This window comes from Dromaius novaehollandiae, chromosome 7 (assembly GCF_036370855.1).
Source record: "Dromaius novaehollandiae isolate bDroNov1 chromosome 7, bDroNov1.hap1, whole genome shotgun sequence".
Taxonomy (NCBI): domain Eukaryota; kingdom Metazoa; phylum Chordata; class Aves; order Casuariiformes; family Dromaiidae; genus Dromaius; species Dromaius novaehollandiae.
In genome coordinates this window covers 1-69,671 of record NC_088104.1, presented here as the reverse complement: position 1 = coordinate 69,671, position 69,671 = coordinate 1, and the positions used below count along the sequence as shown (strand labels likewise).

General features: G+C 54.4%; 2 long non-coding RNA genes across 2 annotated transcripts; both read left to right on the top strand.

Moving 5' to 3' along the window:
- The first annotated feature begins 57,292 nt into the window (after nucleotides 1-57,292).
- Nucleotides 57,293-57,857, top strand: LOC135328954 (uncharacterized). Its single transcript, XR_010390083.1, has 3 exons — nucleotides 57,293-57,528; nucleotides 57,613-57,668; nucleotides 57,769-57,857. It is a non-coding gene; the product is annotated as an uncharacterized LOC135328954 (long non-coding RNA).
- Nucleotides 57,858-59,403: 1,546 nt separating this feature from the next.
- Nucleotides 59,404-61,020, top strand: LOC135328953 (uncharacterized). Its single transcript, XR_010390082.1, has 5 exons — nucleotides 59,404-59,432; nucleotides 59,517-59,572; nucleotides 59,672-59,772; nucleotides 60,665-60,729; nucleotides 60,809-61,020. It is a non-coding gene; the product is annotated as an uncharacterized LOC135328953 (long non-coding RNA).
- Nucleotides 61,021-69,671: the final 8,651 nt, after the last annotated feature.

The window sequence follows — 69,671 nt, the reverse complement described above, 5'->3', positions numbered from 1 at the left end:
GCCTATGGGGAAGAAGGAAGCAATCTGGAGGGCTTCTGCGGAGACTACAGGGTGTCTTGGGGGTCTGGGGACCAAACGAGAGGTGGGGTCCCCACTTTGTGGAAAAGAGCACCCCTCTAGTGCCCTCTTGATCCCTCTGTTCAACGGAATAGGACCCCTAGCTCTCTTTTGGCCCCCCAGACCCCTTAGACACCCTCTAGTCTCCTCGCAACCCCTCCAGATTTCTCCCTTCTTCCCCAGAAGCATTTCTTGACCGTGTAGACACCTTAGCACCCCTCTAGTGCGCTCTGGACCCCCCTTTTCCACATAATTGGGCCCACCAGATATCTTTCGGATCTCCAGATGCTTTAGACAGCCTCTAGTCTCCTCGCAACCCGTCCAGATTTCTCCCTTCTTCCCCAGAGGCATTTCTGGACCATGTAGACGCCTTAGCACCCCTCTAGTGCGCTCTGGACCTCTCTTTTCCACAGAATGGCACCCCCCCAGCTCTCTTCTGGCCCCCCAGACCCCTTAGACACTCTCTAGTCTCCTCGCAACCCCCTCCAGATTTCTCCATTTTTCCCCAGAGGCATTTATGGATAGTGTAGATGCCTTAGCACCCCTCTAGTGCACTCTGTACCCCTCTTTTCCACAGAATTGGGCCCCCCAGTTATCTTTGGGACCTCCAGACCCCTTAGACCCACTCTAGTCTCCTCGCAACCCCTGCAGATTTCTCCCTTCTTCCCCAGAAGCATTTCTTGACCGTGTAGACACCTTAGCACCCCTCTAGTGTGCTCTGGACCCCTCTTTTGTACACAATTGTGCTCCCCAGATATCTTTGGGACCTCCACACCCCTTAGACACCCTCTAGTCTTCTCGCAACCCCTCCAGATTTCTCCCTTCTTCCCCAGAGGCATATCTAGACCATGTAGGCACCTTAGCACCCCTCTAGTGTGCTCTGGACCACTCTTTTCCACAGAACTGGGCCCCGCAGCTCTCTTCTGGCCCCCCAGACCCCTTAGACACCATCTAGTCTCCTCGCAACCCTCTCCAGATTTCTCCCTTCTTCCCCAGAGGCATTTCTTGACAGTGTAGACCCCTTAGCACCCCTCTAGTGCGCTCTGCACCCCTCTTTTCCACAGAATGGGTCCCCCCCAGCTATCTTTTGGCCCCCCAGACCCCTTAGACCCCCTCTAGGCTCCTCGCAACCCCTCCATATTTCTCCCTTCTTGCCCAGAGGCATTTCTTGACAGTGTAGATGCCTTAGCACCCCTCTAGTGCGCTCTGGACCCCTCTTTTCCACAGAATTGGCCCCCCAGCTATCTTCTGGCCCCCAGGCCCCTTAGACACCCTCTAGTCTCCTCGCAACCCCTCCAGATTTCTCCCTTCTTCCCCAGAGGCATTTATGGACAGTGTAGATGCTTTAGCACCCCTCTAGTGCACTCTGGACCCCTCTTTTCCACAGAATTAGGCCCCCCAGCTCTCTTGTGGCCCCCAGGCCCCTTAGAGACTCTCTAGTCTCCTCGCAACTCCTCCAGATTTCTCCCTTCTTCCCCAGTGGCATATCTAGACCATGTAGGCACCTTAGCACCCCTCTAGTGTGCTCTGGACCACTCTTTTCCACATAATTGGGCCCCGCAGCTCTCTTCTGGCCCCCCCAGACCCCTTAGACACCATCTAGTCTCCTCGCAACCCCTCCAGATTGCTCCCTTCTTGCCCAGAGGCATTTCTTGACAGTGTAGATGCCTTAGCACCCCTCTAGTGCACTCTGGACCCCTCTTTTCCACAGAATTGGCCCCCCAGCTCTCTTGTGGCCCCCAGGCCCCTTAGACACCCTCTAGTCTCCTTGCAACCCCTCCAGATTTCTCCCTTCTTCCCCAGAGGCATTTCTTGACCCTGTAGACGCCTTAGTACCCCTCTAGTGCACTCTGGACCCCTCTTTTCCACAGAATAGGCCCCCCAGCTCTCTTGTGGCCCCCAGGCCCCTTAGACACCCTCTAGTCTCCTGGCAACCCCTCCAGATTGCTCCCTTCTTCCCCAGAGGCATTTCTTGACAGTGTAGACCCCTTAGCACCCCTCTAGTGCGCTCTGGACCCCTCTTTTCCACAGAATGGGTCCCCCCAGCTATCTTTTGGCCCCCCAGACCCCTTAGACCCCCTCTAGGCTCCTCGCAACCCCTCCAGATTTCTCCCTTCTTGCCCAGAGGCATTTCTTGACAGTGTAGATGCCTTAGCACCCCTCTAGTGCACTCTGGACCCCTCTTTTCCACAGAATTGGCCCCCCAGCTCTCTTGTGGCCCCCAGGCCCCTTAGACACCCTCTAGTCTCCTCGCAACCCCTCCAGATTTCTCCCTTCTTCCCCGGAGGCATTTTTTGACTGTGTAGATGCCATAGAACCCCGCTAGTGTGCTCTGGACCCCACTTTCCCACAGAATGCAGCCCCCCAGCTATCTTCTGGCCCCCAGGCCCCTTAGACACCCTCTAGTCTCCTCGCAACCCCTCCAGATTTCTCCCTTCTTCCCCAGAGGCATTTATGGACAGTGTAGATGCTTTAGCACCCCTCTAGTGCACTCTGGACCCCTCTTTTCCACAGAATTAGGCCCCCCAGATATCTTTGGGACCTCCAGACCCCTTTAGACATCCTTTAGTCTCCTCGCAACCCCTCGAGATTTCTCCCTTCTTCCCCAGAGGCATATCTAGACCATGTAGGCACCTTAGCACCCCTCTAGTGCACTCTGGATCTCTCTTTTCCACAGAATGCAGCCCCCCAGCTCTCATCTGGCCCCCCAGACCACTTAGACACCCTCTAGTCTTCTCGCAACCTCCTCCAGATTTCTCCCTTCTTCCCCAGAGGCATTTCTTGATTGTGTCAACACTTTAGCACCCCTCTACTGCGCTCTGGACCCCTAAGGTGTTGACGTGGTCAAGAAATGCCTATGGGGAAGAAGGAAGCACTTTGGAGGGCTTCTGCGGAGACTACAGGGTGTCTTGGGGGTCTGGGGACCAAATGAGAGGTGGGGTCCCCACTTTGTGGAAAAGAGCACCCCTCTAGTGCCCTCTTGATCCCTCTGTTCAACGGAATAGGACCCCTAGCTCTCTTTTGGCCCCCCAGGCCCCTTAGACACCCTCTAGTCTCCTTGCAACCCCTCCAGATTTCTCCCTTCTTCCCCAGAGCCATTTCTTGACAGTGTAGACTCCTTAGCACTCCTCTAATGCACCCTGGACCCCTCTTTTCCACAGAATTGGGCCCCCCAGATATCTCTGGGATCTCCAGACCCCTTAGACCCCCTCTAGTCTCCTCGCAATCCCTCCAGATTTCTCCCTTCTTCCCCAGAGGCATTTCTAGCCCAGGTAGACACCTTAGCACTTTTCTAGTGTGCTCTGGAACTGTCTTTTCCACAGAATGGGCCCCCCAGATATCTTTCGGACCTCCCAGACCCCTTAGACACTCTCTAGTCTCCTCGCAACCCCTCCAGATTTCTCCCTTCTTTCCCAGAGGCATTTCTTGACAGTGTAGACCGCTTAGCGCCCCACTAGTGCACTCTAGACCCCCCTTTTCCACAGAATGGGGCCCCCCAGATATCTTCGGGCCCCCCAGACCCCTTAGACAGCCTCTAGTCTCCTCGCAACCCCTCCAGATTTCTCCCTTCTTCCCCAGAGGCATTTCTTGACAGTGTATACACCTTAGCACCCCTCTAGTGCGCTCTGGACCCTTTTTTTTCACAGAATTGGGCCCCCCAGATGTATTTGGAATCTCCAGGCCCCTTAGACACTCTCTAGTCTTCTCGCAAGCCCTTGAGATTTTTCTGTTCTTCCCCAGAGGCATTTCTTGAGCGTGTAGACGCCTTAGCACCCCTTTAGTACACTCTGGACCCGTCTTTTGCACAGAATTGGGCCCCCCAGCTGTCTTTTGGCCCCCAGACCGCTTTAGACATCCTCTAGTCTCCTCACAACCTTTCCAGATTTCTCCCTTCTTCCCCAGAGGCATTTCTAGTCCATGTAGACACGTAAGCACTCCTCTAGTGTGCTCTGGACCCCTTTTTTCCACAGAACGGGCCCCCCAGATATCTTTCGAATCTCCAGACCCCTGAGACCCCCTCTAGTCTCCTCGCAACCCCTCCAGATTTCTCCCTTCTTCCCCAGAGCCATTTCTAGCCCATGTAGACACGTAGGCACTCCTCTAGTGTGCTCTAAATCCCTCTTTTCCACATAATGGAGCCCCCCAGCTCTCTTCTGGCCCCCCAGACCCCTGAGACCCCCTCTAGTCTCCTCACAACCCCTCCAGATTTCTGCCTTCTTCCCCAGAAGCATTTCTTGACAGTGTAGACCCCTTAGCAGCCCTCTAGTGCGCTCTGGACCCCTCTTTTCCACAGAATTGGTCCCCCCAGCTATCTTTTGGCCCCCCAGACCACTTAGACATCCTCTAGTCTCTTGGCAACCCCTCCAGATTTCTCCCTTCTTCCCCAGAGGCATTTATGGACAGTGTAGATGCCTTAGCACCCCTCTAGTGCACTCTGGACCCCTCTTTTCCACAGAATTAGGCCCCCCAGATATCTTTGGGACTTCCAGACCCCTTTTGACACCCTCTAGTCTCCTTGCAACCCCTCCAGATTTCTCCCTTCTTCCCTAGAGCCATTTCTTCACAGCGTAGACACCTTAGCACCCCTCTAGTGTGCTCTGGACCCCTCTTTTCCACAGAATGGGGCCCCCCAGCTCTCATCTGGCGCCCCAGACCACTTAGACACCCTCTAGTCTCCTCGCAACCCCCTCCAGATTTCTCCCTTCTTCCCCAGAGGCATTTCTTGACCATGTAGCTGCTTTAGCACTCCTCTAGTGCACTCTGGACCCCTCTTTTCCACAGAATTGGGCGCCCCAGATATCTTTGGAACCTCCAGACCCCTTAGACCCCCTCTAGTCTCCTCGCAACCCCTCCAGATTTCTCCTTTCTTCCCCAGAACCATTTCTTGACAGTGTAGACGCCTTGGAACTCCTCTAGTGCGCTCTGGACCCCTCTTTTCCACAGAATGGGGCCCCCGAGCTCTGTTCTGGGCCCCCAGACCCCTTAGACACCCTCTAGGCTCCTCGCAACCCCTCCAGATTTCTCCCTTCTTCCCCAGAGGCATTTTTTGACTGTGTAGATGCCATAGAACCCCGCTAGTGTGCTCTGGATCCCTCTTTTCCACAGAATGCAGCCCCCCAGCTATCTTCTGGCCCCCCAGGCCCCTTAGACCCCCTCTAGTCTCCTCGCAACCCCTCCAGATTGCTCCCTTCTTCCCCAGAGGCATTTCTTGACCGTGTCGACACCTTAGCACCCCTCTACTGCGCTCTGGACCCCTAAGGTGTTGACGTGGTCAAGAAATGCCTATGGGGAAGAAGGAAGCAATCTGGAGGGCTTCTGCGGAGACTACAGGGTGTCTTGGGGGTCTGGGGACCAAACGAGAGGTGGGGTCTCCACTTTCTGGAAAAGAGCACCCCTCTAGTGCCCTCTTGATCCCTCTGTTCAACGGAATAGGACCCCTAGCTCTCTTTTGGCCCCCCAGACCCCTTAGACACCCTCTAGTCTCCTCGCAACCCCTCCAGATTTCTCCCTTCTTCCCCAGAAGCATTTATGGACAGTGTAGACGCCTTAGCACCCCTCTAGTGCGCTCTGGACCCCCCTTTTCCACATAATTGGGCCCACCAGATATCTTTCGGATCTCCAGATGCTTTAGACAGCCTCTAGTCTCCTCGCAACCCCTCCAGATTTCTCCCTTCTTCCCCAGAGGCATTTCTGGACCATGTAGACGCCTTAGCACCCCTCTAGTGCGCTCTGGACCTCTCTTTTCCACAGAATCGCCCCCCCCCAGCTCTCTTCTGGCCCCCCAGACCCCTTAGACACTCTCTAGTCTCCTCGCAACCCCCTCCAGATTTCTCCATTTTTCCCCAGAGGCATTTATGGATAGTGTAGATGCCTTAGCACCCCTCTAGTGCACTCTGTACCCCTCTTTTCCACAGAATTGGGCCCCCCAGTTATCTTTGGGACCTCCAGACCCCTTAGACCCACTCTAGTCTCCTCGCAACCCCTGCAGATTTCTCCCTTCTTCCCCAGAAGCATTTCTTGACCGTGTAGACACCTTAGCACCCCTCTAGTGTGCTCTGGACCCCTCTTTTGTACACAATTGTGCTCCCCAGATATCTTTGGGACCTCCACACCCCTTAGACACCCTCTAGTCTTCTCGCAACCCCTCCAGATTTCTCCCTTCTTCCCCAGAGGCATATCTAGACCATGTAGGCACCTTAGCACCCCTCTAGTGTGCTCTGGACCACTCTTTTCCACAGAACTGGGCCCCGCAGCTCTCTTCTGGCCCCCCCAGACCCCTTAGACACCCCCTAGTCTCCTCGCAACCCCTCCAGATTGCTCCCTCCTTGCCCAGAGGCATTTCTTGACAGTGTAGATGCCTTAGCACCCCTCTAGTGCACTCTGGACCCCTCTTTTCCACAGAATTGGCCCCCCAGCTCTCTTGTGGCCCCCAGGCCCCTTAGACACCCTCTAGTCTCCTTGCAACCCCTCCAGATTTCTCCCTTCTTCCCCAGAGGCATTTCTTGACCCTGTAGACGCCTTAGTACCCCTCTAGTGCACTCTGGACCCCTCTTTTCCACAGAATAGGCCCCCCAGCTCTCTTGTGGCCCCCAGGCCCCTTAGACACCCTCTAGTCTCCTGGCAACCCCTCCAGATTGCTCCCTTCTTCCCCAGAGGCATTTCTTGACAGTGTAGACCCCTTAGCACCCCTCTAGTGCGCTCTGGACCCCTCTTTTCCACAGAATGGGTCCCCCCAGCTATCTTTTGGCCACCCAGACCCCTTAGACCCCCTCTAGGCTCCTCGCAACCCCTCCAGATTTCTCCCTTCTTGCCCAGAGGCATTTCTTGACAGTGTAGATGCCTTAGCACCCCTCTAGTGCACTCTGGACCCCTCTTTTCCACAGAATGGGTCCCCCCAGCTATCTTTTGGCCCCCCAGACCCCTTAGACACCCTCTAGTCTCCTCGCAACCCCTCCAGATTTCTCCCTTCTTCCCCGGAGGCATTTTTTGACTGTGTAGATGCCATAGAACCCCGCTAGTGTGCTCTGGACCCCACTTTCCCACAGAATGCAGCCCCCCAGCTATCTTCTGGCCCCCAGGCCCCTTAGACACCCTCTAGTCTCCTCGCAACCCCTCCAGATTTCTCCCTTCTTCCCCAGAGGCATTTATGGACAGTGTAGATGCTTTAGCACCCCTCTAGTGCACTCTGGACCCCTCTTTTCCACAGAATTAGGCCCCCCAGATATCTTTGGGACCTCCAGACCCCTTTAGACATCCTTTAGTCTCCTCGCAACCCCTCGAGATTTCTCCCTTCTTCCCCAGAGGCATATCTAGACCATGTAGGCACCTTAGCACCCCTCTAGTGCACTCTGGATCTCTCTTTTCCACAGAATGCAGCCCCCCAGCTCTCATCTGGCCCCCCAGACCACTTAGACACCCTCTAGTCTTCTCGCAACCTCCTCCAGATTTCTCCCTTCTTCCCCAGAGGCATTTCTTGATTGTGTCAACACTTTAGCACCCCTCTACTGCGCTCTGGACCCCTAAGGTGTTGACGTGGTCAAGAAATGCCTATGGGGAAGAAGGAAGCACTTTGGAGGGCTTCTGCGGAGACTACAGGGTGTCTTGGGGGTCTGGGGACCAAATGAGAGGTGGGGTCCCCACTTTGTGGAAAAGAGCACCCCTCTAGTGCCCTCTTGATCCCTCTGTTCAACGGAATAGGACCCCTAGCTCTCTTTTGGCCCCCCAGGCCCCTTAGACACCCTCTAGTCTCCTTGCAACCCCTCCAGATTTCTCCCTTCTTCCCCAGAGCCATTTCTTGACAGTGTAGACTCCTTAGCACTCCTCTAATGCACCCTGGACCCCTCTTTTCCACATAATTGGGCCCCCCAGATATCTCTGGGATCTCCAGACCCCTTAGACCCCCTCTAGTCTCCTCGCAATCCCTCCAGATTTCTCCCTTCTTCCCCAGAGGCATTTCTAGCCCAGGTAGACACCTTAGCACTTTTCTAGTGTGCTCTGGAACTGTCTTTTCCACAGAATGGGCCCCCCAGATATCTTTCGGACCTCCCAGACCCCTTAGACACTCTCTAGTCTCCTCGCAACCCCTCCAGATTTCTCCCTTCTTTCCCAGAGGCATTTCTTGACAGTGTAGACCGCTTAGCGCCCCACTAGTGCACTCTAGACCCCCCTTTTCCACAGAATGGGGCCCCCCAGATATCTTCGGGCCCCCCAGACCCCTTAGACAGCCTCTAGTCTCCTCGCAACCCCTCCAGATTTCTCCCTTCTTCCCCAGAGGCATTTCTTGACAGTGTATACACCTTAGCACCCCTCTAGTGCGCTCTGGACCCTTTTTTTTCACAGAATTGGGCCCCCCAGATGTATTTGGAATCTCCAGGCCCCTTAGACACTCTCTAGTCTTCTCGCAAGCCCTTGAGATTTTTCTGTTCTTCCCCAGAGGCATTTCTTGAGCGTGTAGACGCCTTAGCACCCCTTTAGTACACTCTGGACCCGTCTTTTGCACAGAATTGGGCCCCCCAGCTGTCTTTTGGCCCCCAGACCGCTTTAGACATCCTCTAGTCTCCTCACAACCTTTCCAGATTTCTCCCTTCTTCCCCAGAGGCATTTCTAGTCCATGTAGACACGTAAGCACTCCTCTAGTGTGCTCTGGACCCCTTTTTTCCACAGAACGGGCCCCCCAGATATCTTTCGAATCTCCAGACCCCTGAGACCCCCTCTAGTCTCCTCGCAACCCCTCCAGATTTCTCCCTTCTTCCCCAGAGCCATTTCTAGCCCATGTAGACACGTAGGCACTCCTCTAGTGTGCTCTAAATCCCTCTTTTCCACATAATGGAGCCCCCCAGCTCTCTTCTGGCCCCCCAGACCCCTGAGACCCCCTCTAGTCTCCTCACAACCCCTCCAGATTTCTGCCTTCTTCCCCAGAAGCATTTCTTGACAGTGTAGACCCCTTAGCAGCCCTCTAGTGCGCTCTGGACCCCTCTTTTCCACAGAATTGGTCCCCCCAGCTATCTTTTGGCCCCCCAGACCACTTAGACATCCTCTAGTCTCTTGGCAACCCCTCCAGATTTCTCCCTTCTTCCCCAGAGGCATTTATGGACAGTGTAGATGCCTTAGCACCCCTCTAGTGCACTCTGGACCCCTCTTTTCCACAGAATTAGGCCCCCCAGATATCTTTGGGACTTCCAGACCCCTTTTGACACCCTCTAGTCTCCTTGCAACCCCTCCAGATTTCTCCCTTCTTCCCTAGAGCCATTTCTTCACAGCGTAGACACCTTAGCACCCCTCTAGTGTGCTCTGGACCCCTCTTTTCCACAGAATGGGGCCCCCCAGCTCTCATCTGGCGCCCCAGACCACTTAGACACCCTCTAGTCTCCTCGCAACCCCCTCCAGATTTCTCCCTTCTTCCCCAGAGGCATTTCTTGACCATGTAGCTGCTTTAGCACTCCTCTAGTGCACTCTGGACCCCTCTTTTCCACAGAATTGGGCGCCCCAGATATCTTTGGAACCTCCAGACCCCTTAGACACCCTCTAGTCTCCTCGCAACCCCTCCAGATTTCTCCTTTCTTCCCCAGAACCATTTCTTGACAGTGTAGACGCCTTGGAACTCCTCTAGTGCGCTCTGGACCCCTCTTTTCCACAGAATGGGGCCCCCGAGCTCTGTTCTGGGCCCCCAGACCCCTTAGACACCCTCTAGGCTCCTCGCAACCCCTCCAGATTTCTCCCTTCTTCCCCAGAGGCATTTTTTGACTGTGTAGATGCCATAGAACCCCGCTAGTGTGCTCTGGATCCCTCTTTTCCACAGAATGCAGCCCCCCAGCTATCTTCTGGCCCCCCAGGCCCCTTAGACCCCCTCTAGTCTCCTCGCAACCCCTCCAGATTGCTCCCTTCTTCCCCAGAGGCATTTCTTGACCGTGTCGACACCTTAGCACCCCTCTACTGTGCTCTGGACCCCTAAGGTGTTGACGTGGTCAAGAAATGCCTATGGGGAAGAAGGAAGCAATCTGGAGGGCTTCTGCGGAGACTACAGGGTGTCTTGGGGGTCTGGGGACCAAACGAGAGGTGGGGTCTCCACTTTCTGGAAAAGAGCACCCCTCTAGTGCCCTCTTGATCCCTCTGTTCAACGGAATAGGACCCCTAGCTCTCTTTTGGCCCCCCAGACCCCTTAGACACCCTCTAGTCTCCTCGCAACCCCTCCAGATTTCTCCCTTCTTCCCCAGAAGCATTTATGGACAGTGTAGACGCCTTAGCACCCCTCTAGTGCGCTCTGGACCCCCCTTTTCCACATAATTGGGCCCACCAGATATCTTTCGGATCTCCAGATGCTTTAGACAGCCTCTAGTCTCCTCGCAACCCCTCCAGATTTCTCCCTTCTTCCCCAGAGGCATTTCTGGACCATGTAGACGCCTTAGCACCCCTCTAGTGCGCTCTGGACCTCTCTTTTCCACAGAATCGCCCCCCCCCAGCTCTCTTCTGGCCCCCCAGACCCCTTAGACACTCTCTAGTCTCCTCGCAACCCCCTCCAGATTTCTCCATTTTTCCCCAGAGGCATTTATGGATAGTGTAGATGCCTTAGCACCCCTCTAGTGCACTCTGTACCCCTCTTTTCCACAGAATTGGGCCCCCCAGTTATCTTTGGGACCTCCAGACCCCTTAGACCCACTCTAGTCTCCTCGCAACCCCTGCAGATTTCTCCCTTCTTCCCCAGAAGCATTTCTTGACCGTGTAGACACCTTAGCACCCCTCTAGTGTGCTCTGGACCCCTCTTTTGTACACAATTGTGCTCCCCAGATATCTTTGGGACCTCCACACCCCTTAGACACCCTCTAGTCTTCTCGCAACCCCTCCAGATTTCTCCCTTCTTCCCCAGAGGCATATCTAGACCATGTAGGCACCTTAGCACCCCTCTAGTGTGCTCTGGACCACTCTTTTCCACAGAACTGGGCCCCGCAGCTCTCTTCTGGCCCCCCAGACCCCTTAGACACCATCTAGTCTCCTCGCAACCCTCTCCAGATTTCTCCCTTCTTCCCCAGAGGCATTTCTTGACAGTGTAGACCCCTTAGCACCCCTCTAGTGCGCTCTGCACCCCTCTTTTCCACAGAATGGGTCCCCCCAGCTATCTTTTGGCCACCCAGACCCCTTAGACCCCCTCTAGGCTCCTCGCAACCCCTCCAGATTTCTCCCTTCTTGCCCAGAGGCATTTCTTGACAGTGTAGATGCCTTAGCACCCCTCTAGTGCGCTCTGGACCCCTCTTTTCCACAGAATTGGCCCCCCAGCTATCTTCTGGCCCCCAGGCCCCTTAGACACCCTCTAGTCTCCTCGCAACTCCTCCAGATTTCTCCCTTCTTCCCCAGTGGCATATCTAGACCATGTAGGCACCTTAGCACCCCTCTAGTGTGCTCTGGACCACTCTTTTCCACATAATTGGGCCCCGCAGCTCTCTTCTGGCCCCCCCAGACCCCTTAGACACCATCTAGTCTCCTCGCAACCCCTCCAGATTGCTCCCTTCTTCCCCAGAGGCATTTCTTGACAGTGTAGATGCCTTAGCACCCCTCTAGTGCACTCTGGACCCCTCTTTTCCACAGAATTGGCCCCCCAGCTCTCTTGTGGCCCCCAGGCCCCTTAGACACCCTCTAGTCTCCTTGCAACCCCTCCAGATTTCTCCCTTCTTCCCCAGAGGCATTTCTTGACCCTGTAGACGCCTTAGTACCCCTCTAGTGCACTCTGGACCCCTCTTTTCCACAGAATAGGCCCCCCAGCTCTCTTGTGGCCCCCAGGCCCCTTAGACACCCTCTAGTCTCCTGGCAACCCCTCCAGATTGCTCCCTTCTTCCCCAGAGGCATTTCTTGACAGTGTAGACCCCTTAGCACCCCTCTAGTGCGCTCTGGACCCCTCTTTTCCACAGAATGGGTCCCCCCAGCTATCTTTTGGCCCCCCAGACCCCTTAGACCCCCTCTAGGCTCCTCGCAACCCCTCCAGATTTCTCCCTTCTTGCCCAGAGGCATTTCTTGACAGTGTAGATGCCTTAGCACCCCTCTAGTGCACTCTGGACCCCTCTTTTCCACAGAATGGGTCCCCCCAGCTATCTTTTGGCCCCCCAGACCCCTTAGACCCCCTCTAGTCTCCTCGCAACCCCTCCAGATTTCTCCCTTCTTCCCCGGAGGCATTTTTTGACTGTGTAGATGCCATAGAACCCCGCTAGTGTGCTCTGGACCCCACTTTCCCACAGAATGCAGCCCCCCAGCTATCTTCTGGCCCCCAGGCCCCTTAGACACCCTCTAGTCTCCTCGCAACCCCTCCAGATTTCTCCCTTCTTCCCCAGAGGCATTTATGGACAGTGTAGATGCTTTAGCACCCCTCTAGTGCACTCTGGACCCCTCTTTTCCACAGAATTAGGCCCCCCAGATATCTTTGGGACCTCCAGACCCCTTTAGACATCCTTTAGTCTCCTCGCAACCCCTCGAGATTTCTCCCTTCTTCCCCAGAGGCATATCTAGACCATGTAGGCACCTTAGCACCCCTCTAGTGCACTCTGGATCTCTCTTTTCCACAGAATGCAGCCCCCCAGCTCTCATCTGGCCCCCCAGACCACTTAGACACCCTCTAGTCTTCTCGCAACCTCCTCCAGATTTCTCCCTTCTTCCCCAGAGGCATTTCTTGATTGTGTCAACACTTTAGCACCCCTCTACTGCGCTCTGGACCCCTAAGGTGTTGACGTGGTCAAGAAATGCCTATGGGGAAGAAGGAAGCACTTTGGAGGGCTTCTGCGGAGACTACAGGGTGTCTTGGGGGTCTGGGGACCAAATGAGAGGTGGGGTCCCCACTTTGTGGAAAAGAGCACCCCTCTAGTGCCCTCTTGATCCCTCTGTTCAACGGAATAGGACCCCTAGCTCTCTTTTGGCCCCCCAGGCCCCTTAGACACCCTCTAGTCTCCTTGCAACCCCTCCAGATTTCTCCCTTCTTCCCCAGAGCCATTTCTTGACAGTGTAGACTCCTTAGCACTCCTCTAATGCACCCTGGACCCCTCTTTTCCACAGAATTGGGCCCCCCAGATATCTCTGGGATCTCCAGACCCCTTAGACCCCCTCTAGTCTCCTCGCAATCCCTCCAGATTTCTCCCTTCTTCCCCAGAGGCATTTCTAGCCCAGGTAGACACCTTAGCACTTTTCTAGTGTGCTCTGGAACTGTCTTTTCCACAGAATGGGCCCCCCAGATATCTTTCGGACCTCCCAGACCCCTTAGACACTCTCTAGTCTCCTCGCAACCCCTCCAGATTTCTCCCTTCTTTCCCAGAGGCATTTCTTGACAGTGTAGACCGCTTAGCGCCCCACTAGTGCACTCTAGACCCCCCTTTTCCACAGAATGGGGCCCCCCAGATTTCTTCGGGCCCCCCAGACCCCTTAGACAGCCTCTAGTCTCCTCGCAACCCCTCCAGATTTCTCCCTTCTTCCCCAGAGGCATTTCTTGACAGTGTATACACCTTAGCACCCCTCTAGTGCGCTCTGGACCCTTTTTTTTCACAGAATTGGGCCCCCCAGATGTATTTGGAATCTCCAGGCCCCTTAGACACTCTCTAGTCTTCTCGCAAGCCCTTGAGATTTTTCTGTTCTTCCCCAGAGGCATTTCTTGAGCGTGTAGACGCCTTAGCACCCCTTTAGTACACTCTGGACCCGTCTTTTGCACAGAATTGGGCCCCCCAGCTGTCTTTTGGCCCCCAGACCGCTTTAGACATCCTCTAGTCTCCTCACAACCTTTCCAGATTTCTCCCTTCTTCCCCAGAGGCATTTCTAGTCCATGTAGACACGTAAGCACTCCTCTAGTGTGCTCTGGACCCCTTTTTTCCACAGAACGGGCCCCCCAGATATCTTTCGAATCTCCAGACCCCTGAGACCCCCTCTAGTCTCCTCGCAACCCCTCCAGATTTCTCCCTTCTTCCCCAGAGCCATTTCTAGCCCATGTAGACACGTAGGCACTCCTCTAGTGTGCTCTAAATCCCTCTTTTCCACATAATGGAGCCCCCCAGCTCTCTTCTGGCCCCCCAGACCCCTGAGACCCCCTCTAGTCTCCTCACAACCCCTCCAGATTTCTGCCTTCTTCCCCAGAAGCATTTCTTGACAGTGTAGACCCCTTAGCAGCCCTCTAGTGCGCTCTGGACCCCTCTTTTCCACAGAATTGGTCCCCCCAGCTATCTTTTGGCCCCCCAGACCACTTAGACATCCTCTAGTCTCTTGGCAACCCCTCCAGATTTCTCCCTTCTTCCCCAGAGGCATTTATGGACAGTGTAGATGCCTTAGCACCCCTCTAGTGCACTCTGGACCCCTCTTTTCCACAGAATTAGGCCCCCCAGATATCTTTGGGACTTCCAGACCCCTTTTGACACCCTCTAGTCTCCTTGCAACCCCTCCAGATTTCTCCCTTCTTCCCTAGAGCCATTTCTTCACAGCGTAGACACCTTAGCACCCCTCTAGTGTGCTCTGGACCCCTCTTTTCCACAGAATGGGGCCCCCCAGCTCTCATCTGGCGCCCCAGACCACTTAGACACCCTCTAGTCTCCTCGCAACCCCCTCCAGATTTCTCCCTTCTTCCCCAGAGGCATTTCTTGACCATGTAGCTGCTTTAGCACTCCTCTAGTGCACTCTGGACCCCTCTTTTCCACAGAATTGGGCGCCCCAGATATCTTTGGAACCTCCAGACCCCTTAGACCCCCTCTAGTCTCCTCGCAACCCCTCCAGATTTCTCCTTTCTTCCCCAGAACCATTTCTTGACAGTGTAGACGCCTTGGAACTCCTCTAGTGCGCTCTGGACCCCTCTTTTCCACAGAATGGGGCCCCCGAGCTCTGTTCTGGGCCCCCAGACCCCTTAGACACCCTCTAGGCTCCTCGCAACCCCTCCAGATTTCTCCCTTCTTCCCCAGAGGCATTTTTTGACTGTGTAGATGCCATAGAACCCCGCTAGTGTGCTCTGGATCCCTCTTTTCCACAGAATGCAGCCCCCCAGCTATCTTCTGGCCCCCCAGGCCCCTTAGACCCCCTCTAGTCTCCTCGCAACCCCTCCAGATTGCTCCCTTCTTCCCCAGAGGCATTTCTTGACCGTGTCGACACCTTAGCACCCCTCTAGTGCGCTCTGGACCTCTCTTTTCCACAGAATGGCACCCCCCCAGCTCTCTTCTGGCCCCCCAGACCCCTTAGACACTCTCTAGTCTCCTCGCAACCCCCTCCAGATTTCTCCATTTTTCCCCAGAGGCATTTATGGATAGTGTAGATGCCTTAGCACCCCTCTAGTGCACTCTGTACCCCTCTTTTCCACAGAATTGGGCCCCCCAGTTATCTTTGGGACCTCCAGACCCCTTAGACCCACTCTAGTCTCCTCGCAACCCCTGCAGATTTCTCCCTTCTTCCCCAGAAGCATTTCTTGACCGTGTAGACACCTTAGCACCCCTCTAGTGTGCTCTGGACCCCTCTTTTGTACACAATTGTGCTCCCCAGATATCTTTGGGACCTCCACACCACTTAGACACCCTCTAGTCTTCTCGCAACCCCTCCAGATTTCTCCCTTCTTCCCCAGAGGCATATCTAGACCATGTAGGCACCTTAGCACCCCTCTAGTGTGCTCTGGACCACTCTTTTCCACAGAACTGGGCCCCGCAGCTCTCTTCTGGCCCCCCAGACCCCTTAGACACCATCTAGTCTCCTCGCAACCCTCTCCAGATTTCTCCCTTCTTCCCCAGAGGCATTTCTTGACAGTGTAGACCCCTTAGCACCCCTCTAGTGCGCTCTGCACCCCTCTTTTCCACAGAATGGGTCCCCCCAGCTATCTTTTGGCCCCCCAGACCCCTTAGACCCCCTCTAGGCTCCTCGCAACCCCTCCAGATTGCTCCCTTCTTGCCCAGAGGCATTTCTTGACAGTGTAGATGCCTTAGCACCCCTCTAGTGCACTCTGGACCCCTCTTTTCCACAGAATTGGCCCCCCAGCTCTCTTGTGGCCCCCAGGCCCCTTAGACACTCTCTAGTCTCCTCGCAACTCCTCCAGATTTCTCCCTTCTTCCCCAGAGGCATTTCTAGTCCATGTAGAAACGTAAGCACTCCTCTAGTGTGGTCTGGACCCCTTTTTTCCACAGAATGGGTCCCCTCGCCAGCTATCTTTTGGCCCCCCAGACGCCTTAGACACCCTCTAGGCTCCTCGCAACCCCTCCAGATTTCTCCCTTCTTCCCCAGAGGCATTTCTTGACCGTGTCGACACCTTAGCACCCCTCTACTGCGCTCTGGACCCCTAAGGTGTTGACGTGGTCAAGAAATGCCTATGGGGAAGAAGGAAGCCATCTGGAGGGCTTCTGCGGAGACTACAGGGTGTCTTGGGGGTCTGGGGACCAAATGAGAGGTGGGGTCTCCACTTTGTGGAAAAGAGCACCCCTCTAGTGCCCTCTTGATCCCTCTGTTCAACGGAATAGGACCCCTAGCTCTCTTTTGGCCCCCCAGACCCCTTAGACACCCTCTAGTCTCCTCGCAACCCCTCCAGATTTCTCCCTTCTTCCCCAGAAGCATTTATGGACAGTGTAGACGCCTTAGCACCCCTCTAGTGCGCTCTGGACCCCCCTTTTCCACATAATTGGGCCCACCAGATATCTTTCGGATCTCCAGATGCTTTAGACAGCCTCTAGTCTCCTCGCAACCCCTCCAGATTTCTCCCTTCTTCCCCAGAGGCATTTCTGGACCATGTAGACGCCTTAGCACCCCTCTAGTGCACTCTGGACCTCTCTTTTCCACAGAATGGCACCCCCCCAGCTCTCTTCTGGCCCCCCAGACCCCTTAGACACCCTCTAGTCTCCTCGCAACCCCCTCCAGATTTCTCCATTTTTCCCCAGAGGCATTTATGGATAGTGTAGATGCCTTAGCACCCCTCTAGTGCACTCTGGACCCCTCTTTTCCACAGAATTGGGCCCCCCAGTTATCTTTGGGACCTCCAGACCCCTTAGACCCACTCTAGTCTCCTCGCAACCCCTGCAGATTTCTCCCTTCTTCCCCAGAAGCATTTCTTGACCGTGTAGACACCTTAGCACCCCTCTAGTGTGCTCTGGACCCCTCTTTTGTACACAATTGTGCTCCCCAGATATCTTTGGGACCTCCACACCCCTTAGACACCCTCTAGTCTTCTCACAACCCCTCCAGATTTCTCCCTTCTTCCCCAGAGGCATATCTAGACCATGTAGGCACCTTAGCACCCCTCTAGTGTGCTCTGGACCACTCTTTTCCACAGAACTGGGCCCCGCAGCTCTCTTCTGGCCCCCCAGACCCCTTAGACACCATCTAGTCTCCTCGCAACCCTCTCCAGATTTCTCCCTTCTTCCCCAGAGGCATTTCTTGACAGTGTAGACCCCTTAGCACCCCTCTAGTGCGCTCTGCACCCCTCTTTTCCACAGAATGGGTCCCCCCAGCTATCTTTTGGCCCCCCAGACCCCTTAGACCCCCTCTAGGCTCCTCGCAACCCCTCCAGATTTCTCCCTTCTTGCCCAGAGGCATTTCTTGACAGTGTAGATGCCTTAGCACCCCTCTAGTGCACTCTGTACCCCTCTTTTCCACAGAATTGGGCCCCCCAGTTATCTTTGGGACCTCCAGACCCCTTAGACCCACTCTAGTCTCCTCGCAACCCCTGCAGATTTCTCCCTTCTTCCCCAGAAGCATTTCTTGACCGTGTAGACACCTTAGCACCCCTCTAGTGTGCTCTGGACCACTCTTTTCCACATAATTGGGCCCCGCAGCTCTCTTCTGGCCCCCCAGACCCCTTAGACACCATCTAGTCTCCTCGCAACCCCTCCAGATTGCTCCCTTCTTCCCCAGAGGCATTTCTTGACAGTGTAGATGCCTTAGCACCCCTCTAGTGCACTCTGGACCCCTCTTTTCCACAGAATTGGCCCCCCAGCTCTCTTGTGGCCCCCAGGCCCCTTAGACACCCTCTAGTCTCCTTGCAACCCCTCCAGATTTCTCCCTTCTTCCCCAGAGGCATTTCTTGACCCTGTAGACGCCTTAGTACCCCTCTAGTGCACTCTGGACCCCTCTTTTCCACAGAATAGGCCCCCCAGCTCTCTTGTGGCCCCCAGGCCCCTTAGACACCCTCTAGTCTCCTGGCAACCCCTCCAGATTGCTCCCTTCTTCCCCAGAGGCATTTCTTGACAGTGTAGACCCCTTAGCACCCCTCTAGTGCGCTCTGCACCCCTCTTTTCCACAGAATGGGTCCCCCCAGCTATCTTTTGGCCCCCCAGACCCCTTAGACCCCCTCTAGGCTCCTCGCAACCCCTCCAGATTGCTCCCTTCTTCCCCAGAGGCATTTCTTGACAGTGTAGACGCCTTAGTACCCCTCTAGTGCACTCTGGACCCCTCTTTTCCACAGAATTGGCCCCCCAGCTCTCTTGTGGCCCCCAGGCCCCTTAGACACCCTCTAGTCTCCTGGCAACCCCTCCAGATTGCTCCCTTCTTCCCCAGAGGCATTTCTTGACCCTGTAGACGCCTTAGCACCCCTCTAGTGCACTCTGGACCCCTCTTTTCCACAGAATTGGGCCACCCAGTTATCTTTGGGACCTCCAGACCCTTTTAGACATCCTTTAGTCTCCTCGCAACCTCTCCAGATTTCTCCCTTCTTCCCTAGAGCCTTTTCTTCACAGCGTAGACACCTTAGCACCCCTCTAGTGCACTCTGGATCTCTCTTTTCCACAGAATGGGGCCCCCCAGCTCTCATCTGGCCCCCCAGACCACTTAGACACCCTCTAGTCTTCTCGCAACCTCCTCCAGATTTCTCCCTTCTTCCCCAGAGGCATTTCTTGATTGTGTCAACACTTTAGCACCCCTCTACTGCGCTCTGGACCCCTAAGGTGTTGACGTGGTCAAGAAATGCCTATGGGGAAGAAGGAAGCACTTTGGAGGGCTTCTGCGGAGACTACAGGGTGTCTTGGGGGTCTGGGGACCAAATGAGAGGTGGGGTCCCCACTTTGTGGAAAAGAGCACCCCTCTAGTGCCCTCTTGATCCCTCTGTTCAACGGAATAGGACCCCTAGCTCTCTTTTGGCCCCCCAGGCCCCTTAGACACCCTCTAGTCTCCTTGCAACCCCTCCAGATTTCTCCCTTCTTCCCCAGAGCCATTTCTTGACAGTGTAGACTCCTTAGCACTCCTCTAATGCACCCTGGACCCCTCTTTTCCACAGAATTGGGCCCCCCAGATATCTCTGGGATCTCCAGACCCCTTAGACCCCCTCTAGTCTCCTCGCAATCCCTCCAGATTTCTCCCTTCTTCCCCAGAGGCATTTCTAGCCCAGGTAGACACCTTAGCACTTTTCTAGTGTGCTCTGGAACTGTCTTTTCCACAGAATGGGCCCCCCAGATATCTTTCGGACCTCCCAGACCCCTTAGACACTCTCTAGTCTCCTCGCAACCCCTCCAGATTTCTCCCTTCTTCCCCAGAGGCATTTCTTGACAGTGTATACACCTTAGCACCCCTCTAGTGCGCTCTGGACCCTTTTTTTTCACAGAATTGGGCCCCCCAGATGTATTTGGAATCTCCAGGCCCCTTAGACACTCTCTAGTCTTCTCGCAAGCCCTTGAGATTTTTCTGTTCTTCCCCAGAGGCATTTCTTGAGCGTGTAGACGCCTTAGCACCCCTTTAGTACACTCTGGACCCGTCTTTTGCACAGAATTGGGCCCCCCAGCTGTCTTTTGGCCCCCAGACTGCTTTAGACATCCTCTAGTCTCCTCACAACCTTTCCAGATTTCTCCCTTCTTCCCCAGAGGCATTTCTAGTCCATGTAGACACGTAAGCACTCCTCTAGTGTGCTCTGGACCCCTTTTTTCCACAGAACGGGCCCCCCAGATATCTTTCGAATCTCCAGACCCCTGAGACCCCCTCTAGTCTCCTCGCAACCCCTCCAGATTTCTCCCTTCTTCCCCAGAGCCATTTCTAGCCCATGTAGACACGTAGGCACTCCTCTAGTGTGCTCTAAATCCCTCTTTTCCACATAATGGAGCCCCCCAGCTCTCTTCTGGCCCCCCAGACCCCTGAGACCCCCTCTAGTCTCCTCACAACCCCTCCAGATTTCTGCCTTCTTCCCCAGAAGCATTTCTTGACAGTGTAGACCCCTTAGCAGCCCTCTAGTGCGCTCTGGACCCCTCTTTTCCACAGAATTGGTCCCCCCAGCTATCTTTTGGCCCCCCAGACCACTTAGACATCCTCTAGTCTCTTGGCAACCCCTCCAGATTTCTCCCTTCTTCCCCAGAGGCATTTATGGACAGTGTAGATGCCTTAGCACCCCTCTAGTGCACTCTGGACCCCTCTTTTCCACAGAATTAGGCCCCCCAGATATCTTTGGGACTTCCAGACCCCTTTTGACACCCTCTAGTCTCCTTGCAACCCCTCCAGATTTCTCCCTTCTTCCCTAGAGCCATTTCTTCACAGCGTAGACACCTTAGCACCCCTCTAGTGTGCTCTGGACCCCTCTTTTCCACAGAATGGGGCCCCCCAGCTCTCATCTGGCGCCCCAGACCACTTAGACACCCTCTAGTCTCCTCGCAACCCCCTCCAGATTTCTCCCTTCTTCCCCAGAGGCATTTCTTGACCATGTAGCTGCTTTAGCACTCCTCTAGTGCACTCTGGACCCCTCTTTTCCACAGAATTGGGCGCCCCAGATATCTTTGGAACCTCCAGACCACTTAGACACCCTCTAGTCTCCTCGCAACCCCTCCAGATTTCTCCTTTCTTCCCCAGAGCCATTTCTTGACAGTGTAGACGCCTTGGAACTCCTCTAGTGCGCTCTGGACCCCTCTTTTCCACAGAATGGGGCCCCCGAGCTCTGTTCTGGGCCCCCAGACCCCTTAGACACCCTCTAGGCTCCTCGCAACCCCTCCAGATTTCTCCCTTCTTCCCCAGAGGCATTTTTTGACTGTGTAGATGCCATAGAACCCCGCTAGTGTGCTCTGGATCCCTCTTTTCCACAGAATGCAGCCCCCCAGCTATCTTCTGGCCCCCCAGGCCCCTTAGACCCCCTCTAGTCTCCTCGCAACCCCTCCAGATTGCTCCCTTCTTCCCCAGAGGCATTTCTTGACAGTGTAGACCCCTTAGCACCCCTCTAGTGCACTCTGGATCCCTCTTTTCCACAGAATGGGGCCCCCCCACCTCTCTTGTGGCCCCACAGCCCACTTAGACACCCTCTAGTCTGCTGGCAACCCTTCCAGATTTCTCCCTTATTCCCCAGAGCCTTTTCTAGACCATGCACACACCTTAGCACCCGTGTATTGTGCTCTGGACCCCTCTTTTCCACAGAATGAGGCCCCCCAGCTCTGTTCGAGCCGCCCAGGCCCCTTAGACACCCTCTAGTCTCTTTGCATTCCCTCCAGATTGCTCCCTTTGTCCCCAGAGGCAGTTCTGGACAGTGTAGATGCCTTAGCACCCTTCTAGTGCCCTCCGGAGCCCTCTTTTCCACAGAATGGGGCCCCCCAGCTCTGGTCGGGCCCCCCAGGCCCCTTAGACACCCTCTAGTCTCCTCTCAATCCCTCCAGATTTCTCCCTTCTCCCCCAGAGGCATTTCTAGACCATGTAGACTTGTTAGAACCGCTCTAGTGCGCTCTGGATCCCTCTTTTCTATACACTTGTGTCCCCCACATATCTTTGGGACCTCCAGACCCCTTAGACCCCTTCTAGTCTCCTCGCAACCCCTCCAGATTTCTCCCTTCTTCCCCAGAGGCATTTCTTGACAGTGTACACGCCTAACCACCCCTCTAGTGCACTTTGGATCCCTCTTTTCCACAGAATCGGGCCCCCAGCTCTCTTGTGGCCCACAGACCCCTTAGACACCCTCTAGTCTCCTGGCAACCCCTCCAGATTTCTCCTTTCTTCCCCAGAGGCATTTCTTGACAGTGTAGACGCCTTAGCACCGCTCTAGTGTGCGCTGGAGCCCTCTGTTACAGAGAATTGGGCCCCCACCTCTCTTCTGGGCCCCCAGAGCCCTTAGACACCCTCTAGTCTCCTCGCAACCCCTCCAGATTTCTCCCTTCTTCCCCAGAGGCATTTCTAGACCATGTAGACGCCTTAGCACCCCTCTAGTGCGCTCTGAACCCCTCTTTTCCACAGAATGGGGCTCCCCACCTCTCTTCGGAAACCTCAACCCCTTAGACACCTTCTAGTCTCCTCGCAACCCCTCCAGATTTCTCCCTTCTTGCCCAGAGCCATTTCTTCACAGTGTAGACCACTTGCCACCTCTCTAGTGCCTTCTGGACCCCTCCTTTCCACAGAATGGGGCCCCCCAGATGTCTTTGGGCCCTTCAGACTCATTAGACACCCTCTAGTCTCCTGGCAACCCCTCCAGATTTCTCCCTTCTTCCCCAGAGCCATTTCTTGACAGTGTAGACACCTTATCACCCCTCTAGTGCGCTCTGGACCCCTCTTTACCACAGAATGGGCACCCCCAGCTCTTTTTTGGCCCCCTAGACCCCTTAGACACCTTGCAGTCTCCTCACAACCCCTCCAGATTTCTCCCTTCTTCCCCAGAGGCATTTCTTGACCGTGTAGACACCTTAGAACCCCTCTAGTGTGCTCTGGACCCCTCTTTTCCACAGAATGGGGCCCCCCTGCTCTCTTCGGAAACCTCAGACTCCTTAGACCCCCTCTAGTCTCCTCGCCACCCCTCCAGATTGCTCCCTTCTTCCCCAGAGGCATTTCTAGACAATGCACACAACTTAGCACCCCTCTAGTGCACTTTGGACCCCTCTTTTCCACAGAATAGGCCCCCCCAGCTCTCTTCTGGCCCCCCAGACCCCTTAGACACCTTCTAGTCTCCTCGCAATCCCTCCAGATTTCTCCCTTCTTCCCCAGAGGCATTTCTAGACCATGTAGACCTGTTAGAACTCCTCTAGTGTGCTCTGGACCCCTCTTTTCTATACAGTTGTGTCCCCCAGATATCTTTGGGACCTCCAGGCCCCTTAGACACCCTCTAGTCTCCTCGCAACCCCTCCAGATTTCTCCCTTCTTCCCCAGAGCTGTTTCGTGACAGTGTAGACCCCTTAGCATCCCTCTAGTGCGCTCTGGACCCCTCTTTTCCACAGAATGCAGCCCCCCAGCTATCTTCTGGCCCCCCAGGACCCTTAGACACCCTCTAGTCTCCTCGCAACCCCTCCAGATTTCTCCCTTTGCCACAGAATGCCCCCCCCCCAGAGCTCTCTTGTGGGCCTCTAGCCCTCTTAGACAGCCTCTGTGGTCCTCGCCACCCCTTCCACATTTCTCCCTTCTTTCCCAGAGGCATTTCTTGACCGTGTCGACACCTTAGCACCCCTCTACTGCGCTCTGGACCCCTAAGGTGTTGACGTGGTCAAGAAATGCCTATGGGGAAGAAGGAAGCAATCTGGAGGGCTTCTGCGGAGACTGCAGGGTGTCTTGGGGGTCTGGGGACCAAATGAGAGGTGGGGTCCCCACTTTGTGGAAAAGAGCACCCCTCTAGTGCCCTCTTGATCCCTCTGTTCAACGGAATAGGACCCCTAGCTCTCTTTTGGCCCCCCAGACCCCTTAGACACCCTCTAGTCTCCTTGCAACCCCTCCAGATTTCTCCCTTCTTCCCCAGAAGCATTTATGGACAGTGTAGACGCCTTAGCACCCCTCTAGTGCGCTCTGGACCCCCCTTTTCCACATAATTGGGCCCACCAGATATCTTTGGGATCTCCAGACGCTTTAGACACTCTCTAGTCTCCTTGCAACCCCTCCAGATTTCTCCCTTCTTCCCCAGAGGCATTTCTGGACAGTGTAGATGCCTTAGCACTCTTCTAGTGCCCTCCGGAGCCCTCTTTTCCACAGAATGGCGCCCCCTAGCTCTGGTCGGGCACCACAGGCCCCTTAGACACCCTCTAGTCTCCTTGCAACCCCTCCAGATTTCTCCCTTCTTCCCCGGAGGCATTTCTAGTCCATGTAGACACGTAAGCACTCCTCTAGTGCGCTCTGGACCCCTTTTTTCCACATAATGGGGCTCCCCAACTCTCTTCTGGCCCCCCAGACCCCTTAGACACCCTCTAGTCTCCTCACAACCCCTCCAGATTTCTCCCTTCTTCCCCAGAGGCATTTCTTGACAGTGTAGACGCCTTAGCACCCCTCTAGTGCACTCTGGATCCCTCTTTTCCACAGAATTGGGCCCCGCAGATATCCTTGGGACCTCCAGGCCCCTTAGACACCCTCTAGTCTCCTCGCAACCCCTCCAGATTTCTCCCTTCTTCCCCAGAGCTGTTTCGTGACAGTGTAGACCCCTTAGCATCCCTCTAGTGCGCTCTGGACCCCTCTTTTCCACAGAATGCAGCCCCCCAGCTATCTTCTGGCCCCCCAGGACCCTTAGACACCCTGTAGTCTCCTCGCAACCCCTCCAGATTTCTCCCTTTGCCACAGAATGCCCCCCCCCCAGAGCTCTCTTGTGGGCCTCTAGCCCTCTTAGACAGCCTCTGTGGTCCTCGCCACCCCTTCCACATTTCTCCCTTCTTTCCCAGAGGCATTTCTTGACCGTGTCGACACCTTAGCACCCCTCTACTGCGCTCTGGACCCCTAAGGTGTTGACGTGGTCAAGAAATGCCTATGGGGAAGAAGGAAGCAATCTGGAGGGCTTCTGCGGAGACTGCAGGGTGTCTTGGGGGTCTGGGGACCAAATGAGAGGTGGGGTCCCCACTTTGTGGAAAAGAGCACCCCTCTAGTGCCCTCTTGATCCCTCTGTTCAACGGAATAGGACCCCTAGCTCTCTTTTGGCCCCCCAGACCCCTTAGACACCCTCTAGTCTCCTTGCAACCCCTCCAGATTTCTCCCTTCTTCCCCAGAAGCATTTATGGACAGTGTAGACGCCTTAGCACCCCTCTAGTGCGCTCTGGACCCCCCTTTTCCACATAATTGGGCCCACCAGATATCTTTGGGATCTCCAGACGCTTTAGACACTCTCTAGTCTCCTTGCAACCCCTCCAGATTTCTCCCTTCTTCCCCAGAGGCATTTCTGGACAGTGTAGATGCCTTAGCACTCTTCTAGTGCCCTCCGGAGCCCTCTTTTCCACAGAATGGCGCCCCCTAGCTCTGGTCGGGCACCACAGGCCCCTTAGACACCCTCTAGTCTCCTTGCAACCCCTCCAGATTTCTCCCTTCTTCCCCAGAGGCATTTCTAGACCATGTAGACGTGTTAGAACATCTCTAGTGCGCTCAGGACCCCTCTTTTCTATACAGTTGTGTCCCCCAGATATATTTGGGACCTCCAGACCCCTTAGACACCCTCTAGTCTCCTCGCAACCCCTCCAGATTGCTCCCTTCTTCCCCAGCGGCATTTCTAGACCATGTAGACGCCTTAGCACCCCTCAAGTGGGGGCTGGACCCCTCTGTTCCACAGAATTGGGCCCCCCAGCTCTCTTCTGAGCCCCCAGAGCCCTTAGACACCCTCTAGTCTCCTCGCAACCCCTCCAGATTTCTCCCTTCTTCCCCAGAGGCATTTCTAGACAGTGTAGACGCCTTAGCACCACTCTAGTGGGCGCTGGACCTCTCTGTTCCACAGAATTGGGCCGGCCAGCTCTCTTCTGGGCCCCCAGACCCCTTAGACTCCCTCTAGTCTCCTCGCAACCCCTCCAGACTTCTTCTTTCTTCCCTAGAGCCATTTCTTGACAGTGTAGACGCCTTAGCTCCCCTCTAGTGCACTCTGGACCCCTCTTTTCCACACAACGGGGTCCCCCAGCTCTCTTTTGGCCCATAAGACCCCTTAGACACCCTCTAGTCTCCTCGCAACCCCTCCAGATTGCTCCCTTCTTCCCCAGAGGCATTTCTGGACCATGTAGACACCTTAGCACCCCTCTAGTGCACTCTGGACCACTCTTTTCCACAGAATGGGGCCCCCCTGCTCTCTTCTGGCCCCTCAGACCCCTTAGACACCCTCTAGTCTCCTCGCAACCCCTCCACATTTCTCCCTTCTTCCCCAGAGGCATTTCTTGACAGTGTAGATGCCTTAGCACCCCTCTAGTGTGCTCTGGACCCCTCTTTTCCACAGAATGGGGCCCCGCACCTCTCTTCTGGGCTTCTAGCCCTGTTAGACCCCCTCTAGTCTCCTCGCAACCCCTCCAGATTTCTCCCTTCTTCCCCAGAGGCATTTCTTGACAGTGTAGACCCCTTAGCACCCGTCTAGTGTGCTCTGGAGCCCTCTTTTCCACAGAATTGGGCCACCCAGATATCTTTGGGCCCCCCAGCCCCCTTAGACACCCTCTAGTCTCCTCACAACCCCTCCAGATTTCTCCTTTCTTCCCCAGAGCCATTTCCTGACCAAGCAGACGACTTAGCACCCCTCTAGTGCGCTCTGGACCCCTCTTTTCCACAGAATTGGGCCCCCCAGCACTCTTCTGGCCCCCCAGACCCCTTAGACACCCCCTAGTCTCCTCGCAACCCCTCCAGATTTCTCCCTTCTTCCCCAGAGGCATTTCTTGACAGTGTAGACGCCTTAGCACCCCTCTAGTGTGCTCTGGACCCCTCTTTTCCACAGAATGGCCCCGACAGCTCTGTTCTGGCCCCCCAGACGCCTTGGACACCCTCTAGTGTGCTCACAAACCTTCCAGATTTCTCCCTTCTTCCCCAGAGGCATTTCTTGACAGTGTAGATGACTGAGCACCCCTCTAGTGCACTCTGGACCCCTCTTTTCCACAGAATGGGGCCCCCGAGCTCTCTTCTGGCCCCTCGGACCCTTTAGACACCCTCTAGTCTCCTGGCAACCCCTCCAGATTTCTCCCTTCTTCCCCAGAGCCATTTCTTCACAGTGTAGACACCTTAGCACCCCTCTAGTGCGCTTTGGACCCCTCTTTTCCACACAGTTGTGCCCCCCAGATATCTTCGGGCCCCCCAGACCCCTTAGACAGCCTCTAGTCTCCTCGCAACCCCTCCAGATTTCTCCCTTCTTCCCCAGAGGCATTTCTTGACAGTGTATACACCTTAGCACCCCTCTAGTGCGCTCTGGACCCTTTTTTTTCACAGAATTGGGCCCCCCAGATGTATTTGGAATCTCCAGGCCCCTTAGACACTCTCTAGTCTTCTCGCAAGCCCTTGAGATTTTTCTGTTCTTCCCCAGAGGCATTTCTTGAGCGTGTAGACGCCTTAGCACCCCTTTAGTACACTCTGGACCCGTCTTTTGCACAGAATTGGGCCCCCCAGCTGTCTTTTGGCCCCCAGACTGCTTTAGACATCCTCTAGTCTCCTCACAACCTTTCCAGATTTCTCCCTTCTTCCCCAGAGGCATTTCTAGTCCATGTAGACACGTAAGCACTCCTCTAGTGTGCTCTGGACCCCTTTTTTCCACAGAACGGGCCCCCCAGATATCTTTCGAATCTCCAGACCCCTGAGACCCCCTCTAGTCTCCTCGCAACCCCTCCAGATTTCTCCCTTCTTCCCCAGAGCCATTTCTAGCCCATGTAGACACGTAGGCACTCCTCTAGTGTGCTCTAAATCCCTCTTTTCCACATAATGGAGCCCCCCAGCTCTCTTCTGGCCCCCCAGACCCCTGAGACCCCCTCTAGTCTCCTCACAACCCCTCCAGATTTCTCCCTTCTTCCCCAGAGGCATTTATGGACAGTGTAGACCCCTTAGCACCCCTCTAGTGCACTCTGGACCCCTCTTTTCCACAGAATTAGGCCCCCCAGATATCTTTGGGACTTCCAGACCCCTTTTGACACCCTCTAGTCTCCTTGCAACCCCTCCAGATTTCTCCCTTCTTCCCTAGAGCCATTTCTTCACAGCGTAGACACCTTAGCACCCCTCTAGTGTGCTCTGGACCCCTCTTTTCCACAGAATGGGGCCCCCCAGCTCTCATCTGGCGCCCCAGACCACTTAGACACCCTCTAGTCTCCTCGCAACCCCCTCCAGATTTCTCCCTTCTTCCCCAGAGGCATTTCTTGACCATGTAGCTGCTTTAGCACTCCTCTAGTGCACTCTGGACCCCTCTTTTCCACAGAATTGGGCGCCCCAGATATCTTTGGAACCTCCAGACCACTTAGACACCCTCTAGTCTCCTCGCAACCCCTCCAGATTTCTCCTTTCTTCCCCAGAGCCATTTCTTGACAGTGTAGACGCCTTGGAACTCCTCTAGTGCGCTCTGGACCCCTCTTTTCCACAGAATGGGGCCCCCGAGCTCTGTTCTGGGCCCCCAGACCCCTTAGACACCCTCTAGGCTCCTCGCAACCCCTCCAGATTTCTCCCTTCTTCCCCAGAGGCATTTTTTGACTGTGTAGATGCCATAGAACCCCGCTAGTGTGCTCTGGATCCCTCTTTTCCACAGAATGCAGCCCCCCAGCTATCTTCTGGCCCCCCAGGCCCCTTAGACCCCCTCTAGTCTCCTCGCAACCCCTCCAGATTGCTCCCTTCTTCCCCAGAGGCATTTCTTGACAGTGTAGACCCCTTAGCACCCCTCTAGTGCACTCTGGATCCCTCTTTTCCACAGAATGGGGCCCCCCCACCTCTCTTGTGGCCCCACAGCCCACTTAGACACCCTCTAGTCTGCTGGCAACCCTTCCAGATTTCTCCCTTATTCCCCAGAGCCTTTTCTAGACCATGCACACACCTTAGCACCCGTGTATTGTGCTCTGGACCCCTCTTTTCCACAGAATGAGGCCCCCCAGCTCTGTTCGAGCCGCCCAGGCCCCTTAGACACCCTCTAGTCTCTTTGCATTCCCTCCAGATTGCTCCCTTTGTCCCCAGAGGCAGTTCTGGACAGTGTAGATGCCTTAGCACCCTTCTAGTGCCCTCCGGAGCCCTCTTTTCCACAGAATGGGGCCCCCCAGCTCTGGTCGGGCCCCCCAGGCCCCTTAGACACCCTCTAGTCTCCTCTCAATCCCTCCAGATTTCTCCCTTCTCCCCCAGAGGCATTTCTAGACCATGTAGACTTGTTAGAACCGCTCTAGTGCGCTCTGGATCCCTCTTTTCTATACACTTGTGTCCCCCACATATCTTTGGGACCTCCAGACCCCTTAGACCCCTTCTAGTCTCCTCGCAACCCCTCCAGATTTCTCCCTTCTTCCCCAGAGGCATTTCTTGACAGTGTACACGCCTAACCACCCCTCTAGTGCACTTTGGATCCCTCTTTTCCACAGAATCGGGCCCCCAGCTCTCTTGTGGCCCACAGACCCCTTAGACACCCTCTAGTCTCCTGGCAACCCCTCCAGATTTCTCCTTTCTTCCCCAGAGGCATTTCTTGACAGTGTAGACGCCTTAGCACCGCTCTAGTGTGCGCTGGAGCCCTCTGTTACAGAGAATTGGGCCCCCACCTCTCTTCTGGGCCCCCAGAGCCCTTAGACACCCTCTAGTCTCCTCGCAACCCCTCCAGATTTCTCCCTTCTTCCCCAGAGGCATTTCTAGACCATGTAGACGCCTTAGCACCCCTCTAGTGCGCTCTGAACCCCTCTTTTCCACAGAATGGGGCTCCCCACCTCTCTTCGGAAACCTCAACCCCTTAGACACCTTCTAGTCTCCTCGCAACCCCTCCAGATTTCTCCCTTCTTGCCCAGAGCCATTTCTTCACAGTGTAGACCACTTGCCACCTCTCTAGTGCCTTCTGGACCCCTCCTTTCCACAGAATGGGGCCCCCCAGATGTCTTTGGGCCCTTCAGACTCATTAGACACCCTCTAGTCTCCTGGCAACCCCTCCAGATTTCTCCCTTCTTCCCCAGAGCCATTTCTTGACAGTGTAGACACCTTATCACCCCTCTAGTGCGCTCTGGACCCCTCTTTACCACAGAATGGGCACCCCCAGCTCTTTTTTGGCCCCCTAGACCCCTTAGACACCTTGCAGTCTCCTCACAACCCCTCCAGATTTCTCCCTTCTTCCCCAGAGGCATTTCTTGACCGTGTAGACACCTTAGAACCCCTCTAGTGTGCTCTGGACCCCTCTTTTCCACAGAATGGGGCCCCCCTGCTCTCTTCGGAAACCTCAGACTCCTTAGACCCCCTCTAGTCTCCTCGCCACCCCTCCAGATTGCTCCCTTCTTCCCCAGAGGCATTTCTAGACAATGCACACAACTTAGCACCCCTCTAGTGCACTTTGGACCCCTCTTTTCCACAGAATAGGCCCCCCCAGCTCTCTTCTGGCCCCCCAGACCCCTTAGACACCTTCTAGTCTCCTCGCAATCCCTCCAGATTTCTCCCTTCTTCCCCAGAGGCATTTCTAGACCATGTAGACCTGTTAGAACTCCTCTAGTGTGCTCTGGACCCCTCTTTTCTATACAGTTGTGTCCCCCAGATATCTTTGGGACCTCCAGGCCCCTTAGACACCCTCTAGTCTCCTCGCAACCCCTCCAGATTTCTCCCTTCTTCCCCAGAGCTGTTTCGTGACAGTGTAGACCCCTTAGCATCCCTCTAGTGCGCTCTGGACCCCTCTTTTCCACAGAATGCAGCCCCCCAGCTATCTTCTGGCCCCCCAGGACCCTTAGACACCCTGTAGTCTCCTCGCAACCCCTCCAGATTTCTCCCTTTGCCACAGAATGCCCCCCCCCCAGAGCTCTCTTGTGGGCCTCTAGCCCTCTTAGACAGCCTCTGTGGTCCTCGCCACCCCTTCCACATTTCTCCCTTCTTTCCCAGAGGCATTTCTTGACCGTGTCGACACCTTAGCACCCCTCTACTGCGCTCTGGACCCCTAAGGTGTTGACGTGGTCAAGAAATGCCTATGGGGAAGAAGGAAGCAATCTGGAGGGCTTCTGCGGAGACTGCAGGGTGTCTTGGGGGTCTGGGGACCAAATGAGAGGTGGGGTCCCCACTTTGTGGAAAAGAGCACCCCTCTAGTGCCCTCTTGATCCCTCTGTTCAACGGAATAGGACCCCTAGCTCTCTTTTGGCCCCCCAGACCCCTTAGACACCCTCTAGTCTCCTTGCAACCCCTCCAGATTTCTCCCTTCTTCCCCAGAAGCATTTATGGACAGTGTAGACGCCTTAGCACCCCTCTAGTGCGCTCTGGACCCCCCTTTTCCACATAATTGGGCCCACCAGATATCTTTGGGATCTCCAGACGCTTTAGACACTCTCTAGTCTCCTTGCAACCCCTCCAGATTTCTCCCTTCTTCCCCAGAGGCATTTCTGGACAGTGTAGATGCCTTAGCACTCTTCTAGTGCCCTCCGGAGCCCTCTTTTCCACAGAATGGCGCCCCCTAGCTCTGGTCGGGCACCACAGGCCCCTTAGACACCCTCTAGTCTCCTTGCAACCCCTCCAGATTTCTCCCTTCTTCCCCGGAGGCATTTCTAGTCCATGTAGACACGTAAGCACTCCTCTAGTGTGCTCTGGACCCCTTTTTTCCACATAATGGGGCTCCCCAACTCTCTTCTGGCCCCCCAGACCCCTTAGACACCCTCTAGTCTCCTCACAACCCCTCCAGATTTCTCCCTTCTTCCCCAGAGGCATTTCTTGACAGTGTAGACGCCTTAGCACCCCTCTAGTGCACTCTGGATCCCTCTTTTCCACAGAATTGGGCCCCGCAGATATCCTTGGGACCTCCAGGCCCCTTAGACACCCTCTAGTCTCCTCGCAACCCCTCCAGATTTCTCCCTTCTTCCCCAGAGCTGTTTCGTGACAGTGTAGACCCCTTAGCATCCCTCTAGTGCGCTCTGGACCCCTCTTTTCCACAGAATGCAGCCCCCCAGCTATCTTCTGGCCCCCCAGGACCCTTAGACACCCTGTAGTCTCCTCGCAACCCCTCCAGATTTCTCCCTTTGCCACAGAATGCCCCCCCCCCAGAGCTCTCTTGTGGGCCTCTAGCCCTCTTAGACAGCCTCTGTGGTCCTCGCCACCCCTTCCACATTTCTCCCTTCTTTCCCAGAGGCATTTCTTGACCGTGTCGACACCTTAGCACCCCTCTACTGCGCTCTGGACCCCTAAGGTGTTGACGTGGTCAAGAAATGCCTATGGGGAAGAAGGAAGCAATCTGGAGGGCTTCTGCGGAGACTGCAGGGTGTCTTGGGGGTCTGGGGACCAAATGAGAGGTGGGGTCCCCACTTTGTGGAAAAGAGCACCCCTCTAGTGCCCTCTTGATCCCTCTGTTCAACGGAATAGGACCCCTAGCTCTCTTTTGGCCCCCCAGACCCCTTAGACACCCTCTAGTCTCCTTGCAACCCCTCCAGATTTCTCCCTTCTTCCCCAGAAGCATTTATGGACAGTGTAGACGCCTTAGCACCCCTCTAGTGCGCTCTGGACCCCCCTTTTCCACATAATTGGGCCCACCAGATATCTTTGGGATCTCCAGACGCTTTAGACACTCTCTAGTCTCCTTGCAACCCCTCCAGATTTCTCCCTTCTTCCCCAGAGGCATTTCTGGACAGTGTAGATGCCTTAGCACTCTTCTAGTGCCCTCCGGAGCCCTCTTTTCCACAGAATGGCGCCCCCTAGCTCTGGTCGGGCACCACAGGCCCCTTAGACACCCTCTAGTCTCCTTGCAACCCCTCCAGATTTCTCCCTTCTTCCCCAGAGGCATTTCTAGACCATGTAGACGTGTTAGAACATCTCTAGTGCGCTCAGGACCCCTCTTTTCTATACAGTTGTGTCCCCCAGATATATTTGGGACCTCCAGACCCCTTAGACACCCTCTAGTCTCCTCGCAACCCCTCCAGATTGCTCCCTTCTTCCCCAGCGGCATTTCTAGACCATGTAGACGCCTTAGCACCCCTCAAGTGGGGGCTGGACCCCTCTGTTCCACAGAATTGGGCCCCCCAGCTCTCTTCTGAGCCCCCAGAGCCCTTAGACACCCTCTAGTCTCCTCGCAACCCCTCCAGATTTCTCCCTTCTTCCCCAGAGGCATTTCTAGACAGTGTAGACGCCTTAGCACCACTCTAGTGGGCGCTGGACCTCTCTGTTCCACAGAATTGGGCCGGCCAGCTCTCTTCTGGGCCCCCAGACCCCTTAGACTCCCTCTAGTCTCCTCGCAACCCCTCCAGACTTCTTCTTTCTTCCCTAGAGCCATTTCTTGACAGTGTAGACGCCTTAGCTCCCCTCTAGTGCACTCTGGACCCCTCTTTTCCACACAACGGGGTCCCCCAGCTCTCTTTTGGCCCATAAGACCCCTTAGACACCCTCTAGTCTCCTCGCAACCCCTCCAGATTGCTCCCTTCTTCCCCAGAGGCATTTCTGGACCATGTAGACACCTTAGCACCCCTCTAGTGCACTCTGGACCACTCTTTTCCACAGAATGGGGCCCCCCTGCTCTCTTCTGGCCCCTCAGACCCCTTAGACACCCTCTAGTCTCCTCGCAACCCCTCCACATTTCTCCCTTCTTCCCCAGAGGCATTTCTTGACAGTGTAGATGCCTTAGCACCCCTCTAGTGTGCTCTGGACCCCTCTTTTCCACAGAATGGGGCCCCGCACCTCTCTTCTGGGCTTCTAGCCCTGTTAGACCCCCTCTAGTCTCCTCGCAACCCCTCCAGATTTCTCCCTTCTTCCCCAGAGGCATTTCTTGACAGTGTAGACCCCTTAGCACCCGTCTAGTGTGCTCTGGAGCCCTCTTTTCCACAGAATTGGGCCACCCAGATATCTTTGGGCCCCCCAGCCCCCTTAGACACCCTCTAGTCTCCTCACAACCCCTCCAGATTTCTCCTTTCTTCCCCAGAGCCATTTCCTGACCAAGCAGACGACTTAGCACCCCTCTAGTGCGCTCTGGACCCCTCTTTTCCACAGAATTGGGCCCCCCAGCACTCTTCTGGCCCCCCAGACCCCTTAGACACCCCCTAGTCTCCTCGCAACCCCTCCAGATTTCTCCCTTCTTCCCCAGAGGCATTTCTTGACAGTGTAGACGCCTTAGCACCCCTCTAGTGTGCTCTGGACCCCTCTTTTCCACAGAATGGCCCCGACAGCTCTGTTCTGGCCCCCCAGACGCCTTGCACACCCTCTAGTGTGCTCACAAACCTTCCAGATTTCTCCCTTCTTCCCCAGAGGCATTTCTTGACAGTGTAGATGACTGAGCACCCCTCTAGTGCACTCTGGACCCCTCTTTTCCACAGAATGGGGCCCCCGAGCTCTCTTCTGGCCCCTCGGACCCTTTAGACACCCTCTAGTCTCCTGGCAACCCCTCCAGATTTCTCCCTTCTTCCCCAGAGCCATTTCTTCACAGTGTAGACACCTTAGCACCCCTCTAGTGCGCTTTGGACCCCTCTTTTCCACACAGTTGTGCCCCCCAGATATCTTTGGGACCTCCAGACCCCTTAGACATCCTCTAGTCTCCTCGCAACCCCTCCAGATTGCTCCCTTTTTCCACAGAGGCATTTCTCAACCATTTAGATGCCTTAGCACCCCTCTAGTGCACTCTGGATCCCTCTTTGCCACAGCATTGGGTCCTCCACCTCTTTTGTGGCCCCCCAGAGCCCTTACACACTCTCTAGTCTGCTCGCATCCCTTCCAGATTTCTCCTTTCTTCCCCAGAGGCATTTCTTGACAGTGTAGATGCCTTAGCACCCCTCTAGTGTGCTCTGGACCACTCTTTTCCACAGAATGGGGACCCCAGCTGTTTTCAGGCCCCCCAGGCCCCTTAGACACCCTCTAGTCTCCTCGCAACCCCTCCAGATTTCTCCCTTCTTCCCCAGAGGCATTTCTAGACCATGTAGACGCCTTAGCACCCCTCTAGTGCGCTCTGGACCCCTCTTTTCCACACAGTTGTGTCCCCCAGATATCTTTGGGATCTCCAGACCCCTTAGACCCCTTCTAGTCTACTCGCAACCCCTCCAGATTTCTCCCTTCTTCCCCAGAGGCATTTCTTGACAGTGTAGATGCCCCTTAGCACCCCTCTAGTGCACTCTGGATCCCTCTTTTCCACAGAATGGGGCCCCCCCACCTCTCTTGTGGCCCCACAGCCCACTTAGACACCCTCTAGTCTGCTGGCAACCCTTCCAGATTTCTCCCTTATTCCCCAGAGCCTTTTCTAGACCATGCACACACCTTAGCACCCGTGTATTGTGCTCTGGACCCCTCTTTTCCACAGAATGAGGCCCCCCAGCTCTGTTCGAGCCGCCCAGGCCCCTTAGACACCCTCTAGTCTCTTTGCATTCCCTCCAGATTGCTCCCTTTGTCCCCAGAGGCAGTTCTGGACAGTGTAGATGCCTTAGCACCCTTCTAGTGCCCTCCGGAGCCCTCTTTTCCACAGAATGGGGCCCCCCAGCTCTGGTCGGGCCCCCCAGACCCCTTAGACACCCTCTAGTCTCCTCTCAATCCCTCCAGATTTCTCCCTTCTCCCCCAGAGGCATTTCTAGACCATGTAGACTTGTTAGAACCGCTCTAGTGCGCTCTGGATCCCTCTTTTCTATACACTTGTGTCCCCCACATATCTTTGGGACCTCCAGACCCCTTAGACCCCTTCTAGTCTACTAGCAACCCCTCCAGATTTCTCCCTTCTTCCCCAGAGGCATTTCTTGACAGTGTACACGCCTAACCACCCCTCTAGTGCACTTTGGATCCCTCTTTTCCACAGAATCGGGCCCCCAGCTCTCTTGTGGCCCACAGACCCCTTAGACACCCTCTAGTCTCCTGGCAACCCCTCCAGATTTCTCCTTTCTTCCCCAGAGGCATTTCTTGACAGTGTAGACGCCTTAGCACCGCTCTAGTGTGCGCTGGAGCCCTCTGTTACAGAGAATTGGGCCCCCACCTCTCTTCTGGGCCCCCAGAGCCCTTAGACACCCTCTAGTCTCCTCGCAACCCCTCCAGATTTCTCCCTTCTTCCCCAGAGGCATTTCTAGACCATGTAGACGCCTTAGCACCCCTCTAGTGCGCTCTGAACCCCTCTTTTCCACAGAATGGGGCTCCCCACCTCTCTTCGGAAACCTCAACCCCTTAGACACCTTCTAGTCTCCTCGCAACCCCTCCAGATTTCTCCCTTCTTGCCCAGAGCCATTTCTTCACAGTGTAGACCACTTGCCACCTCTCTAGTGCCTTCTGGACCCCTCCTTTCCACAGAATGGGGCCCCCCAGATGTCTTTGGGCCCTTCAGACTCATTAGACACCCTCTAGTCTCCTGGCAACCCCTCCAGATTTCTCCCTTCTTCCCCAGAGCCATTTCTTGACAGTGTAGACACCTTATCACCCCTCTAGTGCGCTCTGGACCCCTCTTTACCACAGAATGGGCACCCCCAGCTCTTTTTTGGCCCCCTAGACCCCTTAGACACCTTGCAGTCTCCTCACAACCCCTCCAGATTTCTCCCTTCTTCCCCAGAGGCATTTCTTGACCGTGTAGACACCTTAGAACCCCTCTAGTGTGCTCTGGACCCCTCTTTTCCACAGAATGGGGCCCCCCTGCTCTCTTCGGAAACCTCAGACTCCTTAGACCCCCTCTAGTCTCCTCGCCACCCCTCCAGATTGCTCCCTTCTTCCCCAGAGGCATTTCTAGACAATGCACACAACTTAGCACCCCTCTAGTGCACTTTGGACCCCTCTTTTCCACAGAATAGGCCCCCCCAGCTCTCTTCTGGCCCCCCAGACCCCTTAGACACCTTCTAGTCTCCTCGCAATCCCTCCAGATTTCTCCCTTCTTCCCCAGAGGCATTTCTAGACCATGTAGACCTGTTAGAACCCCTCTAGTGTGCTCTGGACCCCTCTTTTCTATACAGTTGTGTCCCCCAGATATCTTTGGGACCTCCAGACCCCTTAGACACCCTCTAGTCTCCTCTCAACCCTCCAGATTTCTCCCTTCTTCCCCAGAGGCATTTGTTGACAGGATAGATGCCTTAGCACCCCTCTAGTGCACTATGGAGCCCTCTGTTACACAGAATTGGGCCCCAGATCTCTTCTGGGCCCCCAGCCCCCTTAGACTCCCTCTAGTCTCCTCGCAACCCCTCCAGATTTCTCCCTTTGCCACAGAATGGCCCCCCCCCCACAGCTCTCTTGTGGGCCTCTAGCCCTCTTAGACAGCCTCTGTGGTCCTCGCCACCCCTTCCACATTTCTCCCTTCTTTCCCAGAGGCATTTCTTGACCGTGTCGACACCTTAGCACCCCTCTACTGCGCTCTGGACCCCTAAGGTGTTGACGTGGTCAAGAAATGCCTATGGGGAAGAAGGAAGCCATCTGGAGGGCTTCTGCGGAGACTACAGGGTGTCTTGGGGGTCTGGGGACCAAATGAGAGGTGGGGTCCCCACTTTGTGGAAAAGAGCACCCCTCTAGCGCCCTCTTGATCCCTCTGTTCAACGGAATAGGACCCCTAGCTCTCTTTTGGCCCCCCAGACCCCTTAGACACCCTCTAGTCTCCTTGCCACACCTCCAGATTTCTCCCTTCTTCCCCAGAGGCATTTCTGGACCATGTAGACGCCTTAGCACCCCTCTAGTGCACTCTGGACCCCTCTTTGCCACAGAATGGCCCCCCCCCAGCTCTCTTTTGGCCCCCCCAGACTCCTTAGACACCCTCTAGTCTCCTCGCAACCCCTCCAGATTTCTCCCTTCTTCCCCAGAGGCATTTCTGGACAGTGTAGATGCCTTAGCACTCTTCTAGTGCCCTCCGGAGCCCTCTTTTCCACAGAATGGCGCCCCCTAGCTCTGGTCGGGCACCACAGGCCCCTTAGACACCCTCTAGTCTCCTTGCAACCCCTCCAGATTTCTCCCTTCTTCCCCAGAGGCATTTCTAGACCATGTAGACGTGTTAGAACATCTCTAGTGCGCTCAGGACCCCTCTTTTCTATACAGTTGTGTCCCCCAGATATATTTGGGACCTCCAGACCCCTTAGACACCCTCTAGTCTCCTCGCAACCCCTCCAGATTTCTCCCTTCTTCCCCAGCGGCATTTCTAGACCATGTAGACGCCTTAGCACCCCTCAAGTGGGGGCTGGACCCCTCTGTTCCACAGAATTGGGCCCCCCAGCTCTCTTCTGAGCCCCCAGAGCCCTTAGACACCCTCTAGTCTCCTCGCAACCCCTCCAGATTTCTCCCTTCTTCCCCAGAGGCATTTCTAGACAGTGTAGACGCCTTAGCACCACTCTAGTGGGCGCTGGACCTCTCTGTTCCACAGAATTGGGCCGGCCAGCTCTCTTCTGGGCCCCCAGACCCCTTAGACTCCCTCTAGTCTCCTCGCAACCCCTCCAGACTTCTTCTTTCTTCCCTAGAGCCATTTCTTGACAGTGTAGACGCCTTAGCTCCCCTCTAGTGCACTCTGGACCCCTCTTTTCCACACAACGGGGTCCCCCAGCTCTCTTTTGGCCCATAAGACCCCTTAGACACCCTCTAGTCTCCTCGCAACCCCTCCAGATTGCTCCCTTCTTCCCCAGAGGCATTTCTGGACCATGTAGACACCTTAGCACCCCTCTAGTGCACTCTGGACCACTCTTTTCCACAGAATGGGGCCCCCCTGCTCTCTTCTGGCCCCTCAGACCCCTTAGACACCCTCTAGTCTCCTCGCAACCCCTCCACATTTCTCCCTTCTTCCCCAGAGGCATTTCTTGACAGTGTAGATGCCTTAGCACCCCTCTAGTGTGCTCTGGACCCCTCTTTTCCACAGAATGGGGCCCCGCACCTCTCTTCTGGGCTTCTAGCCCTGTTAGACCCCCTCTAGTCTCCTCGCAACCCCTCCAGATTTCTCCCTTCTTCCCCAGAGGCATTTCTTGACAGTGTAGACACCTTAGCACCCGTCTAGTGTGCTCTGGAGCCCTCTTTTCCACAGAATTGGGCCACCCAGATATCTTTGGGCCCCCCAGCCCCCTTAGACACCCTCTAGTCTCCTCACAACCCCTCCAGATTTCTCCTTTCTTCCCCAGAGCCATTTCCTGACCAAGCAGACGACTTAGCACCCCTCTAGTGCGCTCTGGACCCCTCTTTTCCACAGAATTGGGCCCCCCAGCACTCTTCTGGCCCCCCAGACCCCTTAGACACCCCCTAGTCTCCTCGCAACCCCTCCAGATTTCTCCCTTCTTCCCCAGAGGCATTTCTTGACAGTGTAGACGCCTTAGCACCCCTCTAGTGTGCTCTGGACCCCTCTTTTCCACAGAATGGCCCCGACAGCTCTGTTCTGGCCCCCCAGACGCCTTGGACACCCTCTAGTGTGCTCACAAACCTTCCAGATTTCTCCCTTCTTCCCCAGAGGCATTTCTTGACAGTGTAGATGACTGAGCACCCCTCTAGTGCACTCTGGACCCCTCTTTTCCACAGAATGGGGCCCCCGAGCTCTCTTCTGGCCCCTCGGACCCTTTAGACACCCTCTAGTCTCCTGGCAACCCCTCCAGATTTCTCCCTTCTTCCCCAGAGCCATTTCTTCACAGTGTAGACACCTTAGCACCCCTCTAGTGCGCTTTGGACCCCTCTTTTCCACACAGTTGTGCCCCCCAGATATCTTTGGGACCTCCAGACCCCTTAGACATCCTCTAGTCTCCTCGCAACCCCTCCAGATTGCTCCCTTTTTCCCCAGAGGCATTTCTCAACCATTTAGATGCCTTAGCACCCCTCTAGTGCACTCTGGATCCCTCTTTGCCACAGCATTGGGTCCTCCACCTCTTTTGTGGCCCCCCAGAGCCCTTACACACTCTCTAGTCTGCTCGCATCCCTTCCAGATTTCTCCTTTCTTCCCCAGAGGCATTTCTTGACAGTGTAGATGCCTTAGCACCCCTCTAGTGTGCTCTGGACCACTCTTTTCCACAGAATGGGGACCCCAGCTGTTTTCAGGCCCCCCAGGCCCCTTAGACACCCTCTAGTCTCCTCGCAACCCCTCCAGATTTCTCCCTTCTTCCCCAGAGGCATTTCTAGACCATGTAGACGCCTTAGCACCCCTCTAGTGCGCTCTGGACCCCTCTTTTCCACACAGTTGTGTCCCCCAGATATCTTTGGGATCTCCAGACCCCTTAGACCCCTTCTAGTCTACTCGCAACCCCTCCAGATTTCTCCCTTCTTCCCCAGAGGCATTTCTTGACAGTGTAGATGCCCCTTAGCACCCCTCTAGTGCACTCTGGATCCCTCTTTTCCACAGAATGGGGCCCCCCCACCTCTCTTGTGGCCCCACAGCCCACTTAGACACCCTCTAGTCTGCTGGCAACCCTTCCAGATTTCTCCCTTATTCCCCAGAGCCTTTTCTAGACCATGCACACACCTTAGCACCCGTGTATTGTGCTCTGGACCCCTCTTTTCCACAGAATGAGGCCCCCCAGCTCTGTTCGAGCCGCCCAGGCCCCTTAGACACCCTCTAGTCTCTTTGCAATCCCTCCAGATTGCTCCCTTCTTTCCCAGAGCCATTTCTTGACAGTGTAGACCACTTAGCACCTCTCTAGTGTGCTCTGGACTCCTCTTTTCCACAGAATTAGGACCCCCAGCTCTTTTTGGGCCCCCCAGACCCCTTAGACACCCTCTAGTCTCCTCTCAATCCCTCCAGATTTCTCCCTTCTTCCCCAGAGGCATTTCTAGACCATGTAGACGCCTTAGCACCCCTCTAGTGCGCTCTGGACCCCTCTTTTCTATACAGTTGTGCCCCCCAGATATCTTTGGGACCTCTAGACCCCTTAGACCCCCTCTAGTCTCCTCTCAACCCTCCAGATTTTTCTCTTCTTCCCCAGAGGCATTTCTTGACAGGGTAGATGCCTTAGCACCCCTCTAGTGCACTCTGGACCCCTCTGTTAAACACAATTGGGCCCCCAGCTCTCTTCTGGTTCCCCAGCCCCCTTAGACACCCTCTAGTCTCCTCGCAACCCCTCCAGATTTCTCTCTTCATCCCCAGAGGCATTTCTTGACAGTGTAGATGCCTTAGCACCCCTCTAGTGCGCTCTGGACCCCTCTTTTCTACACAGTTGTGACCCCCAGATATCTTTGGGACCTCCACACCCCTTAGACATCCTCTAGTCTCCTCGCAACCCCTCCAGATTTCTCCCTTCTTCCCCAGAGGCATTTCTGGACCATGTAGACTCCTTAGCACTCCTCTAGTGCGCTCTGGAGTCCTCTTTTCCACAGAATAGGGCCCCCCAGCTCTCTTCTGGACCCCCAGAGCCCTTAGACTCCCTGTAGTCTTCTGGCAACCCCTCCAGATTTCTCCCTTCTTCCCCAGAGGCATTTCTTGACAGTGTAGACACCTTAGCACCGCTCTAGTGTGAGCTGGACCTCTCTGTTCCACAGCATGTCCCCCCCCAGCTCTCTTCTGACCCCCCAGACCCCTTAGACACCCTCTAGTCTCTTTGCAACCCCTCCAGATTTCTCCCTGCTTCTCCAGAGCCATTTCTTGACAGGGTAGATGCCTTAGCACCCCTCTAGTGCACTCTGGAGCCCTCTGTTACAGAGAATTGGGCCCCCCAGCTATCTTCTGGGACCCCAGACCCCTTAGACACCCTCTAGTCTGCTCGCAACCTCTCCAGATTTCTCCCTTCTTCCCCAGAGGCGTTTCTGAACCATGTAGATGCCTTAGCACCCCTCTAGTGCGCCCTGGACCCCTCTTTTCCACAGAGTTGGGCCATCCAGATATCTTTAGGACCTCCAGACCCCTTAGACATGCTCTAGTCTCCTGGCAACCCCTCCAGACTTCTCCCTTCTTCCCCAAAGGCATTTCTGGACCATGTAGACACCTTAGCACCCCTCTAGTGCGCTCTGGACCCCTCTGTTACACAGAATTGGGCCCCAGATCTCTTCGGGCCCCGCAGACCCCTTAGACCCCCTCTAGTCTCCTCGCAACCCCTCCAGGTTTCTCTCTGCTTCTCCAGAGCCATTTCTTGACAGGGTAGACGCCTTAGCACACCTCTAGTGCACTCTGGACCCCTCTGTTAAACACAATTGGGCCCCCCAGCTCTCTTCTGGGCCCCCAGCCCGCTTAGACCCCCTCTAGTCTCCTTGCAACCCTTGCAGATTTATCCCTTCTTCCCCAGAGGCATTTCTTGGCAGTGTAGATGCCTTAGCACCCCTCTAGTGCGCTCTGCACCCCTCTTTTCTACACAGTTGTGACCCCTAGATATCTTTGGGACCTCCACACCCCTTAGACACCCTCTAGTCTCCTCGCAACCCCTCGATTTCTCCCTTCTTCCCCAGAGGCATTTCTGAACCATGTAGATGCCGTAGCACCCCTCTAGTGCACTGTGGACCCCTCTTTATCACATAATTGGGCCCCCCAGATTTCTTTGGGACCTCCAGACGCCTTAGACACCCTCTAGTCTCCTCGCAACCCCTCCAGCTTGCTCCCTTCTTCCCCAGAAGCATTTTTGACAGTGTATACGCCATAGCACTCTTCTAGTGCGCTCTTGAGCCCTGTTTACCACAGAATGCCCCCCCCCGCAGCTCTCTTCTGGGCCCCCAGACCGCTTAGACACCCTGGAGTCTCCTTGCAATCCCTCCAGATTTCTCCCTTCTTCCCCAGAGGCATTTCCTGACAGTGTAGACACCTTAGCACTGGTCTAGTGTGCTCTGGACCCCTCTTTTGTACACAATTGTGACCCCCAGATATGTTTGGGTCCTGCACACCCCTTAGACACCCTCTAGTCTCCTCGCAACCCCTCCAGATTTCTCCCTTCTTCTCCAGAGGCATTTCTTGATCATGGAGACACCTTAGCACCCCTGTAGTGCACTCTGGACCCTTCTTTTCACCAGAATGCCCCCCCGAGCTCTCTTCTGAGCCCCCAGAGCCCTTAGACACCCTCTAGTCTCCTGGCAACCCCTCCAGATTTCTCCCTTCTTGCCCAGAGGCATTTCTTGACAGTGTAGACACCTTAGCACCGCTCTAGTGTGCGCTGGACCCCTCTGTTCCACAGAATGGGCCCCCCCCAGCTCTCTTCTGGCCCCCAGACCCCTTAGACACCCTCTAGTCTCCTCGCAACCCCTCCAGATTTCTCCCTTCATCCCCAGAGGCGTTTCTGAACCATGTAGACGCCTTAGCACCCCTCTAGTGCGCTCTGGACCCCTCTTTTCCACAGAGTTGGGCCATCCAGATATCTTTGGGACCTCCAGACCCTTGAGACACGCTCTAGTCTCCTTGCAACCCCTCCAGATTTCTCCCTTCTTCCCCAGAGGCATTTCTGGACCATGTAGACACCTTAGCACCCCTCTAGTGCGCTCTGGACCCCTCTTTTCCACAGAATGGGGCTCCCCACCTCTCTTCGGAAACCTCAGCCCCCTTAGACACCCTCTAGTCTCCTTGCCACACCTCCAGATTTCTCCCTTCTTCCCCAGAAGCATTTATGGACAGTGTAGACGCCTTAGCACCCCTCTAGTGCGCTCTGGACCCCCCTTTTCCACATAATTGGGCCCACCAGATATCTTTGGGATCTCCAGACGCTTTAGACACTCTCTAGTCTCCTTGCAACCCCTCCAGATTTCTCCCTTCTTCCCCAGAGGCATTTCTTGACAGTGTAGATGCCTTAGCACTCTTCTAGTGCTCTCCGGAGCCCTCTTTTCCACAGAATGGCGCCCCCTAGCTCTGGTCGGGCACCACAGGCCCCTTAGACACCCTCTAGTCTCCTTGCAACCCCTCCAGATTTCTCCCTTCTTCCCCAGAGGCATTTCTAGACCATGTAGACGTGTTAGAACATCTCTAGTGCGCTCAGGACCCCTCTTTTCTATACAGTTGTGTCCCCCAGATATATTTGGGACCTCCAGACCCCTTAGACACCCTCTAGTCTCCTCTCAACCCTCCAGATTTCTCCCTTCTTCCCCAGCGGCATTTCTAGACCATGTAGACGCCTTAGCACCCCTCAAGTGGGGGCTGGACCCCTCTGTTCCACAGAATTGGGCCCCCCAGCTCTCTTCTGAGCCCCCAGAGCCCTTAGACACCCTCTAGTCTCCTCGCAACCCCTCCAGATTTCTCCCTTCTTCCCCAGAGGCATTTCTAGACAGTGTAGACGCCTTAGCACCACTCTAGTGGGCGCTGGACCTCTCTGTTCCACAGAATTGGGCCGGCCAGCTCTCTTCTGGGCCCCCAGACCCCTTAGACTCCCTCTAGTCTCCTCGCAACCCCTCCAGACTTCTTCTTTCTTCCCTAGAGCCATTTCTTGACAGTGTAGACGCCTTAGCTCCCCTCTAGTGCACTCTGGACCCCTCTTTTCCACACAACGGGGTCCCCCAGCTCTCTTTTGGCCCATAAGACCCCTTAGACACCCTCTAGTCTCCTCGCAACCCCTCCAGATTGCTCCCTTCTTCCCCAGAGGCATTTCTGGACCATGTAGACACCTTAGCACCCCTCTAGTGCACTCTGGACCACTCTTTTCCACAGAATGGGGCCCCCCTGCTCTCTTCTGGCCCCTCAGACCCCTTAGACACCCTCTAGTCTCCTCGCAACCCCTCCACATTTCTCCCTTCTTCCCCAGAGGCATTTCTTGACAGTGTAGATGCCTTAGCACCCCTCTAGTGTGCTCTGGACCCCTCTTTTCCACAGAATGGGGCCCCGCACCTCTCTTCTGGGCTTCTAGCCCTGTTAGACCCCCTCTAGTCTCCTCGCAACCCCTCCAGATTTCTCCCTTCTTCCCCAGAGGCATTTCTTGACAGTGTAGACACCTTAGCACCCGTCTAGTGTGCTCTGGAGCCCTCTTTTCCACAGAATTGGGCCACCCAGATATCTTTGGGCCCCCCAGCCCCCTTAGACACCCTCTAGTCTCCTCACAACCCCTCCAGATTTCTCCTTTCTTCCCCAGAGCCATTTCCTGACCAAGCAGACGACTTAGCACCCCTCTAGTGCGCTCTGGACCCCTCTTTTCCACAGAATTGGGCCCCCCAGCACTCTTCTGGCCCCCCAGACCCCTTAGACACCCCCTAGTCTCCTCGCAACCCCTCCAGATTTCTCCCTTCTTCCCCAGAGGCATTTCTTGACAGTGTAGACGCCTTAGCACCCCTCTAGTGTGCTCTGGACCCCTCTTTTCCACAGAATGGCCCCGACAGCTCTGTTCTGGCCCCCCAGACGCCTTGGACACCCTCTAGTGTGCTCACAAACCTTCCAGATTTCTCCCTTCTTCCCCAGAGGCATTTCTTGACAGTGTAGATGACTGAGCACCCCTCTAGTGCACTCTGGACCCCTCTTTTCCACAGAATGGGGCCCCCGAGCTCTCTTCTGGCCCCTCGGACCCTTTAGACACCCTCTAGTCTCCTGGCAACCCCTCCAGATTTCTCCCTTCTTCCCCAGAGCCATTTCTTCACAGTGTAGACACCTTAGCACCCCTCTAGTGCGCTTTGGACCCCTCTTTTCCACACAGTTGTGCCCCCCAGATATCTTTGGGACCTCCAGACCCCTTAGACATCCTCTAGTCTCCTCGCAACCCCTCCAGATTGCTCCCTTTTTCCACAGAGGCATTTCTCAACCATTTAGATGCCTTAGCACCCCTCTAGTGCACTCTGGATCCCTCTTTGCCACAGCATTGGGTCCTCCACCTCTTTTGTGGCCCCCCAGAGCCCTTACACACTCTCTAGTCTGCTCGCATCCCTTCCAGATTTCTCCTTTCTTCCCCAGAGGCATTTCTTGACAGTGTAGATGCCTTAGCACCCCTCTAGTGTGCTCTGGACCACTCTTTTCCACAGAATGGGGACCCCAGCTGTTTTCAGGCCCCCCAGGCCCCTTAGACACCCTCTAGTCTCCTCGCAACCCCTCCAGATTTCTCCCTTCTTCCCCAGAGGCATTTCTAGACCATGTAGACGCCTTAGCACCCCTCTAGTGCGCTCTGGACCCCTCTTTTCCACACAGTTGTGTCCCCCAGATATCTTTGGGATCTCCAGACCCCTTAGACCCCTTCTAGTCTACTCGCAACCCCTCCAGATTTCTCCCTTCTTCCCCAGAGGCATTTCTTGACAGTGTAGATGCCCCTTAGCACCCCTCTAGTGCACTCTGGATCCCTCTTTTCCACAGAATGGGGCCCCCCCACCTCTCTTGTGGCCCCACAGCCCACTTAGACACCCTCTAGTCTGCTGGCAACCCTTCCAGATTTCTCCCTTATTCCCCAGAGCCTTTTCTAGACCATGCACACACCTTAGCACCCGTGTATTGTGCTCTGGACCCCTCTTTTCCACAGAATGAGGCCCCCCAGCTCTGTTCGAGCCGCCCAGGCCCCTTAGACACCCTCTAGTCTCTTTGCAATCCCTCCAGATTGCTCCCTTCTTTCCCAGAGCCATTTCTTGACAGTGTAGACCACTTAGCACCTCTCTAGTGTGCTCTGGACTCCTCTTTTCCACAGAATTAGGACCCCCAGCTCTTTTTGGGCCCCCCAGACCCCTTAGACACCCTCTAGTCTCCTCGCAAGCCCTCCAGATTTCTCCCTTCTTCCCCAGAGGCATTTCTAGACCATGTAGACGCCTTAGCACCCCTCTAGTGCGCTCTGGACCCCTCTTTTCTATACAGTTGTGCCCCCCAGATATCTTTGGGACCTCTAGACCCCTTAGACCCCCTCTAGTCTCCTCTCAACCCTCCAGATTTTTCTCTTCTTCCCCAGAGGCATTTCTTGACAGGGTAGATGCCTTAGCACCCCTCTAGTGCACTCTGGACCCCTCTGTTAAACACAATTGGGCCCCCAGCTCTCTTCTGGTTCCCCAGCCCGCTTAGACCTCCTCTAGTCTCCTCGCAACCCTTGCAGATTTATCCCTTCTTCCCCAGAGGCATTTCTTGGCAGTGTAGATGCCTTAGCACCCCTCTAGTGCGCTCTGCACCCCTCTTTTCTACACAGTTGTGACCCCTAGATATCTTTGGGACCTCCACACCCCTTAGACACCCTCTAGTCTCCTCGCAACCCCTCCAGATTTCTCCCTTCTTCCCCAGAGGCATTTCTAGACAGTGTAGACGCCTTAGCACCACTCTAGTGGGCGCTGGACCTCTCTGTTCCACAGAATTGGGCCGGCCAGCTCTCTTCTGGGCCCCCAGACCCCTTAGACTCCCTCTAGTCTCCTCGCAACCCCTCCAGACTTCTTCTTTCTTCCCTAGAGCCATTTCTTGACAGTGTAGACGCCTTAGCTCCCCTCTAGTGCACTCTGGACCCCTCTTTTCCACACAACGGGGTCCCCCAGCTCTCTTTTGGCCCATAAGACCCCTTAGACACCCTCTAGTCTCCTCGCAACCCCTCCAGATTGCTCCCTTCTTCCCCAGAGGCATTTCTGGACCATGTAGACACCTTAGCACCCCTCTAGTGCACTCTGGACCACTCTTTTCCACAGAATGGGGCCCCCCTGCTCTCTTCTGGCCCCTCAGACCCCTTAGACACCCTCTAGTCTCCTCGCAACCCCTCCACATTTCTCCCTTCTTCCCCAGAGGCATTTCTTGACAGTGTAGATGCCTTAGCACCCCTCTAGTGTGCTCTGGACCCCTCTTTTCCACAGAATGGGGCCCCGCACCTCTCTTCTGGGCTTCTAGCCCTGTTAGACACCCTCTAGTCTCCTCGCAACCCCTCCAGATTTCTCCCTTCTTCCCCAGAGGCATTTCTTGACAGTGTAGACCCCTTAGCACCCGTCTAGTGTGCTCTGGAGCCCTCTTTTCCACAGAATTGGGCCACCCAGATATCTTTGGGCCCCCCAGCCCCCTTAGACACCCTCTAGTCTCCTCACAACCCCTCCAGATTTCTCCTTTCTTCCCCAGAGCCATTTCCTGACCAAGCAGACGACTTAGCACCCCTCTAGTGCGCTCTGGACCCCTCTTTTCCACAGAATTGGGCCCCCCAGCACTCTTCTGGCCCCCCAGACCCCTTAGACACCCCCTAGTCTCCTCGCAACCCCTCCAGATTTCTCCCTTCTTCCCCAGAGGCATTTCTTGACAGTGTAGACGCCTTAGCACCCCTCTAGTGTGCTCTGGACCCCTCTTTTCCACAGAATGGCCCCGACAGCTCTGTTCTGGCCCCCCAGACGCCTTGGACACCCTCTAGTGTGCTCACAAACCTTCCAGATTTCTCCCTTCTTCCCCAGAGGCATTTCTTGACAGTGTAGATGACTGAGCACCCCTCTAGTGCACTCTGGACCCCTCTTTTCCACAGAATGGGGCCCCCGAGCTCTCTTCTGGCCCCTCGGACCCTTTAGACACCCTCTAGTCTCCTGGCAACCCCTCCAGATTTCTCCCTTCTTCCCCAGAGCCATTTCTTCACAGTGTAGACACCTTAGCACCCCTCTAGTGCGCTTTGGACCCCTCTTTTCCACACAGTTGTGCCCCCCAGATATCTTTGGGACCTCCAGACCCCTTAGACATCCTCTAGTCTCCTCGCAACCCCTCCAGATTGCTCCCTTTTTCCCCAGAGGCATTTCTCAACCATTTAGATGCCTTAGCACCCCTCTAGTGCACTCTGGATCCCTCTTTGCCACAGCATTGGGTCCTCCACCTCTTTTGTGGCCCCCCAGAGCCCTTACACACTCTCTAGTCTGCTCGCATCCCTTCCAGATTTCTCCTTTCTTCCCCAGAGGCATTTCTTGACAGTGTAGATGCCTTAGCACCCCTCTAGTGTGCTCTGGACCACTCTTTTCCACAGAATGGGGACCCCAGCTGTTTTCAGGCCCCCCAGGCCCCTTAGACACCCTCTAGTCTCCTCGCAACCCCTCCAGATTTCTCCCTTCTTCCCCAGAGGCATTTCTAGACCATGTAGACGCCTTAGCACCCCTCTAGTGCGCTCTGGACCCCTCTTTTCCACACAGTTGTGTCCCCCAGATATCTTTGGGATCTCCAGACCCCTTAGACCCCTTCTAGTCTACTCGCAACCCCTCCAGATTTCTCCCTTCTTCCCCAGAGGCATTTCTTGACAGTGTAGATGCCCCTTAGCACCCCTCTAGTGCACTCTGGATCCCTCTTTTCCACAGAATGGGGCCCCCCCACCTCTCTTGTGGCCCCACAGCCCACTTAGACACCCTCTAGTCTGCTGGCAACCCTTCCAGATTTCTCCCTTATTCCCCAGAGCCTTTTCTAGACCATGCACACACCTTAGCACCCGTGTATTGTGCTCTGGACCCCTCTTTTCCACAGAATGAGGCCCCCCAGCTCTGTTCGAGCCGCCCAGGCCCCTTAGACACCCTCTAGTCTCTTTGCAATCCCTCCAGATTGCTCCCTTCTTTCCCAGAGCCATTTCTTGACAGTGTAGACCACTTAGCACCTCTCTAGTGTGCTCTGGACTCCTCTTTTCCACAGAATTAGGACCCCCAGCTCTTTTTGGGCCCCCCAGACCCCTTAGACACCCTCTAGTCTCCTCTCAATCCCTCCAGATTTCTCCCTTCTTCCCCAGAGGCATTTCTAGACCATGTAGACGCCTTAGCACCCCTCTAGTGCGCTCTGGACCCCTCTTTTCTATACAGTTGTGCCCCCCAGATATCTTTGGGACCTCTAGACCCCTTAGACCCCCTCTAGTCTCCTCTCAACCCTCCAGATTTTTCTCTTCTTCCCCAGAGGCATTTCTTGACAGGGTAGATGCCTTAGCACCCCTCTAGTGCACTCTGGACCCCTCTGTTAAACACAATTGGGCCCCCAGCTCTCTTCTGGTTCCCCAGCCCCCTTAGACACCCTCTAGTCTCCTCGCAACCCCTCCAGATTTCTCTCTTCATCCCCAGAGGCATTTCTTGACAGTGTAGATGCCTTAGCACCCCTCTAGTGCGCTCTGGACCCCTCTTTTCTACACAGTTGTGACCCCCAGATATCTTTGGGACCTCCACACCCCTTAGACATCCTCTAGTCTCCTCGCAACCCCTCCAGATTTCTCCCTTCTTCCCCAGAGGCATTTCTGGACCATGTAGACTCCTTAGCACTCCTCTAGTGCGCTCTGGAGTCCTCTTTTCCACAGAATAGGGCCCCCCAGCTCTCTTCTGGACCCCCAGAGCCCTTAGACTCCCTGTAGTCTTCTGGCAACCCCTCCAGATTTCTCCCTTCTTCCCCAGAGGCATTTCTTGACAGTGTAGACACCTTAGCACCGCTCTAGTGTGAGCTGGACCTCTCTGTTCCACAGCATGTCCCCCCCCAGCTCTCTTCTGACCCCCCAGACCCCTTAGACACCCTCTAGTCTCTTTGCAACCCCTCCAGATTTCTCCCTGCTTCTCCAGAGCCATTTCTTGACAGGGTAGATGCCTTAGCACCCCTCTAGTGCACTCTGGAGCCCTCTGTTACAGAGAATTGGGCCCCCCAGCTATCTTCTGGGACCCCAGACCCCTTAGACACCCTCTAGTCTGCTCGCAACCTCTCCAGATTTCTCCCTTCTTCCCCAGAGGCGTTTCTGAACCATGTAGATGCCTTAGCACCCCTCTAGTGTGCCCTGGACCCCTCTTTTCCACAGAGTTGGGCCATCCAGATATCTTTAGGACCTCCAGACCCCTTAGACATGCTCTAGTCTCCTGGCAACCCCTCCAGACTTCTCCCTTCTTCCCCAAAGGCATTTCTGGACCATGTAGACACCTTAGCACCCCTCTAGTGCGCTCTGGACCCCTCTGTTACACAGAATTGGGCCCCAGATCTCTTCGGGCCCCGCAGACCCCTTAGACCCCCTCTAGTCTCCTCGCAACCCCTCCAGGTTTCTCTCTGCTTCTCCAGAGCCATTTCTTGACAGGGTAGACGCCTTAGCACACCTCTAGTGCACTCTGGACCCCTCTGTTAAACACAATTGGGCCCCCCAGCTCTCTTCTGGGCCCCCAGCCCGCTTAGACCCCCTCTAGTCTCCTTGCAACCCTTGCAGATTTATCCCTTCTTCCCCAGAGGCATTTCTTGGCAGTGTAGATGCCTTAGCACCCCTCTAGTGCGCTCTGCACCCCTCTTTTCTACACAGTTGTGACCCCTAGATATCTTTGGGACCTCCACACCCCTTAGACACCCTCTAGTCTCCTCGCAACCCCTCCAGATTTCTCCCTTCTTCCCCAGAGGCATTTCTGAACCATGTAGATGCCGTAGCACCCCTCTAGTGCACTGTGGACCCCTCTTTATCACATAATTGGGCCCCCCAGATTTCTTTGGGACCTCCAGACGCCTTAGACACCCTCTAGTCTCCTCGCAACCCCTCCAGCTTGCTCCCTTCTTCCCCAGAAGCATTTTTGACAGTGTATACGCCATAGCACTCTTCTAGTGCGCTCTTGAGCCCTGTTTACCACAGAATGCCCCCCCCCCCCCCCAGCTCTCTTCTGGGCCTCCAGACCGCTTAGACACCCTGGAGTCTCCTTGCAATCCCTCCAGATTTCTCCCTTCTTCCCCAGAGGCATTTCCTGACAGTGTAGACACCTTAGCACTGGTCTAGTGTGCTCTGGACCCCTCTTTTGTACACAATTGTGACCCCCAGATATGTTTGGGTCCTGCACACCCCCTTAGACACCCTCTAGTCTCCTCGCAACCCCTCCAGATTTCTCCCTTCTTCTCCAGAGGCATTTCTTGATCATGGAGACACCTTAGCACCCCTGTAGTGCACTCTGGACCCTTCTTTTCACCAGAATGCCCCCCCGAGCTCTCTTCTGAGCCCCCAGAGCCCTTAGACACCCTCTAGTCTCCTGGCAACCCCTCCAGATTTCTCCCTTCTTTCCCAGAGGCATTTCTTGACAGTGTAGACACCTTAGCACCGCTCTAGTGTGCGCTGGACCTCTCTGTTCCACAGAATGGGCCCCCCCAGCTCTCTTCTGGCCCCCAGACCCCTTAGACACCCTCTAGTCTCCTCGCAACCCCTCCAGATTTCTCCCTTCTTCCCCAGAGGCGTTTCTGAACCATGTAGACGCCTTAGCACCCCTCTAGTGCGCTCTGGACCCCTCTTTTCCACAGATTTGGGCCATCCAGATATCTTTGGGACCTCCAGACCCTTGAGACACGCTCTAGTCTCCTCGCAACCCCTCCAGATTTCTCCCTTCTTCCCCAGAGGCATTTCTGGACCATGTAGACACCTTAGCACCCCTCTAGTGCGCTCTGGACCCCTCTTTTCCACAGAATGGGGCTCCCCACCTCTCTTCGGAAACCTCAGCCCCCTTAGACACCCTCTAGTCTCCTCGCAACCCCTCCAGCTTGCTCCCTTCTTCCCCAGAAGCATTTTTGACAGTGTATACGCCATAGCACTCTTCTAGTGCACTCTTGAGCCCTCTTTACCACAGAATTGGGCCCCGCACCTCTCTTCTGGGCCCCGAGGCCCTTTAGACACCCTCTAGTCTCCTCGCAACCCCTCCAGATTTCTCCCTTCTTCCCCAGAGGCATTTCTTGACAGTGTAGGCGCCTTAGCACTCCTCTAGTGTGCTCTGGACCCCCCTTTTCCAAAGAATGCCCCCCCCCCCAGCTCTCTTCGGGCCCCCAGACCCCTTAGACACCCTGGAGTCTCCTTGCAATCCCTCCAGATTTCTCCCTTCTTCCCCAGAGGCATTTCTTGACAGTGTAGATCCCTTAGCACTGGTCTAGTGTGCTCTGGACCCCTCTTTTGTACACAATTGTGACCCCCAGATATCTTTGGGTCCTGCACACCCCTTAGACACCCTCTAGTCTCCTCGCAACTCCTCCAGATTTCTCCCTTCTTCCCCAGAGGCATTTCTGGACCATGTAGACTCCTTAGCACTCCTCTAGTGCGCTCTGGAGTCCTCTGTTACACAGAATTGGGCCCTCCAGCTCTCTTCTGGACCCCCAGAGCCCTTAGACTCCCTCTAGTCTCCTCGAAACCCCTCCAGATTGCTCCCTTCTTCCCCAGAGACATTTCTTGACAGTATAGATGCCTTAGCACCCGTCTAGTGCACTCTGGACCCCTCTTTTCCACAGAATTGGGCCCCCCGGCTCTCTTCTGGCCCCCCAGACCCCTTAGACACCCTCTAGTTTCCTGGCAACCCCTCCAGATTTCTCCCTTCTTCCCCAGAGCCATTTCTAGACCATGCACACACCTTAGCACCCCTCTAGTGCACTCTGGACCCCTCTTTTCCAAAGAATAGGGCCCTCTAGCTCTCTTCTGCTTCCCCAGACCCCTTAGACACCCTCTAGTCTCCTCGCAACCCCTCCAGATTTCTCCCTTCTTCCCAGAGGCATTTCTGAACCATGTAGACGCCTTAGCACCCCTCTAGTGCGCTCTGGACCCCTCTTTTCTATACAGTTGTGCCCCCCAGATATCTTTGGGACCTCCAGACCCCTTAGACCCCCTCTAGTCTCCTGGCAACCCCTCCAGATTTTTCCCTTCTTCCGCAGAGGCATTTCTGGACCATGTACACAGCTTAGCACCCCTCTAGCGCACTCTGGACTACTCTTTTCTACAGAATGGGGACCCCAGCTGTGTTTGGGACCCCCGGCCGCTTAGACACCCTCTAGTCTCCTCGCAACCCCTCCAGAATTCTCCCTTCTTCCCCAGAGACATTTCTTGACAGTGTAGATGCCTTAGCACCCCTCTAGTGCGCTCTGGACCCCTCTTTTCTACACAATTGTGCCCCCCAGATATCTTTGGGACCTGCAGACCCCTTAGACACCCTCTAGTGTCCTCGCAACCCCTCCAGATTTCTCTCTTCTTCCCAGAGGCATTTCTGAACCATGTAGATGCCTTAGCACCCCTCCAGTGCGCTCTGGAGCCCTCTTTATCACATAATTGGGCCCCCCAGCTCTCTTCTGGCCCCCCAGACCCCTTAGACACCCTCTAGTCTCCTCGCAACCCCTCCAGATTGCTCCCTTCATCCCCAGAGGCAGTTCTTGACACTGTACACCCCTTAGCACCCCTGTAGTGTGTGCTGGAGCCCTCTTTTCCACAGAATGGGCCCCCCCAGCTCTCTTGTCGCCCCCATGCCCCTTAGACACCCTCTAGTCTCCTTGCAATCCCTCCAGATTTCTCCCTTCTTCCCCAGAGGCATTTATGGACCATGTAGATGCCCTAGCACCTCTCTAGTGCACTCTGGACCCCTCTTTTCCCCAGAATGCTCCCCCCAGCTATCTTCTGGCCCCTAGAGCCCTTAGACACCCTCTAGTCTCCTCACAACCCCTCCAGATTTCTCCCTTCTTCCCCAGAGCCCTTTCTTGAATATCTGCATGCCTTAGCACCCCTCTTCTGCACCCTGAACCCTTCTTTTCCACAGAATTGGGACACCAGCTCTCTTGTGGCGCCCCAGACCCCTTAGACATTTTCTAGTCTCCTCGCAACCCCTCCAGATTTCTCCTTTCTTTCCCAGAGCCATTTCTTGACAGTGTAGATCCCTTAGCACCCCTCTAGTGCACTCTGGACCCCTCTTTTCCACAGAATGGGGTCCCCCAGCTCTCTTCGGGCCCCTCCGACTCCTTGGACACCCTCTAGCCTCCTCACAACCCCTGCAGATTTCTCCCTTCTTCCCCAGAGGCATTTCTTGACCCTGTAGACACCTTTGCACCCATCTACTGCGCTCTGGATCCCTCTTTTCCACAGAATGCGGCCCTCCACCTCTCTTCTGGTCCCGCAGACCCCTTAGACACCCTCTAGTCTCCTCGCAACCCTTGCAGATTTCTCCCTTCTTGCCCAGAGCCATTTCTTGACCGTGTAGATGCCTTAGCACCCATCTAGTGTGCTCTGAACCCCTCTTTTCCACAGTGTGCGGCCCCCCAGCTCTCTTCTGGCCCTCCAGGCCCCTTAGACCCCCTCTAGTCTCCTCGCAACACCTCCAGATTTCTCCCTTCTTGCCCAGGGGTATTGCGTGATGATGTAGACGCCTTAGCAGCTCTCTGCTGTGCTCTGGACCCCTGTTTTCCACGGAATTGGGCCACCTGGCTGTCTTCTGGCCCCCTAGGCCCCTTAGACACCCTCTAGTCTCCTTGGCACCCCTCTAGATTTCTTCCTTCTTGCCCAGAGGCATTTCTTGACAGTGTAGACGCCTTAACACCCTTCTACTGCGCTCTCAATGACTCTTTTCCACTGAATTGGGCCACCTGGCTGTCTTCGAGCCCTAATCCGATTAACCTTTTTTTTGCCTCAGAGCTCCATTTTGGATATCTAGAGTACTTTAGGACCCTGTTAGAAGCCTCAGAATTCCTGTTGAGCTTTTCTTCATGCTGTGGAGCCCTTTTTTGTTCCCCTACCAGACTTAGCAGCCCTCTGTTCTGCTTTGGCCTCATCTCTTGTGCTTTTATTTTTCTGTGCAGAGCTCTCTTTGTCCTCCAGACCCCTCAGCACCCCTCTAGTCCCCTCAGCAGGCTTGTAAAGGCCTTTGTCATGATCCAAAGCTGTGTTTTGGATCTCCAGTTCCCTTAGGACCCCCTATAGTGCACTGAGAACCCATCTGGAGGCCTTCGTTGTGCCCCACAGCCCTGTTTTGGTCATCTGCATAGTATAAGAGCCTTCCTGTCTCCTCAGAGCACCTCCTGAAGTCAGTCACGTTAGCCAGTTTTGGTTTTTTTGCCTTTTAGTCCCCTTAGGAGCCTTCTGGTCTGCTCAGAACCACTCCTGGGGTGTGGTGCTTGTTCTGCACCAGAGCTGTTCTCTGGCTGCACAGCCCCCTTTGGAATTCTCTAGTCTCCTCAGAAGCCCTTCAGATTTCTTCCTTGTTCTCCAGAGTCATTCCTTGGCCATGCAGGCTGCTTAGCACCTCTCTAGTGGCCTCTGGACTACTCTTTTGTCCTTCCTTGTTCCCTAGAGCTGTCTTTTGGCTATTTCCTTTAGGAGTTATTTAGTGGTCTCAGAATTCTTCCTGAGCCCTCTCTTATGCCCTAGAGTGCTGTTTTCATTGTTTAGGTGCCTGAGTACCCATGTTTTCTTCTGAACCCCTTTGGAGGCTTTACTTGTTCTCTTCTGCCTTCTTTTAGTTGCTCTCTAGTCTGCGTAAGAGATATCTAATCTGCTCTGGATTCTTCTTTAGAGCTTTGTTGTGCTGCATAGACCTCTATTGGTCCTGTAGAGCTCTGAGGAACCCCTTTATTTTACTCTGGACTACTCTGTCAGCCTTTCTTTTGTGCCTGAGCTCTGTTTTGGCCCTTTAGTCCTTGTGTGACCGCTGTCATCCATTCATAACTGCTTCTGGAAGCCTTTGTTGTGCCCCAGAGCCCTGCGTGGGTTCTCCAGCCCTCTTAGCATCCCTCTTCCCTCCTCGTGCGAGTCCTCCACTTAGGCATACAGAGGTAGTATTCCCGTGGGGAACTCTCCATTCCACCCAGTGGCCCCGTTTTCTAAGCACTCTAGGTACTATGCAGGAAATACCCCTGTTTGGAAGTACTCACATTACAGAAGCAGCGTTGTTCCGGGGGGTTATTTAGATATCTTGGTTTGCCCTAGAGGAAATGCTGTCTTCCTACAACAGCTGTATTCAATACAGGTGTGAAGCAATTAGAGCAGTGTGGTGTAGCGTTCCCTTTATAGGTTATGTGGAATCTTGTAGTTTTCTTTCTAAGCCTAAGCAGAACTGATTTCTAGTTTTCAGTGTAAAGGCTAGTGCTAGTTAGGGTAAAAGAATTTAATAACAGACCTCCTGGTATTATGGATACAGTATATGAAGTCTTAGTAACAAAGAAGATGGTCCATTTTATCCAAGAGGTCTGTTTAGCCTTTCTGTGCTCTGCAGCCTAGCTACAGAGTGGAAGCAAAAGCCTTGCTCTTCCCTAGCCCTCTGTCTTTATGGCTGGCAGTGCTTTGCCCCTCCCCTTCCCAGGGCTTGTGGGTAGGGCAGTGGGCGGGGCTAGGGGTACATAAACCGAGGGCCTGGTGGCAGGGAGTTCATTCTGCGTTTGCTGTCCTTTGGGGTTAGTGGTCTGAACTTGTCTCGGCGAATAGCAGCATTTGCAGAAGCAAAGCTATCCAGGAAGAGTTATTGCTGCATTTGGAGATGCAAAGGCTGTTCCTTAAGATTAGAGCAACGGGATGGCTGAAGGTGGAGCCGTAAGCCTGCCAGAAAAATCGCTTAAAGCAGACAGTTTCGGTTTTGCGTCGGTGTCTCGGCGCGGGGCGTTCAGGGGTGGAAGAGGGCTTCCGCGTCTGCAGTCGTATCTTTTGTTAACCATCAGTATTGTTTTGTTGCGTTTTTGTGTTTATTGCGGAAGGGATGCAGCTTCATCGCTCGGCTCTTTGAAGATGATGACACTCGAAGAATTGTTTGTCCCTCAGCTGGATTGCAGAGAAAAGGACAGAACAGGGGTCCCTGGAAAACATTTCCATCTACGTTTCTGCTCTACGTAGTGCTTGTGTGCCTTATGTCCAGTAATGTGGATGCATGTGAGATATCGTTCTCGTCAGCTACTGTGATTTCCGGCTTGCTTGCCGGATGTTCTGCTGCTCCTCAGAAATATTGTCAGCTCTGTTCCAAGAGGAAGTGAGTAAGTTTTTTTTGTAGTATGCAGAGTTATGGATGAGTCTAGACTTTATGTGAAGAGTGTGAAGAGCCAAGTGAGCATTCTTCCTGCCTGGAAGTGCAGTATGATGAGAAAGGAAGTCACATCTTTGGAAACTAAGTGCAGCTGTGAGTAAGTCCATGTGTCTGAAGGGGTCAAAAAGCAACCTCCTGCAAGCTAACGAATTCACCTCTTTTCTTGTCCAAGCCTCAGTACTGAGAGAGGAAAAAAAACTGCTGGCCTTCTCGGGACCGGCAGGAAGCAGTTTGCAGTCTCGCCCGGCAGCTCTTTTCTTTCATCTGTGCCTGCGAACCCACTGCCATCTGCTCTTTTGTGGCTCTGCTTCTGACTCCTACCGTGGCTTCTGGGGCTGTCCGCTTTGCTTTTTCAGATACCTTGCGGGCCTTTTCCAGGCATGCCTGAGGATTTGAGGTGAGGTAGAATGGGTGAGTGTAATGGCGTGTCAGTTGTTTTACGGCTAGTCCGCAGTGCCTAGGAGAAGAGTAATTTTGTTGTTTTGTTTTTTGCAGGTGTCATGGGATTACTTTCAGTCAGGATGTGGGAGTATCGCTTTGGCGCGGTGCAGGTGAATGGAGCGACAACGGCGGTTTGGAGAGGCACGCTCTTGCAGATGAGCATGGAGGTGCTCGGCATGGGGTGTGACTGCTTGCGCTCTGGTTTGGCAGGTGATGAAGGTGAGCGAAGGAAGATTAGAGAGGATGTGGCTGCCATTGAGTGATGCCTCTTAAGGATCAAAAGTGACCTGACCGCCCCCCCCGCCCCCAGCCCTGGAAAAGCTAAGGTGAGGGGCAAAGGGTGTTGGGGTTGTCTTCATTCTGTGCATGCGTGCTGATATTCAGTGTAGTAGGGAGGGCTGCTCTGGATGAGTGGTGTGTGAGGCAGAGGTGGTGGGGTGCCCATGGCAGAAAGTGAGGGTGTGGTACGTAGGGCAGCTCCAGCCTGTGTCTGTGTTGTGTAGTCTATGTGGTGTGTGTTGTAGCTGTGCTATCTTTTGCTCAGGTCTTGATGTTGCTCTTGCTCTTTGTGCTCAAGGAGCACAGCCCATGCTCCACAGCGCCATCGTGGCAGGCATCCGCCGTCTTTTGCCTGGCCTCAGTCATCGGCATCGCTCCAGCGGATCGCGTCTCGTCCCGTGCGGGCAGCCAAAAGGGGCGGTCCGTCGCTCCGGCTTTGCATTGTGACCATTTGCGGCCGCTCATCTTCGGGGCCATTGTCGAGGCCTTTTTGCCTGCCCCTCTTCTGTTTCTGCTCTTGTTTTTCATCTTCTTGGCATGCTTTCAGGGTTCTTCCCTGTATCGCCGCAGCCTCGGGTCTTTCCGGCCGGGTGCTTCGGCATCGGTCGTCCCAGCTTTGCGGGTCGCTTTCTATCCCGGGCAGTGGCGTTTGACTCTTTTCTGGGCTCATCCGGAGCAGCAGAGCTGCACGGTCATGGCATCGTAGGGCTTTCTGGCTGGTAGCATCTTATGCGTGGGAATAGTTCTTTTTGCATAGGGCTTTCCTCCATGTTTGTGTCTGATGCTTGTACCTATGTGTGTTTGTTTTGTGTCTAATGCTTGTCTGTGTGTGTGGGGCTGGAGCTGCTTTGCCTGCGGTTATTAGCAATGGTAGCGTATGGAGTGTGGCAGTGATGGCCCGGAATGGTGATCGGTCAGTGTCTGTGTGCTCCAGTTTATGTTGCTTTTTGCAGATGCAGAGCAGTGTTCCGAGTGGGTGCAAGGGAGCTGGAAGGAAGGGGCATGCCCCAAGAAGGTGAGCTAGAGATTTGGTTTTGGAAGGAGAGTGTTGCGGTCAGTGGGTTGCCCGGTTAATTTTTGCTTTGTGCTTGTAGGTGTGGAGCCTTGGGGGGAGCAGGTCGCTCACATCCAGGAGGAGCTGGGCGAGGTGAGCATCAGTCTGGGTGAGGACGTAGAGCCCGGCGTAGGGCCGTCATCTCATCGGCGTCGTCCCCATCGCCCGGCGCCGTTCCTGTTTTACAGGTGTGTGGCGGACCTCGGCGTGGGGAGCCGTAGCCCGGCAGTTGGGACGGGAGAGCGGAGCAGGTAAAGGTGTTGTAGCGAGGTAATGTTGTGCATGGGGTGTGGTTTTTGGCATGACCTCAAGGTGTGGTCTTCTCGCTGGTTTTGCAGGCATTACAGGAAGTTTTGGAGAGGAGAAGGTGAGCGGCAACGAGCAGCCTGAGCAGGTGAGAAGGGAAGCTTGTCTGCCTGAGTTTTATTATGCGGTAGGGTGCTGCTGGGCTGCCTCTCGGTGATGTGTTTTGTTCTGCTTTTTCAGGTACGGTGCGGGCCTTTCACAGGCGTGGCTGAGGATTTGAGGTGAAGTAGAATGGGTGCGTATAATGGTGTGGCAGTAGTTGTAGGGCTAGTCCGTACTGTCTAGCAGAAGAGTAGTTTTGTTGTTTTGTTTTTTCCAGATGCCACGGGCAGCGTCACAGCCACAATGCTGGAGCGTGGCTTTGGCACAGTACAGGTGAGTGCGATGACAATGGTGGTTTGGAGGAGGGTGTTCTCGCAGATGTGGCTGGAGGTGACCGGCAAGGGGGTCACTGCTTGTGCTCTGGTTTGGCAGGTGATAAAGGCAACTGTGGTGACTGAAGGGAGATCAGCGCGGATGCGGCTGCCATTGAGGATGGCTCTTGAGGAGCGATGGTGATGCCCAGCATTTGAACAGTTAAGTTGAGGGGCAAAGGGTATCAGGGGTGTCTTAACTCTGTGTGTGTGTGCACGCTGATGTTCAGTGTAGAGCGGAGGGCTGTTCTGGATGAGTGGGGTATGTGTGAGGCAGAGGTGCTGAGGTGCGCATGGCAGAAAGTGAGGGTGCGGTAGGCGGGGCAGCTCCAGCCTGTGTCTGTGTTGTTGTGTAGTCTATGTGGTGTGTGTTGTAGCTGTGCTATCTTTTGCTCAGGTCTTGATGTCGCCCTTGCTCTTTGTGCTCAAGGAGCACGGCCTACACTGTGGAGCGCTAGCATTGTAGGCCTCTGTCATGTTTTGCTGGCTTGACTCATCAGTATCGTACCCACGGATGGTGTCTCGTCACGTGCAGGCAGCCGAAGGGGGCGGTCCGTGCCTCCGGCTTTGCATCGTGCCCATCGATCTTTGCGGCCACCGTCGAGGCCTCGTCGGCCGCTCTTGTTCCGAGGCCGCTCTTGTTTTGCGTCTCACCGGTGCCCTTTCAGGGTTTTCTTCCCTGCGTCATCACGGCCTCAGGTCTTCCTCGCTGGCCTCTTCCGCATGGCCGTTCCTCGCTTTGCCGGCTGCTTTCCATCCCGGGCGTTGACATCTTAGTCTTTTCTGGGCTCGTCCAGAGCATCAGAGCCGCAGGGCTGTGGTGTCATCAGATACCATGTGGAACGCATTGGAATAGTTCTTTTTGCATAGGGCTTTCCTTCATGTTTGTGTCTAATTTTTTTTTTTTTTGTCTGTCTGTGTGTGTTTGGAGCTGCCTTGCTTGTGGGTGTTAGGAATGGTGGTGTGCGGAGTGTGTCAGTGATGGACTGGAATGGTGATTTGTCAATGTCTGTGTGCTCCACTTTATGTTGTTTTGTTTTGTTGTTTTTTGCAGATGCTGAGCAGTGTTCTGAGTGGGCCCAAGGGAGCTGGAGGAAGAAAGGGGCATGCCCCAAGAAGGTGAGCTAGAGATTTGGTGTTGGAAGGAGAGTGTTGCGGTCAGTGGGTTGCGCGGTTAATTTTTGCTTTGTGCTTGTAGGCGTGGAGCCTTGCGGGGAGCAGGTCGCTCACATCCAGGAGGAGCAGGGTGAGGTGAGCATCAGTCCGGGAGCGGACGTAGAGCCCGGCGTAGGGCCATCACCTCGTCGGCGCTGTCCCCGTCGCCCAGCGCCGTTCCTGTTTTACAGGTGTGTGGCGGACCTCGGTGTGGGGAGCTATAGCCCAGCAGTTGGGATGGGAGAGCGGAGCAGGAAAAGGTGTGGGAGCGAATGCCTGATGTGGATGGGCTGTGGTGTTGCGGGCATTGCCTGAGCACGTGATTTCTCTCTGTGCTTGCAGGTTTTGCGGGAAGTTGTGGAGAGAAGCAGCTGAGTGCTGAGAAGAGCCTGAGCAGGTGAGCGGGGGAGCTTGTTGGGTCTGATTTTATTGTGGGGTGGGTGGTGTTGGGCTGCCTGTCGGTGATGCCTTTTGCTCTGTTTTTTCAGGTCTGCTGTGGGCCTTTCCCAGGCGTGGCTGAGACTTTCAGGTGAGTGGATTGGAGCTGGATGTTGTAGGGCTGGTGAGCGCTGCCTGGCAGAAGAGTCACTTTGTTATTTTGTTTTTTTCCAGGTGCCACGGGCTTCCCCCCAGGCAGGATGTTGGCGTTTGGAGTTGTTGCGGTGCAGGTGAGTGGAGCGCCGATGGCGCTTTGGTGGAGGGTGCCCTTGGAGATGGGGATGGAGCTGACTGGCAAGGGGGTGACTGCTTGTGCTCTGGTTTGGCAGGTGATGAAGGCAAATGTGGTGAGCAAAGGAAGATCAGTGTGGATGCGGCTGCTGCTGAGGATGGCTCTTGAGGACCGGTGACCTACAGCACTGCCACAGTTAAGTTGAGGGGCAAAGGGTGTTGGGGCATCCTCAGTTTCTGTGTATGTGTGTGTGTGTGCTGATGTTCAGTGTAGAGTGGAGGGTTGTTCTGGATGAGTGGTGTGTGTGAGGCAGAGGCAGTGGGGTGTGCATGGCAGAAAGCGAGGGTGGGTGTCAGGCAGGGCAGCTCCAGCCTGTGTCTGTGTTGTTGTGTAGTTTATGTGGTGTGTGTTGTAGCTGTGCTATCTTTTGCTCAGGTCTTGATGTTGCTCTTGCTCTTTGTGCTCAAAGAGCACAGCCTATGCTCTGCAGCGGTAGCGTGGCAGGCATCCATTGTCTTTTGCCTGGCCAGACTCATCAGCATTGCTCCAATGGACTACATCTTGTTCTGCACAGGCAGCTGAAAGGGGTGGTCTGTCACTGTGACTCTGCATTGTGGCCGTTTGCAGTGTAGTCATAGTCGCGGCCATCGTCGAGGCCTCATCGGCCGCACCTCTTCCGGGGCCGCTCTTGTTTTGCGTCTCGCTGGCGCCCTTTCAGGGTTTCCTTCCCTGCGTCATCATGGCCTCGGGTCTTTCTCGCCGGCCTCCTCTGCGTCAGTCTTCTGAGCTTTGCTGGTCCCTTTCCATCCTGGGCATTGACGTTTGACTCTTTTCTGGGCTCGTCCAGAGCCTAGGCCCTATGATGCCACCACTGTGTGGCTCTTCCTGGCCAGTAGTGTCTTATGTGTGGGAACAGGTTTTTTTTGTGTAGGGCTGTCCTCTGTGTTTGTGTCTGCTGTTTGTTTGACTGTGTGTTTTTGGGGCTGGAGCTGCCTTGCCTGTGGGTGTTAGCCATGGTGGTGTGTGGAGTGTGTCCGTGATGGACTGGAGTGGTGGTGTTGCAGGCATCGCCTGAGTGTGTGATTTCTCTCTGTGCTTGCAGGTTTTGCGGGAAGTTGTGGAGAGAAGCAGCTGAGTGCTGAGAAGAGCCTGAGCAGGTGAGCAGGGGAGCTTGTTGGGTCTGATTTTATTGTGGTGTGGGTGGTGTTGGGCTGCCTGTCGGTGATGCCTTTTGCTCTGTTTTTTCAGGTCTGCTGTGGGCCTTTCCCAGGCGTGGCTGAGACTTTCAGGTGAGTGGATTGGAGCTGGATGTTGTAGGGCTGGTGAGCGCTGCCTGGCAGAAGAGTCACTTTGTTATTTTGTTTTCTTCCAGGTGCCATGGGCTTCCTCCCCAGGCATTGGAGTTGTTGTGGTGCAGGTGAGTGGAGTGCCGATGGCGCTTTGGTGGAGGGTGCCCTTGCAGATGGGGATGGAGCTGACTGGCAAGGGGGTGACTGCTTGTGCTCTGGTTTGGCAGGTGATGAAGGCAAATGTGGTGAGCAAAGGAAGATCAGTGTGGATGCGGCTGCTGCTGAGGATGGCTCTTGAGGACCGGTGACCTACAGCACTGCCACAGTTAAGTTGAGGGGCAAAGGGTGTTGGGGCATCCTCAGTTTCTGTGTATGTGTGTGTGTGTGCTGATGTTCAGTGTAGAGTGGAGGGTTGTTCTGGATGAGTGGTGTGTGTGAGGCAGAGGCAGTGGGGTGTGCATGGCAGAAAGCGAGGGTGGATGTCAGGCAGGGCAGCTCCAGCCTGTGTCTGTGTTGTTGTGTAGTCTATGTGGTGTGTGTTGTAGCTGTGCTATCTTTTGCTCAGGTCTTGATGTTGCTCTTGCTCTTTGTGCTCAAGGAGCACAGCCTATGCTCTGCAGCAGTAGTGTGGCAGGCATCCATTGTCTTTTGCCTGGCCAGACTCATCAGCATTGCTCCAATGGACTATGTCTTGTTCTGCGTAGGCAGCTGAAAGGGGTGGTCTGTGACTCTGACTGTGCATCGTGGCCGTTTGCGGTCCGTCATAGTCGTGGCCACCGTTGAGGCCTCATCGGCCACACCTCTTCCGGGGCCGCTCTTGTCTTGCATCTCGCTGGCGCCCTTTCAGGGTTTCCTTCCCTGCGTCATCATGGCCTCGGGTCTTTCTCGCCGGCCTCCTCTGCGTCAGTCTTCTGAGCTTTGCCGGTCCCTTTCCATCCTGGGCATTGACGTTTGACTCTTTTCTGGGCTTGTCCAGAGCCTCGGCCCTACGACGCCACGACCGTGCGGCTCTTTCTGGCCGGCAGTCTTATGTGTGGGAATAGGGTTTTTTTTGTGTAGGGCTGTCCTCTGTGTTTGTGTCTGCTGTTTGTTTGTCTGTGTGTTTTTGGGGCTGGAGCTGCCTTGCCTGTGGGTGTTAGCCATGGTGGTGTGTGGAGTGTGTCCGTGATGGACTGGAGTGGTGGTGTTGCGGGCATCGCCTGAGTGTGTGACTTCTCTCTGTGCTTGCAGGTTTTGTGGGAAGTTGTGGAGAGAAGCAGCTGAGTGCTGAGAAGAGCCTGAGCAGGTGAGTGGGGCAGCCTGTTGGGTCTGATTTTATTGTGGTGTGGGTGGTGTTGGGCTGCCTGTCGGTGATGCCTTTTGCTCTGTTTTTTCAGGTCTGCTGTGGGCCTTTCCCAGGCGTGGCTGAGACTTTCAGGTGAGTGGATTGGAGCTGGATGTTGTAGGGCTGGTGAGCGCTGCCTGGCAGAAGAGTCATTTTGTTATTTTGTTTTTTTCCAGGCGCCACGGGCTTCCCCCCAGGCAGGATGTTGGCGTTTGGAGTTGTTGCGGTGCAGGTGAGTGGAGCGCCGATGGCGCTTTGGTGGAGGGTGCCCTTGGAGATGGGGATGGAGCTGACTGGCAAGGGGGTGACTGCTTGTGCTCTGGTTTGGCAGATGATGAAGGCAAATGTGGTGAGCAAAAGAAGATCAGAGGGTGTGGCTGCTGCAGAGGATGTGTCTGCTGTTGAGGATGCCTCTTGAGGAGCAACAGTGATGCAGAGCACTGCAAAAGTGAAGTGCATGGGCAAAGGGTGTTGCGGGGTGTGTGTGTGTGTGTGTGTGTGTGTGTGTGTGTGTGTGTGTGTGTGTGTGTGTGTTGGTGTGTGTGAGGCAGAGGCAGTGGGGTGTGCATGGCAGAAAGTGAGGGTGGGTGTCAGGCAGGGCAGCTCCAGCCTGTGTCTGTGTTGTTGTGTAGTGTATGTGGTGTGTGTTGTAGCTGTGCTATCTTTTGCTCAGGTCTTGATGTTGCCCTTGCTCTTTGTGCTCAAGGAGCACAGCATATGCTTTGTAGTGCTAGTGCAACAGGCATCTGCTGTCTTTTGCCTGGTCTTGACCGACTCATCTGTGTTGCTCCAATGATCATCTTGTTCTGTGCAGGCAGCTGAAAGCAGCAGTCTGTCACTGTGATTCTGCATTGTTTCTGGCCAATCATCTTGGCAGCCATCATTCAGGTCTTGTTGGTCGTGTGTTTTCTGAGGCCTCTCTTATTTTGCATCCTCCTGGTGCCCTTTCAGGGTTTTCTTCCCTGTGTCATCAGAGCCTCGGGTCTTTCTTGCCGGCCTCTTCCGCATGGCCGTTCCTCGCTTTGCTGGCCCCTTTCTGTCACAGATGGTGGCATCTGACTCTTTTCTGGTCTCGTGGAGAGCACCAGAGCCGCACGGTCGTGGCATTGTAGGGCTTTCTGGCTGGCAGCATCTTCTGTGCTGGCATTGTTTTTTGCATGGAGGGTGTGTGTACGTGTCTGTGTGTACGTGTCTGTGTGTACGTGTCTGTGTGTGTGTTTGGAGCTGCCTTGCCTGTGGGTGTAGTAATGGTAGTTGCCAGAGCAGAATAATGTATCTATGAAACACTTATTTTGTTTTTTCTTTTTTTTTTGGGGGGGGGGGTTGTGTCAGTAAGAGATAAAAGTAGGTTTTTTTCTTTAATTTTTTTTATTGGGATGGCCATTTTGGGGGCGGGGGGGGGTTCTATTCATGCCAGGATAGTGTTATCTTTAAATAAGGATGGAAGCATGTGGTTTTGTTAGTAGCTGTGATGACTGTCTGTGGTGGGAGTGTGTGGGCAGTTGGGTGGGCTTGGTGGTGAGTGTGTCTAATCTTGTATGCATGTGTTTTTCTTTTTCCAGGTTGTAGTTAGAATTTATTTTAAAATAATTTTAAAAAAAACCCCAGCTGGGGGATTTTTTTTTTTTCCCCCGGCTGGGTTTTTTTTCCCCCGGTCCCGGCCGCTCTGCGAGGCGATGATCATCGCCAATGTTGGTGCGGAGCTGTGGCTGGGGACTGGGGGTTTTGTAGGCAGGGCAGTTTTTGGAGGTGTCCAGTAATGCTGTTACTGGGAGCTGTCCAAAAGACTGGAGGCGCTTGCCTGTTACTGTAGGGAGGTAGAATGATTGTGGTGGGAGTGAGTGGGCAGCTGTGTGGTTGTTGGGTGGGCTTGGTGGTGAGTGTGTCTAACTTTGTATGCATGTGTTTTTCTTTTTCCAGGTTGTAGTTAGAATTTATTTTAAAATAATTAAAAAAAACCCCAGCTGGGGGATTTTTTTTTTTTCCCCCGGCTGGGTTTTTTTTCCCCCGGTCCCGGCCGCTCTGCGAGGCGATGATCATCGCCAATGTTGGTGTGGAGCTTTGGCTGGGGACCGGGGGTTTTGTAGGCAGGGCAGTTTTTGGAGATGTCCAGTAACGTTGTTACTGGGAGCTGTCCAAAAGACTGGAGGCGCTTGCCGACTGATGAGAGTAGTAGCGGTGAGAATGTAGAGGTGAATGCTGAAGAGTGTGTGCAGCTCTTGTAGAGTGTGGGCTTGTTATGTTTTGTATGTTGTGATGATGATTTTTTTTGTGCAATAAAACAATAAAGATGGTGGTGTGTGTGTCTCCTTTCAAATAAAGATGGTTTTGCTGTTTGTTTCTGTTCTCTTATTTGAACTGCATGCGCCACACATTTGCTCTTATCCTTTTCCTCTTTGCTCTTGCTCTTTTGACCTTTTAAAATAAGAAGAAGGCAGAAGTTTTTGTCTTGTTCTTATTTTAATTTTTTGGTCCTCTGTTCTGTTTCCTATTCTTTTTTTCTTTGTCTGTCTCTTATGCCTTTTTCTTCTCCTTTTCCCTGATTGTCTATGTTCACTTTGTCCAGGTTTCTCTCTACCTTTCTCTGTCTTTACTATTTACTCTTTCAGTCTGCCTGCACTGTGGTGCTCTGCTCTCTGTGCTTTTCTCTGTATTCTGTGCTCTGCCCTCAGCTTTGTGTTTTCTGCTTTGCTCTCTGTGTTCTGCTGTGTTCTGCTTTGCTCTGTATTTTCTGTTTTGCTGTGCTCTTTGCTGTGCTTTTTGCTTTGTTCTGTTCTCTGTGTTCTGCTCTTTTCTCTGTTCTGCTCTCTCAGCTCTCCTGTGTGTGCTTTTTGCTCTGTTCTCTGTTTTCTCTGTTGTTTTCTGTGCTTTCTGTCTTCTCTCTGGTTGTCTTTGTTCTCTCTGGTTGTCTTCTCTGTTGTCTTTTTTCTGTTTGTTGTCTCTGTTGTTCTGTCTTTGTCCTCTGTTGTCTTTGTCTTTGTTTGTTGTCTTTGTCCTCTGTTGTTCTGTGTTTGTCCTGTGTTTGTCTTTTGTTGTTTGTCTTGTCTCTGTTTGTCTTGTCTCTGTTTGTCTTGTCTCTGTTTGTCTTGTCTCTGTTTGTCTTGTCTCTGTTTGTCTTGTCTCTGTTTGTCTTGTCTCTGTTTGTCTTGTCTCTGTTTGTCTTGTCTCTGTTTGTCTTGTCTCTGTTTGTCTTGTCTCTGTTTGTCTTGTCTCTGTCTTGTCTCTGTTTGTCTCTGTCTCTCTTTGTCTCTGTCTCTCTTTGTCTCTGTCTCTCTTTGTCTCTGTCTCTCTTTGTCTCTGTCTCTCTGTCTCTGTCTCTCTTTGTCTCTGTCTCTCTTTGTCTCTGTCTGTCTCTGTCTCTGTCTGTCTCTGTCTCTGTCTCTGTCTGTCTCTGTCTCTGTCTCTCTTTGTCTCTGTCTCTGTCTCTCTTTGTCTCTGTCTCTCTCTCTTTGTCTCTGTCTCTCTCTCTTTGTCTCTGTCTCTGTCTCTCTTTGTGTCTGTCTCTGTCTCTCTTTGTCTCTGTCTCTGTCTCTCTTTGTCTCTGTCTCTGTCTCTCTTTGTCTTCTGTTTCCTCTTCCTCTTCTCCTCTCTTCCTCTTCTCCTCTCTTCCTCTTCTCCTCTCTTCCTCTTCTCCTCTCTTCCTCTTCTCCTCTCTTCCTCTTCTCCTCTCTTCCTCTTCTCCTCTCTTCCTCTTCTCCTCTCTTCCTCTTCTCCTCTCTTCCTCTTCTCCTCTCTTCCTCTTCTCCTCTCTTCCTCTTCTCCTCTCTTCCTCTTCTCCTCTCTTCCTCTTCTTTTTTCTAGCATACTGGCTGGGAGCAAATAATAATAATTTAACCATTTAAAAAAAAAAATTATTTGCTCCCAGCCAGTATCCTACCCCTGCTACTGAATTCATTAAATATGCAAATTAAGCCTTTCTATACTTATTATTTTTATTTCTTTTTATATATACTATATACTCACTGTACATACCACATAGACACACTATACACATATACTATACAGTCAATGGATGTATATATGCACAAAAACTGCACATACACAAATAGTATGCATAGTATATACACAATGTATATACCCTCCATACACCATGACATACACTACACACAAACACAGGGTGCATCACATGCTAACAACAGTCACAGCAAAAAGAATTCACCACATATAAGCACTTACGGCACCACACACACTTGTCAGGTACCCACCCAACAGCATACACACCCACCTGGTCCCACCCACCCACCCCCCTCCCCCAAGAGTCACACACTAGGGCAATACTTCACCTGTACACTAGGGTTACCAATCTGACACCAAATACAATTACCATTAGGGAACTCCCTGCTGTTAGCATTAGGGTTATTCCACACCCCTTATTATTAGACTTTGACTGCCCCCTGGTGGTCAGTCACAGTAACACTTTTAGGGTTACACATCAGCACCTGGGACTTAGGGTTAGGACCAACAGGGCACTAGGGGTAGGGGGGAGCCAGGGGTGGGGGGAGCCAGGGGGGGTAGGGGGGCTAGGGAAGGGTAGGCGGGGGCCTGGGGGGGGCTAGCGGTAGGGGGGGCTAGGGGTAGGGGGGCTGGGGGAGGGTTGGGGTTGCGGTTAGGGTTAGAGTTAGGGTTCAGGTTCAGGTTCGGGGTTCAGGGTTCGGGGTTCAGGGTTCGGGGTTCGGGGTTCAGGGTTCGGGTTAGGGTTAGGGTTAGGGTTAGGGTTCGGGTTAGGGTTAGGGTTCGGGTTCGGGTTCGGGTTCGGGTTCGGGTTTAGGGTTTAGGGTTAGGGTTTAGGGTTCGGGTTAGGGTTTAGGGTTAGGGTTTAGGGTTAGGGTTAGGGTTAGGGTTAGGGTTAGGGTTAGGGTTAGGGTTAGGGTTAGGGTTAGGGTTAGGGTTAGGGTTAGGGTTAGGGTTAGGGTTAGGGTTAGGGTTAGGGTTAGGGTTAGGGTTAGGGTTAGGGTTAGGGTTAGGGTTAGGGTTAGGGTTAGGGTTAGGGTTAGGGTTAGGGTTAGGGTTAGGGTTAGGGGTTAGGGGTTAGGGGTTAGGGTTAGGGGTTAGGTTAGTTAGGGTTAGGGTTAGGGTTAGGGGTTAGGGTTAGGGTTAGGGTTAGGGTTAGGGTTAGGGTTAGGGTTAGGGTTAGGGTTAGGGTTAGGGTTAGGGTTAGGGTTAGGGTTAGGGTTAGGGTTAGGGTTAGGGTTAGGGTTAGGGTTAGGGTTAGGGTTAGGGTTAGGGTTAGGGTTAGGGTTAGGGTTAGGGTTAGGGTTAGGGTTAGGGTTAGGGTTAGGGTTAGGGTTAGGGTTAGGGTTAGGGTTAGGGTTAGGGTTAGGGTTAGGGTTAGGGTTAGGGTTAGGGTTAGGGTTAGGGTTAGGTAGGTGTAGGGTTAGGGTTAGGGTTAGGGTTAGGGTTAGGGTTAGGGTTAGGGTTAGGGTTAGGGTTAGGGTTAGGGTTAGGGGTTAGGGTTAGGGTTAGGGTTAGGGTTAGGGTTAGGGTTAGGGTTAGGGTTAGGGTTAGGGTTAGGGTTAGGGTTAGGGTTAGGGTTAGGGTTAGGGTTAGGGTTAGGGTTAGGGTTAGGGTTAGGGTTAGGGTTAGGGTTGGGTTAGGGTTAGGGGTTAGGGTTAGGGTTAGGGTT